General features: G+C 35.0%; 7 protein-coding genes and 1 non-coding gene across 13 annotated transcripts in view; 1 reads left to right on the top strand and 7 right to left on the bottom strand.

The window, feature by feature from the left end:
* Positions 1-15,138: 15,138 nt before the first annotated feature.
* Positions 15,139-17,211, bottom strand: LOC140182141 (uncharacterized). The gene is made up of 4 exons (XM_072228262.1): positions 16,595-17,211; positions 16,227-16,358; positions 15,378-15,544; positions 15,139-15,284 (listed from the first exon to the last, which is right to left on the bottom strand). The coding sequence occupies exons 1-4, from the start codon at positions 17,209-17,211 to the stop codon at positions 15,139-15,141; spliced, it is 1,062 nt and encodes a 353-aa protein (XP_072084363.1).
* Positions 17,212-19,930: 2,719 nt separating this feature from the next.
* LOC112777082 (uncharacterized) lies at positions 19,931-22,000 on the bottom strand. Its single transcript, XM_072226609.1, has 4 exons — positions 21,832-22,000; positions 20,909-21,035; positions 20,732-20,804; positions 19,931-20,323 (listed from the first exon to the last, which is right to left on the bottom strand). Exons 1-4 carry the CDS (start codon positions 21,857-21,859, stop codon positions 20,060-20,062), a joined length of 492 nt encoding a protein of 163 aa, XP_072082710.1. The 5' UTR covers positions 21,860-22,000; the 3' UTR covers positions 19,931-20,059.
* A 453-nt stretch (positions 22,001-22,453) lies between these two features.
* On the bottom strand, positions 22,454-26,415 carry LOC112777081 (uncharacterized). Its single transcript, XM_025821366.3, has 4 exons — positions 26,251-26,415; positions 25,016-25,142; positions 24,856-24,928; positions 22,454-22,961 (listed from the first exon to the last, which is right to left on the bottom strand). Exons 1-4 carry the CDS (start codon positions 26,276-26,278, stop codon positions 22,683-22,685), a joined length of 507 nt encoding a protein of 168 aa, XP_025677151.1. The 5' UTR covers positions 26,279-26,415; the 3' UTR covers positions 22,454-22,682.
* Positions 26,416-28,774: 2,359 nt separating this feature from the next.
* On the bottom strand, positions 28,775-33,527 carry LOC112775932 (septin and tuftelin-interacting protein 1 homolog 1). Of its 6 annotated transcripts, none has more exons than XM_072227381.1 (3): positions 30,916-33,527; positions 30,111-30,170; positions 28,775-29,126 (listed from the first exon to the last, which is right to left on the bottom strand). In XM_072227381.1, exons 1-3 carry the CDS (start codon positions 32,995-32,997, stop codon positions 29,121-29,123), a joined length of 2,148 nt encoding a protein of 715 aa, XP_072083482.1. In that variant the 5' UTR covers positions 32,998-33,527; the 3' UTR covers positions 28,775-29,120. The 6 variants fall into 6 exon arrangements, with proteins under 6 accessions (XP_072083482.1, XP_072083481.1, XP_072083479.1 ...); XM_072227380.1 differs by having other exon boundaries at positions 28,775-29,134; XM_072227378.1 differs by having other exon boundaries at positions 30,840-33,527.
* A 3,544-nt stretch (positions 33,528-37,071) lies between these two features.
* Positions 37,072-39,880, bottom strand: LOC112779354 (2-alkenal reductase (NADP(+)-dependent)). The gene is made up of 5 exons (XM_025823595.3): positions 39,465-39,880; positions 39,050-39,230; positions 38,796-38,962; positions 38,410-38,492; positions 37,072-37,815 (listed from the first exon to the last, which is right to left on the bottom strand). Exons 1-5 carry the CDS (start codon positions 39,699-39,701, stop codon positions 37,434-37,436), a joined length of 1,050 nt encoding a protein of 349 aa, XP_025679380.1. The 5' UTR covers positions 39,702-39,880; the 3' UTR covers positions 37,072-37,433.
* Positions 39,881-41,093: 1,213 nt separating this feature from the next.
* LOC112777292 (2-alkenal reductase (NADP(+)-dependent)) lies at positions 41,094-46,406 on the bottom strand. Its single transcript, XM_025821631.3, has 6 exons — positions 46,209-46,406; positions 45,148-45,996; positions 43,810-43,987; positions 42,950-43,116; positions 41,796-41,878; positions 41,094-41,702 (listed from the first exon to the last, which is right to left on the bottom strand). The coding sequence occupies exons 2-6, from the start codon at positions 45,373-45,375 to the stop codon at positions 41,324-41,326; spliced, it is 1,035 nt and encodes a 344-aa protein (XP_025677416.1). The 5' UTR covers positions 45,376-45,996; positions 46,209-46,406; the 3' UTR covers positions 41,094-41,323.
* TRNAA-UGC (transfer RNA alanine (anticodon UGC)) lies at positions 41,157-41,229 on the top strand. Its single transcript has one exon. It is a non-coding gene; the product is annotated as a tRNA-Ala (tRNA).
* Positions 46,407-69,966: 23,560 nt separating the features above from the next.
* The window catches only part of LOC112777293 (2-alkenal reductase (NADP(+)-dependent)), a 4,849-nt gene continuing 3,311 nt past the window's right edge, over positions 69,967-71,504 (bottom strand). Inside the window, exons 4-5 of the mRNA XM_025821632.3 lie at positions 70,475-70,557; positions 69,967-70,390 (exon numbers count right to left, since the gene is read on the bottom strand). Coding sequence (XP_025677417.1) covers positions 70,012-70,390; positions 70,475-70,557 — 462 coding nt within the window. The 3' untranslated portion in view covers positions 69,967-70,011. The remainder of the gene's footprint in view (positions 70,391-70,474; positions 70,558-71,504) is intronic.

Consider the following 71,504-nt stretch of genomic DNA (forward strand, 5'->3'; position numbering starts at 1 on the left):
TCGTGATAGGAGTTCCACGGTTTTTGTGAGAATGCAAAACATGCACCGAATTCTACTATATATACCAACCTAGAGTGTCATTTTTATATATCAAGTAAATATTTAAACTATTAGTCTCTAAAATTTGAGTTAGGTAATTTAGTATTTTTAATGATGATGTTTAGGATAAAATAAATTTTTATGATACTTATATAAAATTTTAAAGTTAAAAAATAAAAGAGTTTATTTATTATATTTATATTTATTATGAATTTTTATTTTAAAATATTATATAAAATTTTAAAAAATTTGAAAAAATAAATTATTCTTCGTTATAAACACGTTTATTATAATTTTTTTAAGTTTTAAGAGCTGTTTTACCAAACATAATTGTAGTACTTGTGTTTATTAAATTATATTTATTTAAATTTTAAATATTTTAGAGTAAAATATGTAATTATTAATAAAAAATTGAGAGTATTATTTAAATAAATATATATAAATATACGTATTAAAAATTTAAAATATTATTTGAATATATATACTGAATATTTGAATGAGTTACTTAAATTAAAAAATTAAAAATTAAATAGAATATAATTCTATTTAATTCAAATTATATTAGATTAAATTAAAATAGTTTGAAAAATAAATTTAAATTAACACTATACAAATCAATTATTTGTATAAAATTGAATTAGATTGAAAAGTATAAATTAAATCAATATTATCCAAATCGTTTAAAATTATATTATTTTTACAATTTGAATAAATTTAAAATGTACTACAAAATATAGTCTTATTTCATTGATAATACAAATGATAGATGTAAATATATTTCATTCACTCTAGGTTGTATATATAATGAAACTCGTGTATAAACCGTTGACTTCTTTCACGGTTTATGTATGTTTTGCATCCTCACAGAAACCGTGAAACTCCTACCATGTTTCTTTTCAAATGCTTCATCAACCTAAACCGTGGAACCCCTCCAGCGGGTTTACGTGTATTTCAAATTCGTGGAATCCCTTCCACGGTTTACATAAATTTGTAGAAAGCTGCATTTTCGTATCGAAATTGTAAAAGTTGCATTTTTGTAATTTTAAAAGCCAAATATTTTATTTTTGTAAATTACCCTAATTTTAAGTAAACACATTTGTGATTTACTTATGAGATTTTTAATATGGGCAATTTACGCAAATAAAATGAATGAGCAAAACCTTTACCCAAATACAACATTGGCAATTTCCATATGCAAATGCAACAAACGCAACTATATATAATCCGCTACACCCTACAGCGGAACTCAGTTGCACGTAATCCGCTACAGGGTATCGCGGATTACGTTGAGAGCGGGTTACTCATAAACCGCTACACCCTGTAGCGGTTTATGACCAATTGGCGTTTAGGCATAATCTGCTACACCCTGTAGCGGATTATGAGTATAGTGGTGTGTGTATGTTAGGGTTTAAAACCCATGATGCAAAATGCACGAATTGATACAAAATATAATCGTCATTCCCAGTAACTCATACAAAAATAATACAGGTATAACTACATAACTAATATAGATATAACTGTCACAAGTCGTTAACCCTAACAGAAAATAAATATGTCATAATTCATACATGGATAACTATCGGAAATAAGAGAATCGGACGCTAGTGCTAGTCACCGTCAACATCATGGTCGCCTCCGAATGGACCAAGTAGGTGCAAGTCTGTGCCACATCGAGTCGGGAGCCTAACCCTAGCCGCTCGCCGATCTCCCGGCGGAGCCTCCTGTGCCCGAGCTCTGAATGCAGATGGTGGCGTCCCCCCCCATCCCGAACCAAGTGTCGTACGGGCTGCCTGCGGGCTCATTCAGGCCGACCGGGAGCTGGGTCTCAGGAACCTGGGTGTCAGGCATATCAGCTGGCTGTGGCCTATACTCCGTAAGGTCTGAAGGGCCGCCTGGAATCGGGCTCTGGTACTGATGAACGTCATCACCCTGTATGATCTCAGCAAAATCTGCATAGAATTGGGGTCCATCCAACTGATCGTCCAAATCCATGGTGAAAGAAGTGGTAGCAAGATCGGCTAACAAATGTGTGCTACACCCATGTAGTACCTGAGAGCTAGATACGTGGGTAAAAGGTGTACCACCCATAGTAGCCTCTGCGGTGCCACCAACATGCGTGTCTGGAGGGTGCCGACGGGACGATCCTGCCTCGTCATCGTGGTGGACGGGAGGTGCTCCTCCACCACGAGCAGTCCGTCGTCTAGCAGAAGATCGATGAAGGCGATGATTTGCCTGGCCTCCGTCATCACCACCAACCTGCTCCTCCTGCATCATGTCGTCTAGCCAGCGCCAGTCGCGATCAGTGGCACGTGTACCGATGCGTCGTCTCCGTTCCAAGCGTCTATTATCCGGAATATCAGACGCTGGAACTCTAGTCGGCGCCTGCGACGACCCTCTGAGTATAGCATCGTCCGGGACCTGGGTCGGCCTGGGGTCGGCGAAAGCAATCCCTGGTGAAAGAATCCTATGTGCAACACGGTGCCACCAGTCCAGGTACTCAGGGGATGGACCAGGATCAGGAACTCTCTGGACACTCAACACAGAACGAACTCGGTGGGAAACCCGGTGGCCTCAGCGTGGGAAACCGCCAAAAGATCCATGACTGTAGCAACTGCAGGGGTCTAGCCAAGTTGGTGACGTTTCTGTTCGCCACCCTGCACATGCATCGGTACAGCCACGCCAATGCAGCGGCGCCCCAGCTATAGTTGCCCATATCGTCAAGTCTCGCCACAAAAGGCAACCAGCGAAGGTGGACTCGATTAGCACTCTTGTCCATGAACAGCTGTGTGGACAGAAGCATCATAATATACGCGCGTGCATATATGCGCACGGTCTCCTCCGAAGCATCCACTGGTAATACCCTGAACTACTCATGAAACCATGTGAAGTGGACTGTGTATAACTTTCTCTTATCCGGTGGTGGAAGCTCACCAAATAACTCCTCGAACCACTCCCATGCCGGTTTGGTCCCCTCGATGTGCATGTGAAAGTCTGTCATGCACCCAGAAACAGCATGGCCATCCACGGGCAGCCCGAGCTGGTATGCCACGTCCTGGAGCGTGATAGTACACTCTCCGAAAGGCATATGAAAAGTGTGGGTCTCCGGCCGCCACCTCTCGATAAATGCGCTGACCAAAGGTTCATCCAACCTGAACCAATGCGCGTTCAGCCTAGCCAGGTGGTACAACCCAGCTCTCTCTAAGTAAGGTATGACCCTATCATGTAACGGCATATTCTGTTGACTACGGACGCTATACACACATCGGGTTGGCTGCATTTTCAGAAATAAAGAACACCGGCTTAATTTCTAACAATAACATCACCAACCAAACTATAGCTTGTATTTCTAGTCTTAAGCTAATTGGGTTTTGAAATTACTAATTTACCTCTCTACCTTCACTATTAAATGTTAAATGTTAAATGTCAAAGTTTATATTTCAAATTTTCATTTTCAAACCAAAACCTAAACTAAGTCTCTATCTATCTAATTAATGAATTAATTCCTTAATATTGAATAAAATATACATTTATTAAAATAGTGTTTGAAAATACAGACACTTACCTCTGCATCGATGGTTCCGGCTACGTGAGCAACGCCGTCGAGCCGGTACAACCGCCGTTCATCCTCCATTCTTCGAAACTAATCAAGCACTTGAATATTCTCTCCCTTCTCTCTATTTTCTCTCTCTAACTTTCTCTCCAAAATAACTCAAATGATTTCTGCTACAGTCTCACGCGGTATATATATACACACCACTATACTCATAATCCACTACAGGGTGTAGCGGATTATGCCTAAACGCCAATTGGTCATAAACCGCTATAGAGTGTAGCGGTTTATGAGTAACCCGCTCTCAACGTAATCCGCGATACCCTGTAGCGGATTACGTGCAACTGAGTTCCACTGCAGAGTATAGCGAATTATATATAGTTACGTTTGTTGTATTTGCGTATGAAAATTGCCAATGTTGTATTTACGTAAAGATTTTGCTCATTCATTTTATTTACGTAAATTGCTCTTTTAATATTATCCATCACACTATTATAATTTAGAATAACATTGTCGGGTTGTTATATATTACGGTGTGTTTGAGAATATATAATAAAGTTGGAGGTTACATAGAAGAGAATAACTATTATAAATTATTTGAAACGGTTTCGTTAGAGAATTAATTAGGGGTGAAGTGAATTTTAATTATTTAGTTAAAAAATAAGTCTGTTATAAAAAAAAATAACTCCCCCACTATCTTAATTCTTTGAATTGTAAAATAAAAAAAATAATTTAGTTAACTTATATTGTAATTGATTTTCTTTTTTTAAACAAGTTAGCTCAACACAACACAGTGGAACGATAAAGAACCTACGTGAGACAACAACAACCAAATCCATATAAAAAGAAAATATTTTTAGTGTCATCTTTGATATTGACATCAACAATAGAAGGGATTCATACTACTCCATTCTCTATAACTAATTAAAGATTTCTGAAAAATCTCTTCAACATCGACTTCCTTGTTATTAAAAATGTGTCCGTTCCTCTCTAGCCAAATGGTCCAGATAATAGATAACAGCAAAGAAATATATGAGCCATTTGTTTCGCTCCTCTTTTTTGTTGACAACATTTGTCCAACTCTCAAAATATTATTTCAATAAATCTGGAAGTGACCACAACCTCCCAAAGTCAGATAACCATTAACACCACATCTGCCAAATAAATTCACTAAACTTTGTTTTCATGACTATATGCTATTTGTTCAACAAATTAATTAGTCTTATATTTTTTTAATTCTAAAATATATATTAATACTGATTAAAAAATAATGCTGTGTATGGAACGAGTTGTTAAATTTGTAAATATTAAAGGTGTTCATACCCTGGCCCAATAAATAGGGCCCAAGATCTAAGCAAAGAAGCCCAACCCAAAGGGTTGGCCCTCCTCCAGTACCAGCCTTCGTCCCAAAAGTCGGTACTAAACACGACCTGCTCCAAAGAAGTCGGATACGAGGGTTAGCTGGCAGATAACACTCATTCGAATGAGTAACTGCCCCTAGAAACTCTCTAACCACTTCAAGGAGCCATATCTTAACCTCCCTAAGATATGGGAACGGTTATCCGCCTAAAAAGGTGGCACTACTTCAGCGGTGGTTATTGGTTCACCACTATAAATACCCTGACTTCCCTCAGGTATCACTAAGTCCAATACATTCTAAACTTGCTTATACCCTTGCTAACTTAGGCATCGGAGTGTCTTTGCAGGTACCACCCCCCATTCTTTCACACGTGCAAGTCGGACGGAGGAACACCGAGTTTCGGGCAAACGCGATAGTCTCCTCCCTCACACGTTTGGGCCTACCAACGTCATCCGGCCCACCAATCTCTGGTTACCCACCGTAACATTGGCGCCGTTGCCGGGGACCCCAGAGATCAACCAGTGATGGCGGAAAGATCCCCTGAAGAAGGTCATGTGGAGACAGATTCTGATCAAGAGAATTTGAACACCGGAAACAATGAAGCAGATCAGAACCTCCACCAGGAAGCTAATGATCAACATAGGGAAGGCACCTCCGGAATCAAAAATCCGAAGGTGAACTCCTCGGAGGGGCGCGAATCAGAAAAAGAAGGACCCTCCCACACTAGTGAGCTTATGGGATTAATCCATAGCCGCCTCGAGCAGCTAGAACAGGAGCGGGAACGACAAAAGGAAGCTGAAAAGAACCTAAAAGAGGAGATGGAGCGACGAAAAGAGTTAGAAAGAAAACTCTTAAAATTAGAATCCTCCCTCAAAAGTCGGAATTCCCACGGCGATAGAGAAGATTCTCCCTTAGGAGAGAAAGATCCGTTTAGCGAGGACATAATGAGGGCAAAAGTTCCGAGAAACTTTAGAAGCCCCGATATGGACCTCTACGATGGAACCACCGATCCAAAGCATCATCTGAGCAACTTTAAAAGTCGGATGTATCTGACCGACGCTTCTGACGCTACGCGATGCAAAGCTTTTCCGACAACCTTGTCAAAAGCAGCGATGAAGTGGTTCGACAGCCTCCCTCCGAGGTCAATTACCAGTTTTGAAGACCTCTCAAGAAAGTTCTTGATGAGGTTCTCCATCCAGAAGGATAAAGCAAAGCATGCACCAAGTCTCCTGGGAATAAAACAGGAGGTCGGAGAGTCCTTACGGGCCTATATGGAAAGGTTCAACAAAGCATGTTTGGAGATTCAAGACCTGCCCACCGAAGCAGTCATCATGGGGCTAGTCAATGGTCTTAGAGAAGGTCCCTTCTCACAGTCCATATCAAAAAGACACCCCGCCTCTTTAAATGATGTACAGGAAAGAGCCGAAAAATACATCAATATGGAAGAAAACGCTAGGCTAAGAGACCCAAGTTTGCGACTCGGGCACCCTCCCTCAACGAAAGAGAGGGAGAGGGAAGCGAAGAAGAAGGAAGAGCTCGGCCTTGATAGGCCAAGAAAATATCACTCTTATACTCCATTGAAAGTCCCTGTAGTGGATGTATACAGAGAAATTTGTAACACCGAAAGGCTGCCTCCCCCCAGACCTATTAAGAATAAAAAAGGGGGAAGTCGCGGGGATTACTGTGAGTACCATAAGATATATGGGCACTCTACAAACGACTGTTACGACCTTAAAAATGTGATAGAAAAGCTGGCCAGAGAAGGTCGGCTTGACAGATATCTCATAGAAAGGTCGGACAGTCATGGAAAAAGAAAGCGAGATGATATGGACAAAAGAGACCCACCACCGCAAACTCCGGAAAGACATATCCATATGATCTCAGGAGGGTTTGCAGGAGGGGGACTCACGAAATCCTCTCGTAAGAGACACCTCAAGAGAGTGTACCAGGTTGAAGAGGGGTCCTCCGACCTCCCAACCATTTCATTCACAAAGGAAGATGGGCGAGGAATAATCCCTGGGCACGACGACCCAGTGGTAATCACCATGATCCTGGCAAATGCCCATCTACACAGAACACTAGTAGACCAAGGAAGCTCGGCGGACATCCTATTCAAGCCCGCCTTCGACAAGCTAGGTTTAGATGAGAAAGAGTTGAGAGCCTACCCCGACACCTTGTACGGACTAGGTGACACGCCAATAAAGCCACTAGGATTTTTGCCCCTCCACACCACCTTTGGAAAGGGGGAGAAATCAAAGACTCTGAGTATAGACTTCATAGTCATCGACGTGGGGTCGGCCTATAATGCTCTAATCGGCAGAGCTACCCTTAATCGACTCGGAGCGGTGGTATCGACACCCCACCTTTGCATGAAATTCCCGACCCCAGCAGGGATAGCAACGGTGAAGGGAGATCAGAAGCTAGCAAGAAAATGCTACAACGAAAGCCTAAACCTGAGAGGAAAAGGCAAAGAGGTTCACACAATAGAGCTCGGTGGAGCAAGGATTAAAGAAGAGCTGCGACCCCAGCCCGGGGGAAAAACCGAGGAGATTCAGGTCAGCGAAGAGGAAGGAAAAAATACTCACATAGGAGCCAACCTAAGGGAAACCTTAAGACAAGGGTTGACTAAGCTCCTAAAAGATAACTCCGATCTCTTTGCCTGGAAGGCCTCCGACATGCCTGGGATAGACCCCAAGCTCATGTCTCACAAGCTCTCGGTCTACTCAGGGTCCCGACCTGTGCAACAGAGAAGACGCAAGCTCGGCCCAGAACGAGCCCTAGTAGTAGAAGAACAAGTGCAGGCGCTCCTAGAAGCCGGCTTCATCAAAGAAGTCAAATACCCAACATGGCTAGCCAATGTAGTGCTAGTCAAAAAACAAAATGGCAAATGGAGAATGTGCGTCGACTACACCGACTTAAATAAGGCATGTCCCAAGGACCCTTATCCACTACCAAGCATTGATGCCCTAGTAGACTCTAGCTCGGGTTATTCGATACTTGTCGTTTATGGACGCCTACTCGGGATATAACCAAATCCCGATGTATGAACCAGACCAGGAAAAAACATCATTCATCACGCCCAGAGCTAACTTTTGCTACGTGGTCATGCCATTTGGATTGAAAAATGCAGGGGCCACATATCAGAGGCTGATGAACAAGGTGTTTTCCCCTCACTTAGGAAACTTAATGGAAGTATACTTCGACGATATGTTGGTAAAGACCAAGAAGGAAGTCGACCTCTTGTCTGACCTCTCACAAGTCTTCGACACCATAAGGTTGCACGGGATGAGACTAAATCCTGCAAAGTGCGCCTTCGCAGTGGAGGCAGGAAAATTTCTAGGATTCATGCTAACACAAAGAGGGATTGAAGCCAATCCCGACAAGTGTAGAGCTATCCTAGAGATGAAAAGCCCGACTTGTTTGAGAGAGGTCCAACAGCTGAATGGCCGACTAGCAGCTCTCTCCAGATTTTTGGCAGGATCAGCACTAAGATCCCTTCCGCTGTTCTCCCTACTGAGAAAGGGGCATCAGTTTGAGTGGACTCCCGAATGCGAGGAGGCGTTCCAGGAGTTCAAAAAGTTTTTGAGCCAGCCTCCTATCTTGACCCGACCTATAGCCGGAAAAGACCTCATCCTATACCTCTCCGTGGCAGACAGGGCTGTCTCAGCAGCCTTGATAAGAGAAGAGGAGGTCAGGCAACACCCAATCTACTTCATCAGTAAAGTTCTACAGGGCCCTGAGCTAAGGTACCACAAATTAGAAAAGTTCGCCTACTCCTTAGTAATAGCCTCTCGAAGGCTACGGCCTTACTTTCAGGCTCACACAATAAGAGTCCGCACGAATCAACCCATGAAGCAAATCCTCCAAAAAATGGATATTGCAGGAAGAATGGTACAATGGGCAATAGAGCTCTCCGAGTTTGACTTAAAGTATGAAACTCGGACGGCGATTAAAGCCCAGTGCCTCGCCGACTTCGTTGCCGAATATGCAGGGGATCAAGAGGACAAACCGACCACTTGGGAACTCTATGTGGATGGATCCTCCAATAAAACAGGAAGCGGCGCAGGCATAATATTGGTAGATGAAAGGGGAACCCAGATAGAAGTTTCCCTCAAGTTCGAATTCCCAGCTTCAAATAATCAGGCAGAATACGAAGCCTTGATCGCAGGATTGAAGCTGGCTGAAGAAGTCGGTGCTACGAAAGTGATGGTATACAGCGACTCCCAAGTGGTGACCTCTCAAATAAGTGGGGAGTACCAGGCAAAAGACCCAACTATGAAAAGGTACTTGGAGAAAGCCTCGGAACTCTTGGGGCGCTTTGCAGAAACCGAGGTGAAGCACATAACTCGGGATCTAAACAGCAGAGCAGACGCCCTATCCAAGCTAGCAAGCACCAAGCCAGGAGGAAATAACAAAAGCCTGATTCAAGAGACTCTCCAGGAACCTTCAGTGGTAAAAATGGAAGACACACTAGAAGTCCTTGAAGTGGTCGGATTGAACCTCGGATGGATGAACCCCTTAGTCGAATACCTAAAATTCGACATCCTCCCTAAGGAGGAAAAAGAAGCCCAAAAAATCCGAAGGGAAGCACAACACTATACCTTGGTGAAAAATGTTCTCTATAGAAGGGGGATATCAACACCATTGCTAAAGTGTGTGCCGACCTCAAAAACCACCGAGGTGTTGGAGGAGGTACACAGTGGAATCTGCGGGAATCATCTCGGAGCCAGGTCATTGGCCAGGAAAGTGATCCGAGCAGGATTCTACTGGTCAACCTTGCAGAAAGATGCCACAGAATTTGTGAAAAAGTGCCAGCCATGTCAAATGCATGCAAATTTCCACGTGGCTCCCCCAGAAGAGCTCATTAGTATCACTTCTCCATGGCCCTTTGCAAAATGGGGAATGGATCTGTTAGGTCCTTTTCCCCAGGCGCCAGGACAAGTTAAATACCTAATAGTGGGAATAGATTACTTCACAAAGTGGATAGAAGCAGAACCACTGGCCACCATCACTGCACAAAGAAGTCGAAGGTTCCTCTACAAAAATATCATCACAAGGTATGGGATACCTTACTCCATCACTACAGATAATGGGACCCAGTTCACTGACTCCACCTTTAGAAGCCTGGTAGCCAGTATGAAAATAAAACACCAGTTCACCTCGGTGGAACACCCACAAGCCAACGGGCAAGCCGAAGCAGCCAACAAAGTCATACTGGCAGGACTGAAGAAAAGATTACAAGATGCGAAAGGAGCTTGGGCTGAAGAGCTCCAACAAGTACTATGGGCTTACAGAACAACACCCCAATCCGCCACTGGAGAAACGCCCTTCCGACTAGTCTATGGCGTAGAAGCAATGATCCCAATAGAGATCAATGAGCGAAGCCCAAGAGTGATTTTCCACGACGAGATCAGGAATATACAGGGGCACAAAGAAGAGCTCGACCTGCTCCCTGAAGTCCGAGAAGAAGCTCAAATAAGAGAAGCAGCGCTAAAACAAAGGATGACTACAAGATACAACAAAAAAGTCATTCGAAGGAATTTCACCCCTGACGACTTAGTCTTAATCAGAAACGACATTGGAGTCAACAAATCTGGGGAGGGAAAGCTCGCTGCTAATTGGAAAGGACCATACAAGATCGAGGAGGTCTTAGGAAAGGGCTATTATAAGGTGACCGACTTAGGCGGCACCGAGTTACCAAGGTCATGGCATGCTTGTAATATGAAAAGGTACTACAGCTAAGAAGCGAACTCTACTCCCTGATGTACTCTTTTCCCAGCTTCATGATTTTTTCCCAGAATCAAAGGGTTTTTTCTGGAGAAGGGTTTTTAACGAGGCATCATAGTAGGGGCTAAGGGAAATAAATTATCAAAAGCCCTTAGTAGCAATAAGGTACCTCCTCAATTAATAAAGATCTTTTTCATTTTAAATATCTCTTTTAAATTCCCTTTTTTATTTTTCCTTCTACGAAACGCGCCGATTTAAGCTCGACAAAACGTGAAAATCCCATGAACCGACCTAGATGGTCGTCAGGATAAAACGACGAGGTACAAGTCGGCGTAAAGAGGCTATAGAAGTCGATCATGATAAACTCGGAAGCAATCCGACTCATAGGTCGGAAAACGAAGCCGAGTAAAGCTAAAATGAATCGCAAAAGTAGCCTAAGTCACGAAAAACTCAATAAAACAAAATTGAGTACTAGGAATAACAAAAAGAGATAAGGAAAAACTACGAAAGAATAGCAAGGCTGCCTTAAGGAAATTCAGAAAAGCAGGCAAGCCCCAAAGAAAAGGTTTTTTTTTTTCCTAGAAAAGATCAAGGAGTCAAAAGAACCACGAACAGAAAAAGCATGCGCACATAAGGTAACTCAAAACCCTTATCCAAAAAAGGGTACTTATTTTTTAACTTACAATAACCCTTATAAAAAGGGGGTATCATAAAGTGTTTTGTTTACGGCCCTAAAAGGCCAAAAAATTGTTCAAACACTACCAAAATAAATAAAGAGTTTAAAAAAGAGGGGCCCACAGGCCGGGCCCCAATAGCCAAAATCACTTCTCAAGAGGATCACCACCAGCAGAGTCAGGGGGAACACCAGAAGCAGGAGTCGAAGAGGAAGTCGGAGGAGCGGTAGAGGAACTCGGAGCATCCTTGGAACGAGGAGGGGACTCTATGATCCTCTGACCCCGAGTCTTTAAATCAGACTCAGACTCCACCACGGGGACAGGAGGATCCACGATGGCACCATCAACTACAATCTTATCAGGGTCCAAAGGAGAAAGGTCCAAGTCAGGAGCAATAACTCCGACCTGTTCCTTGAAAATCCTCCAAGCCTCATCAGCACCATCCGCAATAGAGTCCTCCAACTCGGTATAGGCCTTCCGAGCGTTCAGCAAGTCATTCTTTACAGACACAAGATCAGCAAACAAACTGTTGTAGCTGGCTTGCGCTGCTTTCCTCAAATCCATCTCCATGTTGCACTGGGCTTGCAACTTCTTCCCCTTCTCTCTGAGGCTGTCCCTCTCCTCCGTCAGTTTGGCGACTTTCCCCTCCAACTCCTTCTCATGCTCCTGATATATACGAAGCCTACCCTCCAGCTCCTCGACCCTCGAGGTCGTCCCTAAAGAGCTAATGGGAGTCTTCTCAAATATATTCAAGAGTTTGCCACAAACCCCCGCCGTCTTGAGACTCTCCTCAACCACAGTAGTGAGGTAGTGCCGAACAGAGACATCATCCATACTCATACGAGCATGAGGATAGATGTTCTTTCGGACGAACGCAAGAGCGTCCGCCTCACCAGTAGCGCCAGACTCTAAGGTCTTGCGCTTCTTTGGCTCTGGTTCAGGAGTAGGTCGGACGGGAGGGGGCGGCAGAGAAGAAGCAGAGGAAGAAATTACAATAGGTTGAGAGGAAGTCCCGACGTTCCGAGGAGGAGGAGGGGGAGAGACAACCATTCTAACACCTCCAGACCTGGCTCGAGACTTTGCCTTGGCTTCCTGAACCCTCTGGTAAGACTCTTGAGCATTTTTCTTTGCCATCTCTGCAAAAACAAAATGATAGCTAAAATCAGACAAAGTCGGTAAAAGAAATCGCAAGTCGGAAATAAGCAAGAAGTGCAAAAAGCTACCTAATTGTGGCTGGACAAAGGCCGGCGACCCCTGGAGAAATTTTTTAGTATCCAAGTATGGGGCCCTCCCCCACACTTCTCGGAGGAACCCCACAATGGCTACCTCGACCTCATTTAGGTCATCTAGACCATATTTCTCGCAGGGGGAGGCCTCCAGCCAATATAAAGGAAATCGGGGAGAGGAATGCTCATCCAGGAAAAAGGGGTGGTGACCCTCTACAGCTTGCACTTTGAAAAAGTAGTTCTTGAAGTCGTGAAAGGACTCGTCAAAAAGGGTAAAAAGCCTCCGACCTTGAATGGCTCGAAAGGACACCCACTGTTGCTTATTATTTAGCCCACTGAAGGGTTTGGTCATATGGAAAAGGTAAAAGAAAATTCTTAGAGAAATCGGAAACTCTAGAGCCTGGCTGATAAATTGATAAATTTTTAGAAAACCCCAAGAGTTGGGGTGAAGCTGGGTGGGAGCCACTCGGCAATGACGCAATACAGACATTTCAAACTCTGAAAAAGGGAGGAAAACGCCCAAACGAGTGACCATACTCTCATACATAAAAAAGAAATGAGCGGCCGTCTCGTCAGCCCTCCCGAAACAAACCCGGTCTTCTGGACCCGGGACTACCAACTCGTACTTGGGCTCATCTTCTTCAGAAGTACAAATTCTATAGTGAGTACGAAGGTGGGTGATAAATTCAGTGTCAACAGAGGGCTCCTCCCCTAGAACCGTAACGTCTACCCACTGGGAGAGAGCATCTACGGAAGCCATTTTCTTTTCTTAAAAAAGGGGGTGACAAGAAACCTACAAAAGAAAAGAAAAATCAACACACGGTCTCTAAGGGAAGGGGCACGGAACTAAAGCCTACAAACCAAATCTACCTACAAGATAAAGGCACGCAAATAGAAAACATGTCACAGAAGGGAAAAAACTAACCTTTGAGTCTGAAATCAAGACAGGAGGAAGTAAGAACCTTCGAAACGCAACAATACAGCACGAACAAATGCAAGGGAAATTTGAAAGATTGCAGAAACGAAACAACGAAAGAGAGGGAAAGTATTTATAAAGACGTTAGGGGCATAATGGTAAAATGGGGGCAGTCATTAATGAAGATGCACCGTTACCAAGGCCATTAAATCTCTACGCACACCCCTAACGGACACGACGCTTGATTAGACGTAACTGTCAGAACCGAAAGGTCAAGAAAGATCACGTCGGTTCCTAAACCATCACGTCGGTCCTCCTGCAAATCGGCCAAAACCCCGAGTTGAATACTCGAACCCAACTCTTAAAAAGAAATTGGGCTCGAGTAGGGGCACTGTTCATACCCTGGCCCAATAAATAGGGCCCAAGATCTAAGCAAAGAAGCCCAACCCAAAGGGTTGGCCCTCCTCCAGTACCAGCCTTCGTCCCAGAAGTCGGTACTAAACACGACCTGCTCCAAAGAAGTCGGATACGAGGGTTAGCTGGCAGATAACACTCATTCGAATGAGTAACTGCCCCTAGAAACTCTCTAACCACTTCAAGGAGCCATATCTTAACCTCCCTAAGATATGGGAACGGTTATCCGCCTAAAAAGGTGGCACTACTTCAGCGGTGGTTATTGGTTCACCACTATAAATACCCTGACTTCCCTCAGGTATCACTAAGTCCAATACATTCTAAACTTGCTTATACCCTTGCTAACTTAGGCATCGGAGTGTCTTTGCAGGTACCACCCCCCATTCTTTCACACGTGCAAGTCGGACGGAGGAACACCGAGTTTCGGGCAAACGCGATAGTCTCCTCCCTCACACGTTTGGGCCTACCAACGTCATCCGGCCCACCAATCTCTGGTTACCCACCGTAACAAAAGGTAAAAATTTATATGTAATTATTTTCATGTGAAGTTAATACTTAAAAATTGTTAAATAATAATATAGTTAAATCTGTCAAATCATTCAACAATTCTTAGTTATTAATTTCAGATAAAGACATTTGCATGTGAATTTCTACTAATATTAAATAATTATTTTATCTAATCAAATTTTAAATTTAATCGTACAAAAATAAAACATCCACATTTAAATATTTCAAAAAGAAATTATTCCATGATTAATAATTGAAATGAATCTTTTTTGTTATTAATCCGATTAATTTTAGAGTACCGGTATATGCAGTATTTTTGTTTGCACCATTTTTATACACCACTTTTTAGTATTAAAAGTAATTAATAAGAAGGATGACAATATAAAATTTTGATCGACCCTTCTTAACAAAAAGAAGTCGATTTGAGTATAGTTGTCAGAATCAAACCGGTGATCAAATTGATTAGACTATTGGGTCACTAGATTATTGGTTCAACTGGTAAGTCACTGATTCAACTGATTAATCCGATTCCACATAAGTAAAACATATAAAATAGCCAAAAACTTAAAAATTAAAATTTAAAACACATATCTCCAATAACATTTTAATGAACATTAAGTCTCAAATCTTAAAAAATAAATAATACAAAAATAAATATAAAATTTGTTAGTACTATTATATTAGTATCTCAATTTAACACAATTAAAATAATTCATAGATTATATCTAAGGAGTAATTTCAAAGTCTGGATATCTTTCTTCATCTGATAAATCTGGAGCTACATTCTGATTGATTTTATTCTGATTTACATTTTCTACAGAATTATTATTAGTTTCATCATCATCTCGATTATCTTCCAGATTCAATTGATCTAGCATTTCAATAATGTTTCACAAATCATAATCAATAATAAGGCAAAATATTTGGTTAAAGCATTACAAAATCATCCCTAACAAGAATATACCCAAATCATCTAAAGTTAATTGAAGAGACATATTTGCAAGATCATTCTGTAAAGCATTAACTTCTTCAGGAGTTAAAAATAGTGGTAAATCTTCCATTATCCATTTCGAATGACCCTCAAATGCATCAAAACAAATTGGATCATAACTTTGCTTTCTCATTCGGTTCCTATATTATCAATTAACTTGATTATTCTTATTATGACTAAGAATTTAAAATAATGCCTTCAAGAAAGAATAATAAAAAGTACCTTTGTTGTAGCCTTAAGTTGTAATGAGCATAAACAAGATCATTAAGTTTTTGATGTTCTAACCGACTCCTTTTCTTTGAGTGAATGTGTTCAAAAATGCTCCAGCTACGCTTGCAACTTGCTACAAGTTTGACTCAAAACACGAATCGCTAACTTTTGCAAGTTTGGTGCTCCACATCCATAAGATTCCCACCATTAATCTTAACATAAAAAGGAAATAATATATCACAATCATAAAAAATAAATCATAAATATATCACAATCATAAAAGACTAATTTTAATAAAAAATTTACCAGGCATTATTGTGCTTCGCTCACGTATTACAGACTGTCTTCCAAAGTCTTGTTCAACATTCTTAAAGATTCTCATCTCACTTGTCAATTTAAAATTCAAATCTGCATCACCGTAAGCATATCTCTCAATGACATCTAGTAGGCCAGAAGTTGTTTACTTGTACTTTTTAAATTCTCCAGCATTAAGTTGAAAAGCTGGATTTAACTAATAACCAGTAGCATGAAGGTTTTTATCGAAGTTGTGAATCTCAACGTGTATCTAAAATCTTCAAATAAGGATCAACAACCCTCTTTCTTTTTTGAAACCTCTTCACTATCTCTTCCCAAGCCTTATAAATAGCTTGATAAAGGAAACTCATTGCAGCTCTATTTTCATTATCCACAATACACAATACACGAACAAGTGGCTCAGTAAGCTTAACAATATCAGCATTGATTCTAAAATTTAGAATTTAAGACTTGATCCACAAACTTTTTAGCTTTGGCTTCTTTAGAGTAAGCTGAGCTTGTCTATTCTCTAGATGTCACCATAGCTCTCAATGCATTCTTTTGAGCTAAAATACTTTGCAAAACAATAAAATTAGTGGTAAATCGGGTTGGAGCTGAACGAAGTATTTCTCGTCTGCCTGTGAATTTTCTCATCAAGTACAAAAGATAGCAATGATTATAGATACACTTCGTAATCATTGAAACTTGTGACAGTTCCACTCACTTTCTCTAACTTTTCAATATCCTGAAACATCAAATTAACACAATGTACTGCACAAGGAGACCAATACAATCTAGGAAACTCCAATTCTAACAACCTTCCAGCAGCAATATAATTTGCAGCATTATCCGTCACTACATGTACAACATTCTCAGGACCAACAAATAATACAACATCCTTAAGAAACTTAAACAAAGCATCAATAGTTTTTGAGACATGAGAAGTATCAACTGACTTTAGAAAAATAGTTCCTTTAGGGCAATAAACCAAGAAATTAATTAAAGTATGCCTACAACGATCAATCCATCCATCGACCATGATAGTACATCTAGTTTGTTTCCAAATCTCACGATAATCTTCAATCAATTTACTCAACAAATATCCACGAATTCTTCCATAATTTGGTCCTTTATACCCTGCACCCATGTTTGCAATAGCATCGATCATTGGCTGATAATAAGCTGAATTAATCGCATTAAATGGCACAGAGGCATCAATCATTGATCTCGCAATAGCAATATCACACTTCTCCACAATTTCTTTGCTTTGGAGAACACTTTGATAGTTTGTTGAGCTCCACATATTGCTGCCGATGAAAAAAAAGATTGTAATCCCTTGAGTTGTTTTCCTTTTTTAGAGGTAGGTGTTGGAAGCCTTGATTTTTGTTGTTGTTGCATCTTATTATATTCAATATCATCAAATTCTCTTTCAACTTCATCACAAGCATTATAACTTTCTGCATATTCTTCTTGAGTTTTTCTTTTCTTGGTTCGAAGATCTTCAATGTTTTGATTGAATTGGTGTCTCACTTCAGCTGGCACCTTTCAACATGCCTCAATACCTCCACATTCTCTAGCCAAATGATGCTTAATCTAGTTAATTCCTCCACTCCTAATAAGCTTCTCGCAATAAATACATAACAGAATAGTTCTTCCTTTATCCACAACTTATTTACAATGGTCCCATGTAGGATCCGTTTTTCTTCTATTACTATTTTTTGGGTTCCAATTGTTACATCAGGAGTTGATCCTTATTCCTGGAAAGTTGGTGTTTCTGATGGTGTATTTGATGAAACCATCCTAAATTCCTAATCAACCAAGACTAAATGACTAATCTACAGAAATAATATACAACAACAATCTACTAAGAACAATATATAACAACAACCAAATATAACAAGAATATATTACACTATAATCAACAATATATTACACCAATAATATAAAACAAAAAACTGAACAATTTAACGGAAATTAACATAGATAATCAACACCATTAATCAATTAATTCTAACAAAAGTACTAAATTATTGAAAATTTAAAATACTGAATAACTAAAAAAAATTAAAAATACATACCTTATGCACCGCCAGCAGAGGAAAGAGAGACTGGAGAAGAAGCACGGCGCCGACGACAATGACTGGACGACCGGACCGGCAAAAAGAGGACGACGACAGACACACAACGGCGCATGACAGGAGGCGATGAGCAGTAGCAATAGCAGGAGACGACAGATACACATGAGCCGACGACGTTCGATGGAGGTGGCACTGGCTGTGGTGGGTGGTGTGAGAGCGAGACTGCGAGCACGGTAAGGTGGCGCTGGCTGAACGGGTCTCTCTCACTCTCTCAGACTCTCAGTCTCAGGTGGTCTCTCTCATGAGTTTTGGGGGGGGGGGGAGACTGAGAAAGGCCGAAAGGGAATGGGTTTGGGAAAGGTAATGGAGGCTTCGAGCTAGGGTTTCTTTTCTTTCAGCTCAGTTTTTTTTTTAAACCGAAACGACGTCGTTTCACTTTAAGGAAAAAAATTTTTCGAACCGGTTCGAATTATTTTAAATTTGTCGGTTCATCGATTTTCGTCAAACCCAACCGGTTCAAATCGGGTCTCGCTGGTTCTCTTTCTTGTCCGGTCAGCAAGCTCACCCAGACCGGCTTTGTCACTAATTCATCGGATTTTCGGTCTGACCGGACGGGTCGGTCCGGTTTTGATAACACTGGATTTGAGATATTGCCATGCCACTCCTATAAGGTATAAGATATTCGTCTCTCTTTTTAAAACATGTATTTACGATGAGAATGTCAAATGTTGAGGAAAAGTCCAAAATAGTTTTACCCTCGGTATTAACTAACCAAAAACTATGACTTCTGTGAATACTTCCATACCCAGTCACTCCTCTTTCAACATGGTCAATTAAATCTCCTCCAAAGAAAATCTTATCTCCCGAAGGTATATCTTGGATCAAACTCTCTAGATCCTCCTAAAACCTTATCTTGTATTGCTCGTCCGAGCTCACTTGTGGGGTATAGGCGCTAATCACATGAAAAGTACCTCCTTCCATCACAAATTTGATAAAGATGATCTGACCAACCACCCTCTTGACATCTACTATGTCCTTCTTCCACTGCTTATCCACGATAATACCTACCCCATTCCTATTATTCACCTTTCATGTATACCAAAGTTTGAACCCGAAGGTATCAAACTCCCTAGCTTTCGTGCCGACTCATTTTGTTTCTTATAGGTACATGATGTTAATCTTCCTTCTTGTCATGGTATCTACCACTTCCATGGATTTTCCTGTTAGAGTGCATATGTTCTATGTCCCAAATCTCAACCTTCTGTTACTCTGACATTTACCTTTACCTTTTTCTTTGTGAACTAGCTTATTTACCCTCGTCCGTTCACGAAAACACGAAAACCCTTGCTCATTTAATATTGCACCCGGACACCGATGCAGCGACTCTTGCTCACGAGCCATACATCGCATTGCTTCCGGGTCATAAAGATTCGACTAAGTTTTTATGTTGGCTGTCGAAGGCCTAACACAACCCTTCTCCTTTATCCGAGTTTGAGACAGACTATGTACCGCAGATGTCGTAGCATAAGCGGAGTTCATTTTTAGTTATTAATTTTACTAAAGACATTTGCATGTGAGTTTCTGCTAACATTAAATAATTGATTTTATCTGATCAAATTTTAAACTTAATCGTACAAAGATAAAACATCCTCGTTCAAATATTCCAGAAAGGAATTATTCCATGATTAATAATTGAACATGAATCTTTTTTGTTATTAATACAAATAATTTCAGAGTAACATTATATGCAGTATCTTTGTTTACACCACTTTTATACACCTCCACGTTTTAGTATTAAAAGTAATTAATAAGAAAGACGACAATATAAAATTTCCTTTTATACCATAAAAAAAATGTGTACAAAAGAGGTGTATAAAAAAAATAGTTCCAATATCATTTTATAATTTTATTGAAGACATTTCATGTTTCATTCAAAATCCAACCTTAACCAATTTTCTCATCAAGTGTTATTTCATGGAATGCAAACATCATGTAATCCAAACATATACAATCATGAAAATAATATCATTCTACATAAAATGAAATGAGGAACAATGATTTGTGCTGAGAGTTTCAACTGAGTTTTTGTTTTTGGTGCCACCAAACTGCAAGTGTCACAGTTGAAGCATAAACTGAATTGGGTAACCATCTAACGATATTCCCAACATGTGGGATCCCTTCTGTGATTTTCTTTGTTAGCATGGCGACCGTTGGTGCTATGGCGAAGGTGAGGATGAGTCGTTTACTAACAATCGTGACTGTATCTGATGTGATCTGCTTGATGAAGTCATAAAATTCGTTTCGATCGATTTCTCCATCAAAGTTGATGTCACATTCCTGCAATATTGTGATATGAATTAGAATGGATTCAAGAATGCAACAATTTCAATAAAATAGGAAAGAGTACTTGTTGATTGTAGTTGAAGGCATTGACAATTTTTTGGTTTGTTCAAACAAGGTTGGCATTTTGGATAAACTTTAAGGAGATTTGATGTTTTAAAACAGTCAAGCATCGACAGAAAGATGATAATGATTAATGATTTATGAGTAAATACTTTTCCATCCCAAAAACAAAAACAAAAAAAAAATGAGAGAAAATTAGTCCATTGTTTAAATACACTATCCTAAATACATCTTGAACTATCCCTCAAATGAACCGAAATTACACAGAATAATGAAATAGATAGAGCAGAGTACTATGGTAATTTTGATATGTAAGTAACCACAGCAAGTTGTTTATAGTACCTTCATGATTTCTCTGACTTTGGCTTTGGATGGAGGATCAATATGTGTAACAGGCAAAAACTTATTGATATCACTACAACATATCACAAGAATTATTCAAGTCTACACAATTTTTTTTCCTTCCAAAAAAACATAGTAAACTAAAATTTCGACAGCGATTCGAAGCAGAAATCTCACTTGTACACAAGTAAAACAGCAATATACAGATCTTCAAATTTCAAATTAACTCTTCCTCTATCATTCTTTACAGTGTCGAAAATTCGATCTGTAATAATCTTTATTTGCATTTTCCTTAGATAGATACCTGTGTAAAATGCAGGTTTATTAAAACATAAGTAAGATGATTGATCATGTTGATTAACTTTGCCTCTCAAGTTTTGTGATGTTGATTATGAACTGATATAATTCAGCTTAGTAAATAAATAAAAAAACACATATGAAGTGAAAGACTTTAACACAAGCAAGTGCACTGAGTGCAACAACTTTTACCAATAACATGTATGTTATTTATATTTATATGCAGTATCTTAAATAATAATGTAATGCAATGTCTACAATAACATTGACAATATCATCTTGAATAATGTAGAGACTGCAAAATCATTAAGCTGGTTATCTCAGCTACCTAGATTTCATAAATTTTCAACCATATCATATCAATTCAACCACAGAACAGCCAATAGAAAGGTAAATCTTTGCATTTATGAATTCAATATATTGGTATAGTATCAGTTTCTGTATGATAACAACTTAGAAATCAAGTATCCCAATAATTTTACTGACATAAAAAAATCAACACATTGCTCATCAAAACATTGGTTGCTAAACTTGCAATTGAAAGAAAAATAATTACAAGTTTCACATCTTTGGTCTCAAGCCATTTTTCTATAACCCCCATTCTCCAAATAGATTAAAAAGAATTGCAAGCAAAAGAACTAATAAAGAAATCCTGAAAATAAATAAATAAATAAATAAATACAAATCGGAGAAACTTGAAAAATTGAAATCATTTAATTGATTGGAGCAGAATTCAGAAACTAAGCTACAAGTACATTAAATTAAGAAAAATGGAGTTTCATTTGCATTGGCATTGGCATTACCTTGTAACTTGTTCAGGACTTGTTCCATGGCACCACTCACTGTGGATCCGAATGTTTTTAAGGTTCAAATTCAATCAACACTTTTGGGGAGTGAAGTGTAATAGAGAAAAGGTATAATGTTTGGTTCGGGTGTGCTTCTGAATCACAATTCACACCTTTTGCATTATTACATTACTCATCTTAGGACCATTGTATTCCACATAAAGAAGAAAAAAGAAAAAGAACAAAATAATAAAAATACTTTCGTATAGAAGACAGACACAATAACACAAAGTAAATAAATAAAAGAAAATTTTATTATTATTACATAAGTAAGAAAATGTATTGGTTTGGATTTCCGACAGGTTCCTCCAACAATTATGGCTTCACATGCTGGAATTTAATTATTATATAAGTAAATAAATACCATCATTCAAAAATTTTTATTAACTAAAAAATTTAAATAATCTAGTTAAATACTAATAAAAAAATATATAAATAGAGTAATTCTTTAGCAAACCCAAATACAAAGGGAAAAAAATATAATTCTTGGTAGGGTCAAGAAACACTTTAATTTATCATCCCTATACCAATTTTTAGAGAGAGCTAGGCTATTGCAATATTTAAAAAAATCAGATCAAACTTATGATGGAATCAGTTCAGAACAATCATTATCCATCATAATTATTGTACATAGTTTTATTGAAGACAGGTTATTATTTACAAGCATAACCTTTCACAGTAAAATCAAGAGTGTAACTATTTTGTAATTAACATGCAAACAGTAAGCAATCCTACGTAAACAAATAATGAAAAGTGTACCATTCTGCTAAAGTGCTAATTAAAACACAGTGATTAACAATGAACAATGACTAGTACTTTGGATCATCTCCGAAGGTCTGTTTTTGGAACCACACAACTGCAAGGGTCACAAGTGAAGCATAAACCGAATTTGGTATCTTTTGCACCACATTCCCAACACCAGGGACCTTTTCAGTGCTTCTCTTTGTTGCCAATGCAACAGCTGGTGCTACAGCCAAAGTGATAATAAGCTTTTGACTAACAATGATGAAAGTATCAGCAGTCAACTGCTTGATGAAATTGTAAAACTCTTCCCGATCGATTTCCCCGTCAAGGTTGATATCACAATTCTGCACAATGTCATATGAATCACAAAATTTTTAGTGTGCCAACAGTTGACAATAAGACTGCAAGGAAAACTTGTTTCTTGTAGTTGAAGCAAATGAAAAATCCTCAGTTTGTCCAAATAAAGGTTTCCTTTTTTATTTTAATAAAAGTTTGTCCGAACAAAGTTGTAAATTAAATTTAGGGTAAATTACACTTTATCTCTTTTAAAATGATATGATATTACACTCCGCATCTCTTGATTTGTCATAGTTACACAATACTCCCTTATTGCTATGTTTGCAGAGATCAATGTCAAATTTTACAATACAAGGTCATGTTTCCCAAAAGTATATGAGTGCAATGTGTAATATCATCTAAACCTTAGGGGAGCTAATATATATTTTAGAAATCGAGATGTATCGTGTGTAATATCACCTAACCTCAAAACTCAAGTGGGTATAATGTACCCTTGAATTTATTTTAGATGATTTGATATACATAGTCAAGCATGGAGAGAAAGATGGACCTTGAACAAACTGTTTCTCTACTAGTACTGGTACTTAATCAAAGATTTCTATGTTGATTTTAACTATAAACATGATAGTGCTTCTTAACATAAAGAGAAATACAAGACCCAGAACGATTTCCCAACTAGACTAATGTGTCCCAAATAAATATGATCTTTCATCAAAAAGATCCTGCAGCTCCCCACACCCAAAATCTTTAACATTAATCTTTTCCAGACACTGGCTTGACTCTACGAGTATGACAAATCACAGAAGCTAACTGGTTGAAAATAAGTGTCACTCTTAGCTTATGGTAAATAACAACCCTGACTATACAGAAAGCATTATCATCCACATGACGATGATAACTTAACAGGAACTTATAATAACATAATTCACTTACCATAGAGATATGAATGCAGAAGTGTCTCCACTGATACACAACAAAAGATATCTTGTTTTCTCCCTAAGGATTTATGATATACGTTTGTGCTAGCTGGTCATTGATTTTTTAATGTTGTATTGGAATTTGAACTTCTAACCCAACCTATGTTTAAATACCCGATCCCAAGTTCGGGATCCAGAAAAACGAGGAGGGTTGTGTTAGGCTTGCGGCAACGTAAATTTTGTCACATCCCTATTCATGGCCACGATGTATGACATTTTTGGATCCATGTATGGTTGTGTTAGGCCTGCGACAATCAAAGTAAAATCTTGATGCATCCCAATGCAAGATGCAATGACATCTTTGATCCATGTAACCGACGCCACTTAGTGGAAAAAGGCTATTAGAATTTGAACTTCTTAGTTGGATTGTATAACATATCACCTTTCCAAGAGCGATATGATTTAGTAGCACATAACTGAATTTGTTGAAAACCTTGGGATTTGAGTAAAAGAGTTCAGTTCTTCCCTGTGATTGCATGGTAGTCACACTCTCAAACATGGACACCAACCCACCCCCCCCCCCCCCAAAAAAAAAAAAAACAAAAAAAGAGCTATGGTGGTGGCAGTTTGAACTCATGATAATATACTCAGTTAACTGAACACTGCCTCAGAAACAAAATGGTTCTCCATAAACCATCACAATTCAGTGAAGTTTGTTCACATAAACTCAATGAAGAATAGCTTTGCAAACATAATTGACTCAGCAACTGCTCAAATGACCCAGAGTTTCTATATTATAAACAATTTAGCAGATGGAGAAAGGTACCTTCTCAGGTTAAATCCTCCATCATTAACATAGTTAAATAAATGAATACGTCAAAAACTATAAAATGATCAAGAAATGCATATACTTCATAAAATGTCTATAACAGAAAGCACAGATTCACTTCATATAATCATATGGTGAAGATTTCATATATAAGTAGAAAACATAGTTTGTTCTCATTGTGAAACAATAAAGTACCTGCATCATCTCTCTGACTTTGTCTTTTGGTGGAGGATCAAAATGTGGACCAGGCAAATGCTTGTTGATATCACTACAATATAGAAACCACCGCTTATAGAATAATTATCCATATCAACCAAGCTAAAATGTGGGCTAAATTTTGAGGCAGATATCTCACTTGTACACAATCAAAACAGCAATATACAGATCTTCAAATTTCAAATTAGCCCTTCCCGTCTCATTCTTCACGCCATCAAAAACTCGATCTGTAATCTTCCTTATTTGCTTTCGCCTCCACTCCTTACCTGTGTAAAGTGAAAGGCTATTATATTAAAAGGCAAACGGAGCATTGAGCACAATAATTTTACCATTAAAGTAAATGCAAATATATGTTGCATCTTACATGTGGATCTTTACCATTGATTAACAAGATGGGACTCAAGCAAGGGTCCCAAACAAAAATCAAATCAATGGTAAAGATCTTCACATGACAAGGGCAGCCCAGTACAAAACATCCCACATTATGTAGGGTTCAAGGAAGGGCCGCATCCAAAGAGTGTAATGTAGGCAGCCTAACTTGATGCAAGCATTAGTGGCTGATACTACGACTTGAACCCGCAACCATGAGTTCAGGTGGAGACAATTCAACTGTTGCTCCAAGGCTCCACTTCAGATCTAAAAATGGCAAGAATATGTGGAATTCTCAACTGAGAGGATCCATTCCTAATTCATCAAGGCCTAAAATCTGCAAATCTATAAGCAAGGGCATTGAGCAAAAGAACTTTACTAATAACTAGCTATAGCAATACCCTTTATCTGATCCACTGTCCTAATTGGAGCCTCTAGAGGACTTATCTGAACTTGTCCATAGCACTAAAATGAGGTATTATCATCTTCTTCACAATCAGTATTACGGTGTTACCACAATTGACTCTAATGCATCCATTCCTAATTCCATTCAGTCTAGTGACCCCACTTCCAACTAAGCACCATCACCTTTGTAACATCACACTAACTGCAGTTGCAACATTCAGATTAATTTCCAGCAAAAGAAACTAAGCATAAGGGTTTAGCAATTCTCTTATTGCTACTCCACTATCACAAGTTTAATCTGTAATCCACTTCAAATCTTAATTGAAACCCTTAGTTAAAACACATATTACAGCATAGATTTCATAATTCTCATCCGCATGATAAATTTAAATCAGAAGCAGCAGTATCCAATGAAATATCTAAACTACAGCAAATAGAAAGGTGCATGTAATTTAAATCAGAGAAAATCATGTATGCATGTTGGTGAGAACATGGAAAGTCAACGCATCAGAGAGATGAATTATGAATCTCCGCAATCAGATAGAGAGAGAAAAAACAATAATAAAAGCAGAAAAGTGGTTTTGGCATTTGGAGCGTTACCCTGAAGCTTGTCGAGGATTTGTCCCATGACAGCAAGCTTCGCAGCTTCTGATTTCCGTAGTTCTTAATATCAGCTTTTCCAGTTTTCCTTGTTACTCATTACTCCGCTTAATCTTAAAGTCTCAGATTCACCTCAAAAAATCCGGGCCAAACGACAAACTCATCATTATTATTATTATTATTATTATTATTATTATTATTATTATTATTATTATTATTATTAAGGAAGCCTGTCCAACACTTCGATCCTTAACTTTTTTATTTTGGGATAATATAGTACTTCTGTTAAAAAATTTATTAAATAATATTAAAAAATAATTTTATGGAGATTTTATTTGTATTTTGTGGAGAGTTTTAAACTTTTACAAAATTTTTTTAACAATATAACCAATTACTACCACTAGTACTATTATCTTTTTCATCCTCATTATTATCACTCATACCTCTATTATTTTTATTGTGTAACTATACTTTATCATCATCATTATCTCTTCTACCGTCATTATCACCAATACCAATATTATCAACATTAAAGTTCTTTTCTTTCATTTCTTATTCAATGTTTTTTTTTTCTTTAAAAGGTATTGTATTATAATTATTTTTTTTATGGCATCATTTTTATCAATGGTTTTTCTTCACTTAACCACCATTAATGAAGGAATTTTTTAAAAACAAAGTTATTAATAGTTTGTGGAGGTTTAAAACCCCCCACAAAATACAAATAAAACCCTCAAAAAATTAATTTTTATTATTATTTAATGAATTTTTTAACAGAGAGATCGTATTATTCCAAAATAAAAAGGTTGAGAGTCGAAATGTCCCTTTTTTTTACAGGGATCACTATGTCCTTCGTAAAAAATAGACAAGGACCGAATTGAGTGTTTACTCTTATTTTATTCACGGTAAATCAATTTATGAGTTATCACAAATTTAAATTTTATTTAAGAATTTATTAATTAGAACAACGAGCTAACTAATTTTTTTTATTATATTTTATATCGCTAGGAGAAATTAGCAAATCAATCTTCTTTTTTTTCAATTTCGTTATTGTTTGATATGTTGGATAAAAGTTAGGGGTGTCCATGGATCGGATCGTATCCGCAGATCCGCGGTAAATATCCGCATCCGATCCGCAAATTGATCGGATCGCGGATATCTGTTCTACATCAGCGTATCCGATCCGCGGATCCGCAGATCCGCACTATAATAATTAAAAAATAAATATATATATGTTTGGTATTATATTTACTTGTTTGTATGTTTTAGTTAGTAATTATTATTCATATATTGTATTATTTTATTTTTGTTATTTAGAGAGAGTTTGATTAAAAATATTTTAGGAATAAATAAGTTTAAAAGTATGAAAGAAATATTTTTATCAAATTCTTTTACATAGAAATATGATTAAAAAGAGAAGGTTTAATTATGCGGATATATCCGATATCCGATCCGATTCGATCCGCAAATGTGCGGATCGTGCGGATCGGATCGGATCGAATCCGGCACTAAAAAGTGCGGATATCATATCCGATCCGATCCGATGAAAATTGTGCGGATCGGATCGAATTTTCGGCTATATCCGATCCGATCCGATCCGCGGACACCCCTAATAAAAGTTACCTATAAATAAAGGAAACTTTTGACACGAGTATAAATAATACTAAAAGATTTAAATTAAAAATAAATAAATTGATAATAGTAACATATAAAATAATGAATGAAATAAAATAAATAGTCTAATTTAATTCATAGTATGTAAAAATTTTTAATAAATACTTTTCAATCATTTTAAATATATTATATTTTAAAATTAAAAATAATCAATATAACTCAAGTTGTGGGAGTAATCAAACTGTAGTATGTATAATCACGTAATTAATAATTTAAGGGGAAAAAGTTGTAATTACGAAGAGAGGCCCCAAAACTATAATGATCTCGATTTTATTTTAATCACCTTTATATATAAATAAGTAGAATTTAAATTAAAAAGATTGATAAATTGAAATAATGATAATTTAATTATTATTCATTTTATAAATATTATATATAAGTCTTATTATTTTAATTCAAATATGATGAGTTTTTTTTCTCATTTTACTAATACCTTCAGAGAGTTTGATCCAAATAAAAAATATAAGTATATATAAATATAGATACATTAGATATTATTAATATTTTTCTTTTGTATTCTTCGTATTTAGGATATAGATATTGGTGTTCCTATTTTGGTAATGTCAGTTTTTTTATATAAATTCATGTAAAAAATGCGTGGAGTGACTTTATAAAAAATAAGAGTGACAGTGATATGATTAGCTTGGTATTTAATATAACTTTGAAAAATTATAAGTTAAAACTATTTGGATGCAAATAAGATTATATCATTGGCCGCGGATATGTATTCTTACTTTTGAAATGTTTGTTACAGGAAGTTAGCAAGCTAGAGAGAATTGACTTAAGTGAATGTTTGTTACTTTTGAAATGTATTCTTACTTTTGAAATGTTTGTTACTCATTTGATGTAGATATCCATGATAAACGATGCATTTCATCTTCTTTACCGTTTGCATAAATTGATTCAAGATACAACAACAAAGTCTTGTCCCACTAAATGGGGTCGGCTACATAAATCAAATGACTCCATTGTGCTCTGTCATGTATCATGTCTACAGAGAGACTGTTTATATGTAGATCTCGTTTGATCACCTCATGGATGGTCTTCTTAGGTCTTCCTCTGCCTTTCGCCCCTTGTCCATCTTCCATCTCATCTACCCTCCTGACTGGATGTTCTATCGGTCTTCTTCTCACATGTCCAAACCACCTGAGACGCGATTCAACATCTTTTCCACAATGATACTACTCCAACTCTCTTCCTTATATCTTCGTTCCTTACATTAACTTATAAGGCTAAGAATAATATATAAAGGATATTTTAAAGGATATTATCTATATATAACATCTTAATATTTTATAAAATGTAATACTAACTTCTGTAAGCATAATAAATTAACAAGTACTATATATCATCCAACTTTTAAGATTGTATTTGCATATTGTCTATAAGACAAAAATACAGAAATAGTGGTTACATAAATCTTTCAGTCTTTAAGGAACAAAATATCAGTTTTCATTTCTTTGGCTTTTTGTTTCTGTATTTATATACATAATTCAAATACAACCTGGAAGAACACCGAGACACCTGACTGAAGAGATTCATATTGTAAACTGGGCAGCATAAATTATGCAAACTTAATATTGATCATCAGATGAACCAAAGGTTCCAAAGCACACAAAAATTGAAGAACTTACCACTTTACAAAGGTTCCTGAGCTCTCATATAGACAACCTACCATGTCTTTACATAAGGCTACAAAGTTGGCGATCTTATAAAAATAAAGGTACTACTAATTAAATGCTATCTCTTTAAGTGTCTTTCTATGAACCTGGAAGCAAGGAAAATGAGCAAGAGAAACCACGTCATTCAGCAAAGCATAAAGGTTACTATGCTTCTAGTTGGTCTACTCCTTGGGAGTGATATCTAAGATTTAACCATTCTTTAGGATTCTCAAACAATATATTTAATAATTCAGAAGTGAACATATGCATAATGCATGCTCAAACATGAAATTTAATGTTAAACTTGATTAGTCCAACCATTTCACTTAGCATATGTGGGTCTCTACTTTCTTCATTTTCATAAATAAAAGGTGATTATCAAACTCTCCAATTGGAATTGTCTACCCGTTATATGAAAAAAGCGTACACGGATAACAAGAAGATTCGATAGAAGTTTAGGTGTAAACTAATTTATACTATATAAATAAACATGATGCTACTTAGTTGATAGAGAAGCAAAGAATTTACCCATTCGAGATGTTGTGCAGTGATGCCAGACACAGTTCCAGTATATATACCAGCTAAGACCTGGTAGAACCATAATGCAGAAAAAGATAATTTACATCTAATGTGTAGTGGAGTAGTAATCAGATCAGCATGTTTAAATAAATTAAATAGAACTGCCTATGGCGAAAATATCACTGCAAAGGTGAAGAAACCCCCCAAAAGATTGTATAAAAGATATCATCTTGGTCCAGTTTGCTTCATACCAAAGAATGCAGATCAAGTGAAAACATATATATAATAATAATATATTTGGGTAGAGGAATTATATATAATAATTTGTACTACTGAATTGATAAGATTTTGTGCACAAAATCATATATGATTTACTACTGCTTGTTCATATTTAATCATAATCCAACCATTGTTTTTGCTCGTCTCAATTTTCCCTATTATTAACTTTGGAGATACAGCATATATAAATTATTTCTACTCTAGCAAATTTCATTGGGCTGGATCAGCAACTTAGAAGGATGGCTAATAATTCTGTATATATAAGTAATACTGCATTCTATGGATTCAGATATTCAAATGTTAAATAGAAAAATGGTATGTTTATAAAGCAGAAAAGAAATAAAGTAGCAGAGTAACTAGATGTAGATCAAGTGAAAACATCCTAAATAACTATTGCATTCAAATAAACCAAATATCCCAGGTCTAAACTATAAATCAACAGAAATCAGTGTCTTTTACCAAGGGATTTATTATGCAACTCTAGCAATCCTTGAAGAGATTCCAAGGACCATGTTTCCTCATGTTGAGCATATACCTTCTGATGTAGCGAGTCTATTATTATGCTGACATTACCAAACCCATATATTTGGTAACCGTTGTGCATTCTACCAGGCTTAATCTTGAACAACAAACCATGATGCTGGGCATGAGCCTCAATGACCTCTTTCAAGCTCAAATCATGCACACCATCTGCGTTGGCACCACCCAATGCTGCAGCAGCTTGCTGTTGAGCATAGGTTGCTGCTTTCTGCTGAGCCTCATATTGTCGTTGCTCCTTCAAACCAGGTTGGAAAACCTCCATTCCGTCAACAGCCTGACTCATCATATCTAAACCACGGTTAATCTGGAATCGGATACTTTCATTTGCCAATAGTTCTTCTGGAATAAGCTCCTTCCATCCATTATACCACTTCATAACTTCTTCAAAGTTAGGATTTGAGCACAACCAGTGATTCAAAACCTCAAGCCACTTTGGGAAGAAGAACTTCTCCATCATGTCCACCATGATATGGATTGGAATCACAGAAGCCCATTTAATTACCCAAAAAAATTGATCGAGCTTCTGACTTGCTGGATTGACTTCAAACTCTTGCAAGACAAGTTGCAACTTAGGCACAATAAATTGAAGCATAAGTTGTTCCCAGCTTACAGCATCAAAGACAGTCTTCCACGTAGATACCAACTCCAACCCATGAGATGGATTTCGAAGAGGATCCCAACCTTGGAACACTGTAATAAACAAAGGAAGAGCATATGAGCAAGCAATGCAGGACAAATTACACAACTTGTAGCTATCGGCATATCTCTTATGCAAGTCACTGAAGCATGTGGCAAGGAAATCTAATGTTAGCGTTCCTGAAGTGCTCTCTTCGTCTACTTGGTCCAAGACACTCATTATTTCCTCCATATTATCCAGTTGACGCTTTTGGAATGCTGCTTCAGATTCTAACTTGTCTTTTTCTTTTTTCAAGCTGAGAGCTGTCTCCCTTTCTCTCCTCAAATCTCTATCAATCTCTTGAATGTCAGCCTCAGCCAACCGAACAAGCAATCCAATGTTATGCTGAAGTTCCGGCATTGGGACATCCTCCTCCTTTGCTTTCTCCTCAGCATTTAAATCAGATAAATTTGTATAAACCCGAACTTGTGGCCCCCTCATATCATAAACCTTCTGAACAACCTCCAAATTCTGTTCTTGCTTGCTTGCCAACAACTCCTCAGCAGTAACATACACTTCCTCCTCTTTCTTCTTCTTCTTCAACCGTGACTGCTTTGACCACAGCCTCTCCTTTGTTCTGCTAGCCGCAGGCTGCACTGCTCCCACCGTGCTTTTGTTCTGTTGCTGCAAAACAGGCAATGGTGGTGGCGGCGCCTCCCTTGCATCACTAAAACCAATACCTGAATTCTTAGCCCTCATTTTGACCTCGATAGGAGCCACAATACCTTGCTCATTCTTTCCAAGACCGCCCCCTCTATAACCCATCTTTTCCAACAGCTTCATCCCTATTCCATTGTTATAGAATTTCCCCGCATTACCAAACCCATCTTGATCCGAACTCTGACGCTGACCCCTCTTCTTCTCCAATTTCTCCCTCTCCCTTTCCCTCTCCCTCCGCATCGCCCCTTCCTTAATCTTCTTCCCAAAAGCCGTAGGCAAAAAATTATGATCATCACCATCATCAATGTTCTCATCAGAACCATTATTCCTATCACCATTACTACTATTAAACCCTAAACCAGCACCTGAAGTGGAAGCAGATCCCATTCCAAGACCTAAACCTGGCCTATCCTCACTAACATAACCATCTTTCTTACAATGTTCTTTAGAATCTCTATTGTTATCAACAACATCTTGATTCGGCATAAAAGTTCCAGTAGAAATAAAATTTACCGGCTTGGTGAGGTCCTGCTTCTTGGAAAGGTCCTTCCTAAGTTTCTTGCTAGAATAATCGTCGTCGTCGTCATCGTCGGAGCCGGCAAAAACACCGTAGAGGACATCGTCTCTGGTCTGAGTACGCTTTTCTTTGCGCTTTTTGTAGTAGAATTCGCCGTTAATCCACTGGCCTTCTTCGAAATCGTTGTCCATTTCGAACCTCTCCATCTCTTGGTCCTCGTCCATGGTTTAGGGCACACGGCAGAGGGACTGAGAAGGTGGACCTGCGGTGGAACAGAGCTAGCGACGGAGGCTTCCACGTTCGCACGGTGGCTGCGCGATGGAAGGAAAGGAAGGCTGCGATGGCTGATGCGCGATGGAGGGGAAGTGAGGGAACAGGCGGTGGCTGTTCGAAGTTCCGACGGCGGCGGTAGCAGGCGGTGGTTGGACGGACTACCAGGAGCTGGATGAGAGGAACCTGGACTCAGAGCTTGTTTGGGTGAGCTTTTAAGAAAAGATCTTTTTTTTCGAGTTATTTTTTTTAAAAGATCTTATACAGAAGTAAAAGTAATTTTATGTCGAGAGAAGCTAATGTCGTAGCAGATCGGTTGGCAAAGATGGGATTTGGAGGTAGCGGAACTGATAAGGTTCATCTTTTTTCTTTTCTGCTCTTTTGTTTTTTCTCTTGGTTGTTCACAAAAAAAAAGTAATTTTATGTTTGGATATTTCATGTAAAAATGCCTTTTTATCAATCAATTATGTTTGGGTATAACAATATAAAAGTACTTTTTTGTTTATTTATTACATGAAAAACATCTTTTTTTTAAGGAAAAAAGATCTTTTAAAAAAAGATATAAATTACAGCTTCTCAAAAAATATCTTTTTTTTTATTTTACTAGTGCTTTTACTTTTACTACTAGAAATTTGCCAAACACGTTAAAAAATAAAAAAAAGATCTTTTTTATTGAAAAAATATATTTTTTTAACAAAATAATGGCACCCAAACATGCACTGAGTGTGAGAGAGGCAGTGAGGCAGATAAAAAAAATAAGAGAAAAGGACAAATAGGTCCCGACCTTTTGTCCTGCGGACATTTTTGTCTCTAATCATTGAAAAATACTTTTAAGTCCCTAACCTTCACAAAACTTGGACGGACCAGTCCCTGATTGAGGCATTTGGACGGATCAGTCCCTGACGGAAGTATTTGGACGGAGGGACTGATCCGTCCAAGTTTTGTGAAGGTCAGGGACTTAAAAGTATTTTTCAATGGTCAGGGACGAAAATGTCTGTAGGACAAAATAGTATTTTGTAAAGTATTTTGTCCTCTCTCACACTCAGTCCCTAACTAAAATTAATTACTCGATTGTTCCCTAACAATTAATTCCATCAGTCACTTAGGTCCTTTACTCCGTTAACTCTAACGGAGGACAAAATAGTCCCTGACAACTCTAACAGGGGACAAAATAGTCCCTGATCTCCTCTGTTTGGAAACGACACTGTTCTCTCCCAATTTCCATCATATCTCGCATAACACTAGCAGTCTAACACTGTAACTTCAAACTACACAATGCACACTCTATAAATTTAATGTTCACAAGAAAAAAAAATCATCAACTTGTTCTCAACCAATTCATACTCAGAAAACTAATGTCTATGTCTCTCAACTAGTTATCGTCTTCGATGGATCCCATGAATCTAGACAGCAAGTCTGATTTGTTAAGACCTGTCGTTGTCGTTGCCATCTCCCTCTTCCTCTGCCCTATCATCTCCATGACCACATTGTCCACCACTCCGATCGCTTCCTTCAGCTTCTTCTCCGAACCAATGTTCAGTAATCGCTTCAGTTTCCATATGAGCAGCAACAACGACATTGCTCGTTGTACTGATAGCTTGGATGCGAGGTCAAAGCTGTCTGCCAACTTGGACTCTGGAAAAGAAGGAATGAAGCACTCGGTGTCTATTTCAAATGAGAATTTGCATATGATATCGAAGGAGAATCTTCTCATGATGTCCTAATGTCCAACAATCTATATTGCTTGCCGGAGAGTGGAGAAAGGCGTGCCCTTGGAGTAGTTGTGGAACTTGGTCTTGAGGATGTCGTGGACGTGTCGGGGTTGGAGGTGATGTTATTGAAGACATGGAATTGGATGCTTTTGGTGGGTGAAGTGTAGAGATTTAGGAAATGTGTGGTCCATGACATGTTGAGGTAGGTGCGATACGTGTGACAATTATACTATAGCTTAATCTTGGAGCTAAAGAGGAGGAAGGAAAAGATGGAAAAGAAGACTGTGAAGGTGAAGAAGGAGAGTATGAATGTTAGGGTTATGCGAAATATGATAAAAATTGGGGAAGAACAGTGTTGTTTTCGAATAAAGGGGTCAGGGATCATTTTGTCCCTTGTTAGAGTTGTCAGAGACCATTTTGTCCCCTGTCAGAGTTGTCAGGGACTATTTTATCCTCCGTTAGAGTTAACGGAATAAAGGACCTAAGTGACTGACAGAATTAATTGTTAGGGACCAATCGAGTAATTAATTTTAGTTAGAGACTAAAGTGTCCCGTTTGAAATTCTTTGAGGACCAAAATGGGTATATACTCAAAAATAAATTTATTTAAAATGAAAGTAATGTGACTAAGTGTAATTTATTTAGATATAATAAAAAATAATTAAATATTATGTGCAGTAAAAAATTAATATTATTGAAAGATAAAATTAAAATAAAATTTATTTTTATGTATTTTTCGTCTTATTTAAGTCTCTAACGTTTCAAAATCATTTCAATTTTGTCCCATTGTCAATTCTGTTAACGGATTCCTAACGGCAGCACAACATTGAGTCAATTTTTAAATGTTAGTGACTTAACTAGGACAATTGAAACGCTAGGAACGACTTTGAGACTTATCCCAAATGTTATTTTAGGGTTTTTCACACTCTTTAGCACTTCTGCCATTTGTATGGCAGTAGCAGAAATAAAATATGGTCGAGTAATAAAATTCACATTAATACCAATCCTATTAAGAATATCCTCGATAATTCTAGTTACTTGATAACGTTCTCCTTGCTGATTAACACGAATCCTATCCAACATATCATCAACATTTTGATCACGTCAAACTACATGAGGAACATTCCCATTTAAATGTATATTGTCATTCATATGTCTAAGATTATTCCCTGCGTCTTCGGGATTCACTCCTAAATTTCGATGATCACCCTAATCATAATCGACAATCCAAGCAATTCGTTCAACTTGTTTAGTCAAACGCTCAAATTTTTTCTCATGATCAGCCATCATGGGACTCAAAATAGTAGTCATTTATTGAGTTAATAGATTGACCAAATCATGATAACTCCCATCAACATACTGTCAAAATGCAGCCCTCGATCCAAAATTATTCGATGTTATCCCACCTGATAATCTCGAACAAACTCAAGATTATGTGATTGATTGTTAATTGCTCCTAGTACACTACCAAATCTAATTGGAGACACGTAACTACTCATTGGTGGAGTATAACCTGGAGAAAGGTCAAAAGGAGGCCAACCTACAGTTATTGACGGTTGCGTCTACATTTGAAAAATTCGTGAAAGTGGATTACGCCTAGTATTTTTCGCAAAATGATTATTAACTATGACATTATCCCCATAACCATTGCCTAAATATGCGTTTGTTAATTCTACAGAGATTTGTGCAACTATTATGGGAACATTATTATTTGTAGATGACCCAACATTGCTATTTAAAACTTCATCAGTCATATTTATGACCTTGCCACTTCGAAATTGCATAACCTAAATTATTACTCAAAAACTAATGAATCTTTTGACACACTTTGTAAAAGATTCCATTGGGCATGCCAATTTGTTATGCATATTTTAATAAATCTTGATTAGTTCGATATCTAATGATTTGGGAGCAAAACCTACTCCTCTTTTGAACAAGTACCAAATTTCAACATGCACCAAAGATTCTATTTTGAGACAAATATAGAAGGAAAAAAACTTGGAATTTAAAGTAAGATTAAATTTCTTGATATTGAAAATACAAAAAGCAAAATAAATGACTTCAAATTTAAAGAAAGCAATAAAACGCTTCCAACGTAATCGAAGGACTTTGCATCCAAAGACTGCAAAATTTTAAAGAAAAGAAAAAGACTTTGCAATAGAAGAGTAAATTGCAAAAAGGAAAAAATACAAGGAATTTTAAATGAAAAGTAAAAATATGGAAAGAATCCTACAGAATAAAAAACTCTTGGCAGACTGAGAAAGTCGCTAAGAATATGAGTGTGCGAGAGTGTTTTCTGAAGAGCAATTCCAACCTGTTTCTTATGAATCTTGTATATTTATAAATTTTTCAACCAATCAAATTTCATCACGTGTTCCATATGCAAAATCTACAAAATAACTGTTCTCGCCAGATACATGTATTGTGTAAACGTCTTCAACTGTCTTGACCATCGATCCTAACACTGTTCCAACTGCTCTATTTCACTTCGACAAACCTCATCAAACTAAATACCTTTCTCTTATCAATAACCTCATTTCGACAAAAACTCATCATGCTTGATAAGACCTATCGTGTACAATCTTCGACACCAATTACACCATATCTTCAATTTATAATTTATTTTATTCAACTAACATGAATAAACAAAAAGAAAAAAGAAAAAGAAAAAAAAAAGCACTATTCATCATTCATAAGTGAAAGCACTTGCTTTCCAATGTTGTGGCCATTGAAAACTCTAACTAAGGCAGCAGCCCCATTCTCAAGGCCCCCAACTATGTCTTCCACACATGATATTTCACCATTTCTGATTTGAGGCAGCAAGAACTCCAAGAATTTGGGATAGAGTGGATAATAGTCAACCACATTGAACCCTTGCATGCGAATCCTTTTATAAATAAGACATGCTGTGTTTTTAATTCCTTCATGTTCCTCCTTTGTGTATTGAGATATCATTCCACACACTGCAATTCTACCATGCACTCTCATGTTCATAAGAACTGCATCTAGCATTTTGCCCCCAACAAGCTCAAAATATATGTCAATACCTTGAGGAAAGTACCTAGTAAACAAATACATTTAAAAAAAAAAATTATGCTACATATAAGTTATTTAATTTATTAATTAGGAACCAAAATGTTGTTATTGAAGTTACACTTTTTTTTATATTTCAATAATACTTTTTATTTTCATTTTTAAATTAAAAAATGTTATTAAATAATAAAAAATATTATTTTAATTTTAATAATAATTTTTAGTTATTTTTTTAAGTGTTGTTAAAATTATATAAGTATCATAACCATTAAAACCATAAATGCCACAATATCCACCTTAATAAAATGCAGCAAAACAATAAAATGTAAAAGTAAGGAATTAGGTATTATTGGATTAATGCTTTTAATTTCATTATGTCTAAAATCTACTATATGATGACTTAATCTAATAGTGTTCAATCAAAGATCTATTCATTGTAACAAGTAAATAGAAAGCAAAATAGTTATTATCAGCAATTGTATATTAAAATTAGCTATTATAAATATATATTATTTAATTTCTTTTAATATATATTTTATATTTAATATATTTTTTATATTAATAATTAATTAATTTTAATAGCTGATTTAACTCATTTTAATGTACATATATAAATACACACCTTTTCAATGCAGCGTCCAAGTCATGTTCTTCCTTATAATTGAAAGCTTCGTCAAATCCAAATTTGCTCTTTAGTAGATCAACCTAGTTCAATGAATTTCATACCACACATGTAATTAATAAGAGAATAATTAATGATGAGAAATATATATAATCATAATCATAATTCCCAAGCTGCTTAAGCTAAATTTGCGTTATCAAAGCCTTTCCACAAGACCACAACATAATATTTGTTTCTCAATAAAATCTGATAATATAATCAACATTAAGTTGGTCAAGTAAGACACAAATTTATCTAATTAGATTAGTCAAATTAGTTCTGATATTCACAAAGACCAACCAACAAATTGGTAATTATTTAACCAAATAATCCAAATATGAAATTACCTTGTCTTTGCTGCCAGCACTTCCAACAACATAACAACCAATCAATTTTGCAAACTGCCCCACGAGTTGACCAACTGCACCTGCTGCTGCTGAGACAAACACATATTCACCCTTCTTTGGACCACAAACCTCAAAGAATCCAGAATAAGCAGTTAATCCAGGCATACCTAGTCACATGTATTTAAAATAAAAAAATTGGATTAAGTAATAATTAAACTAAAAATCAAAGATTAGAAGATGTATGATTTTTTTACCAAGGATCCCTGTGTAATAGGATAAAGGCACATCAGTGTGGTGATGGATTTTAAACAAGTTTTCAGGTGATGATATGATTGAGTACTCTTCCCATCCAGTTACTCCCCAGACATAGTCACCTTCTTGAAAATCTTGGTGCTTTGAATCCAAAACTTTGGCCACTCCAAATCCATATAGTGGCTGTAAATTTTTTTAATTAAACTTAATTAAATAAATTTTCTTAAGAAAAATTTTTGAAAGTTAGTCATTTTTAATATTTTTTGTTAACACAAATTTGTTGCATTCAATCAATGACAAAACTGAAATTATGGAACCAGCAAAATTTTCTTTGAAACCATTTATTATATCTTTTCATTTCCTCAGAAGCTGAACAAATTATAAAATAAATAAATAAATAAATGAGCATAAACTTACTGAGCCAGGGGTGAAGGACTGCGAAACACTAAATTTATCATCTTTTTGCATCAAGGGTCTAAGGTGAGGATCAGCAGCCAAGAAAAGGTTTTTGACCAAAACAACCCCTTTAGATTCATCTCCAAGCTTCAGTTTAATAGTAGAATCTGAAGATACAAACATGTCAGATTCTTTAGGGAAGCCAGACACATAGTGCCTTAATAATAACTGCTTGTTTCTCACATCTTTCTCTGCCATTTTTTCAACATGAATAACACACCCTATTTCAATTCAATATATGCAGCTCTAATGGATTCAATTTCTATGTTATGGTCATGAGTTGATGACAATATATAAAAAATGAGTTTTATATATAATTTTTTCATTGGCGGCCGCCGGCCTCTGCACAAACTGGTTTAATTTGTTTATACGAAAATACGATGATTGACTTAATTAATTAATTAAATACTTCCATCTAACTAATGATGCGACAGCTCATAAGCTTTATATATGATTTTTTTTCTTCTTTATTTAATGCTATTCCTTATAGTTAGGGCTGGAAGTGAGTCAAGCTAACTCATGAATCAGCTCGAGCTCGATTTGTTAATAGTTTAATAAGTTGAACTTGTGAGTTAATAACCAAGCTTGAGTTTGAAATTGAGTTAATAAATTAAATGAGTCGAGTTTGAGCTTGGATAAGCTTAGCTCATTAGCTCATGAACGGACTCAATTATATGTATAATATTAAAAGTACAGATTAAATGCATATAAAATATGCGTATTAATAATTTAATATATATAAAGTAATATATAATTTTACATATATATTAATATTTTTAATTATTTAAAATTTTATAGTCATTTTTTATATATAATTTTAATATAAAATATAAATAAAAAATTTATAATTGATAAATAAATAATATATAAAATTTATTATTTTTTAATATTTTTTAATATATATAAATTATAATTTATTGATATAGAATTATAAATTATATTCCTATTATTTGAGACCGTTCTTAAATTTTTGTTGAGTCAAAATTGAACTTACAAACAAATTCGATTGTTAATAAATTGAAACCAAACTTAATTTTCGTGAATTAAATTTGGTATAACTCGATTCAGACTCAAGTTCCAATCCTACTTTTTTTTTTTTTTTTGACAGAGTTCCAATCCTACTTATGGTCATCAAACAAAGACGTAACTGCTTACCTTCGATGAGCTGTCGACGAACGGAATTAATGATTGGATCATAGCTATGAAATAATGCACCACATTTGTTCGAGATTCGTCCGATATGTGGAATTTTTAATATCTAATTATGTCTTTAAAAAATAAAAATATATCTAAATACATCTAAATATAATTATGTATTAATATGTCCAATTTTATTTTTTGTATGATATAATTAAAATGAGTTTATAATTAATGTGTATTTCAATTATTAATAAAATTATGTAAAATACTGTGCATAATATAAACATATTAAAAATTTTCAAAAAGTTAATTTATAATTTAATATGTGACATATATATATAAGTGTCTCCCTGTTAATGTTCGGGCATTAGAATCATCATCGTGACCTAATTTAATACTTAGGTAAAAATTGTATTGACTTCGATATAGTATATATAAAATAAAATCAAGTGAAAAAGAAAGCTAATAATTATTTTTAAATAAAATATAACGTATGTTACAAATCATCAACACGGGGATGTAGCTCAAATGGTAGAGCGCTCGCTTTGCATGCGAGAGGCACGGGGTTCGATCCCCCGCATCTCCACTAACTAATCTTTTTCTAGTTTTTGGTAACAACAATTTTTCTTTTCTAAAGATATCTGAAATTGTTGATTCACTCACATAACATAGTACGAAAATTATTCAGGGGCAATAGCCACAATTTTTTTACCGAGATTTTGACCACTGAAAAGGCTAACTAAGGCTGCAGGGCCACCCTCAAGACCTTCAACTATGTCTTCCACATATGCAATCTTCCCTTCTCTAATGTGAGGCAGAATAAACTCCAAGAATTTAGGATAAAGGGGATAGAATTGAGATACAATAAAACCTTGCATCTTAATCTCCTTATATATGAGATTTGCCAAATTCGTTACACCTTCTGGTTGAGTGAGATTATACTGTGAAATCATTCCACATACCGGTATGCGACCATGAGATCTCATGTTCAAGAGCACAGCATCAAGTGTCTTACCGCCCACGTTTTCAAAGTAAATGTCAATGCCTTCGGGGAAGTATCTGAAATATAATCAAACATTCCAAACTAGATTCATATTTATAATCTAATTTTTTACTGTTCACGTACCATCCTTATCGTATTTAAGTACTAACCTTTTTAAAGCAGCATCGAGATTTGATTCTTCTTTGTAGTTAAAGGCTTCGTCAAATCCTAATTTATTCTTCAATATATCCACCTAGGTGTGTAGGAGAAATTAAATGCATTCAACTAAAAAGTAAGACTAATTATCTTTGTCAAAATGAAGCACTCTTATTTTGAAATAATTTAAGAAAAACAGAAGTATTACTAATGATTTAGATTACAATTTTCTATGGGTTTTTTTTTGGTTGTATACTCAGTATTTTTGTAAAACAAATACATCTTTACATAAATATATTTAATTCAAGATCCAAATCAAATAGAAAAAGATATACATCTAGTGAAACACCTTTAATAATTAACGAAAATCTAACACAAAGTAAATCATGTAATATAATTTTGGTTTAATTATTCTATTGGTCCTATAGTTTCACCAAATTTGTAAATAGATTCCTATACTTTTTTTCTTTTAATTGAATCCTTACAATGCTTTTAACTTTGAAATTAAGTCTTTTTCGTGTCAAAAAATATTAAAATTAATAAAATATTTATCACAAAAAATATATGATCAAAGATCTAATTAGGTTCTTAATTATGAATATTTTCAATTTGTGAAAAAATATTCTGTTAATTCTAACATGTTTTATACTGGCAAAGATTTAATTACAAAATTAAAAGTTATGTAAAGATCTAATTAAAAGAAAAATATAGATATCTAATTATAAATTTTGTAAAATTATAGAGACTAATAATACTAATAGAGTAATTAAACCTTTAATTTTTTTGGCACACATGATGCTTTATTCTAACGTGTTGAAAAATAAGGTTTAATTACTCTATCAATCCTTATAGTTTTACTGAATTTTCAATTAGGTCTCTATACTTTTTTTTTCCGATTGAGTTTCTATACCATATCAGATTTTGTAATTAAGTTCCTACTGTGATAAAAACACTGGAATTAAGGAAATATTCCGTTAAGCAAAACGAATATGTCTAATACTTGACTGAATATTCTATATAGTTTAACATAATATTTTATTAATTACAAAATCTGATATGATATAAGACCTAATTGAAAAGAAAAAAAAATATAAGGACCTAATTAAAAATTTGATAAAACTATAGAAACCAAAGTAATTAAATCGAAAAATAATAATTAGGGTAATACCTTTTCTTGACTTCCAGCGCTTCCAACAACATAGCATCCAGTCAACTTAGCAAATTGGCCAACAAGTTGACCAACTGCACCAGAGGCAGCTGAAACAAACACTTTCTCTCCTTTCTTAGGACACCCTAATTCAAAGAAACCACCATAAGCTGTCATTCCCGGCATACCTGTGTGTTCAAACAACAAATTCAATGATATTAAGTGAATTTAGTATGGATACATATCATCTTTTATTAATGATAGATTAAGAAGTTTTAATCATGTTATACAGACACAAAAAATCAGCACCAATCAGGTAATCAACTATTTAGTTAATTGGTTAAAGATAATTATAAATCGAAATATAGAATAATATATTTTCATTTATAATCAAACTTTATAAACAATATAATCAAATTTAATTTATATTTATAATTAAATTTCATAAATTATATAATTAAACTATATTTATATTTATAATAAAAAATAAAATCATAGAAAATAAAAATATAATTTTTTGTATTAATAAAAAATTTGACTATTCTGTTATAAAACACAGTTTTATTATTAGGCTGTGATTTGCTTGAGGAAGGTTTCAAAGCTTGAAATGAGCAAGTATATTAATTCTTTTAATGTATTTAATATTTTAAATCATATAATTTTTGTTTTACCTGTTAGATTTAAGAGTGTTTTTAATTAAAACATGAAAAATATCTATTATAATTGAGAGTCACTATATGAAAATTTATAATTAAGAGTCACTAGATGAGAATTTAGTCAAATCAGTCAAACTATTTAACGACTTTTAACTATCGACTTAACGTAAAGTTAATTGCATTTGAGTTTTTACAAAAATTATTAAATGATTGATGAGCACATACCCAAAATTCCAGTATAGTAAGAAAGTGGAACATCAGTGTGGTCAATCTTGAATAGTATTTTAGCGGAAGGGACCAAACTGTATTCCTCCCATTTAGTAACCCCCCACACTAAATCATCTTTCTTATACTTTGGATCTCCAGATTCAACCACTTTACTCACACCGAATGCCGTCAATGGCTGCAACAATATTAAAATTCACATGCTATCAATGCAAAATTTGGTAAGTGATGTAACCATTTATTATTTGCTTTAGAAATATAATGAACAATTACAAACACAATTTATGTTACAATTTTAAATTGTAGGCATAATTAGAGTTGAATAGGAAACCATCAATTACTAAGGTGTTTAAGAGGATGCATCACGGAAGGATGATAAGAATGTGTAGGCTGATAAATTGAATGCATTTAATCTGTCAATAATTAAGCAGTCAATAATTGCATTCAAGAATTGTCATTCAAATTATGTTCGTATATTGTCATTTAAATTTGTGTGTTTATATATGGTTGTGTTTGTTTATCGAGATAGCACATTGAGACAGAGACATAAGGACACAAAATTATATTTGACAGAAGAAATATATGAACAAAGACAATGTATCTAAAAATACTGAATTAGTATATTTTATGTCTATCTTGACAAGAAGAACATGGAGACACTAACAAAAAATAACTTATTTTTTATTTTTTTATTTTTTTATTAATTTTTTATTATTATATTTTTTGTCTCAAATTTTTTGAATGAAAAAAATGAGAATAAATTAAATTTTCATAATTTATTCTAATTTATCACCAAACAGAATATAAGAATACAAAATTTTATATTTTTATCCTTTATATATTGTTTTCACTATCTTGTCTTATCTTATTCTCAAAATCAAACAGAGCCATATTATCTTTGAGACCAAAATATAGAGATACTAGAGACACAAATTTATTTAGTTGTAGATACAAATATGCTCAAAAAAAAGAAGATATGTATAATTTGTTTACTCTAAAAAATGATTTTAATTGAGAAATTGTATAAAAATATTTTTTATATCAATATATTAAAATGATCTTTTTTAACATGAATTGTTGTTAAAAATTCTTTATGAACATAAACGCGTAGCTATAATTATAATTTGTATTTTATTTATAAATATACACATGTGACTATATTTCATATTTTTATATGAGTAACTAATTTCTGATATGCAAGTAGTAAATTATAGTAAAATTTTGTTATATACTTATATTTAAACAGAGACGGTATATCAATACTGCATAAAACTTTAATTTAGGGGAAAAAAATAAACTCAAATAAATAAAAAGTAAAATGTTATTATGACAACTTACTGAGCCAGGAGAATAGTGAAATCCCAAAGACACAGGAGTATCCTTGTACATGAGGAGCCGCATGTACGGATCACATGATAAGTAGAGATTCTTGAGCAACACAACATCACTAGAACCTTCTGGAACCTTCAATGTTATGCTACCTTCCACAATCTCCATGTCACTTTCCTTTGGGAAACCAGTGACATAGTTCTTCAGAAGCACTTGCTTGTTCCTCACTTGTGCCATAATCTCGTAAACTTGCTACAATCACAATTTACGTACGTAGAGATCAAAAGGCATAGAAGAAGTTATAGAGACAACAAGTTTTGGCCGTTGCTAATTTTGATCCACGTTCTCTTTATCCTCTCGTCCTTCTTGATTTGGTTGAAGAATTTTTATGGTCACAATTTTTTGGTGAGGAATTATTGCCCAATGTTATTTGGGTTTATCTTAATGTGGGGGACCGAAAATAATATATAATCACGTGTTCCTTTTAATAAAGGTTTAATCAAAGATAATTTTAAAACATGAACCAAAAATCAATGACAAAAATTATTATAAATTTTTGCATTAGAGATAATTTTAAACTGTCAATAGACATATTAAAACTTATTTTAAACGTTGAAAGTAAAAGTATAAAATTAATGAAAAAGTATATCGAACCAACTTAATCAGCCAAAAATAAAATAACTTAATTAATTATAAATATAGTAATTAGTTTTATTTATTTATGATTTAAAATATTAGTTATTAAATGTTTCACCACGTTCAAATTAGAAGGAGATACTTCAGTATCATTGCAATGTGAATCACGAAAATTGATTCAATTAGCTTCCGTCTCTTCATTCTCCTTCTCTCTCCAAATGCCTAAAACATGATAAATTAAAAAACAAATTCAGAACCATCCAATTTATAAATAAAAGAAACATTTTAATACCTAGCATAAATACCATTTACGTAGAGATTTTAGATTCATCCAAAGACATTTGGCTAGTTTTTTACTGGAACCATCTTGATTCCCTAGCATTATTAGAAATTAATATAAATTAAATGTTAAGGGATAGGAATAACATACGTACCCGTTAACTACACAGGCCATGTAGAACGAAAATTAAACCACACATTCCACAGAAAAGTAATAAGTGAACAAAACGATGATGAAAAAAACATGCTATGCCAAAAGCACAAGCTTTCATTCACGAGAAACAAGAAGCACTTGTTTTCCAAAATTGCGACCACTATAAAGGCCAACCAGTGCAGCAGGTCCATTCTCAAGACCCTCAGCTATGTCTTCCACATACACAACTTTTCCTTCTCTGATAAAGAAATGTTGAGTTTACAGTGAAATTTAGACTTCTAATAGATACAAAATAATATGAAATTGAACACTACCTACAATAATGCATTAACTATAACAAAACCAATACGAGAAAATAGGATGTGAATTAATTTTCTTTCTTATTTTTTATGATATTTCAACTACATTGTTACAGAAATATATATAGTATCATTTATGCTATAATTTTAATGAATGAGAATAAAATCCTCTTATTTTAATGAATGAGAATAAAATTCTCCTATGAAAACTCCCTACAAGTTCTTTTCTATTAAAACTCCTTGCAAACCTTATTTTACTCCCTAAGTTTGCTCTTAGCCTTTCTTTTATTCTCATAATTCTCCACCTCGTTAACAATTTGAAATCTACTCAAATTTTGGACGATCAAAGTGTGGTATTCATATCTAGTTGCATCATTTTTACAATGACTGCCTACGTACCCTTATTCAGGATCAAACCAATCGTAGTTCCTCTATTTCTCCATTTAATGCCTAACATGAAGCAATATTGAGCAATTCCAAACAGTGTTGAAATTTGTTTCCTGACACTACTTTAGTCAACATATAAGCAGGGTTTTTATCTGTGTGTACTTTTATAAAAGAAATGTTACCTTTCTCTATAACATCGCGCACGAAGTGATATCTTACATCAATATGCTTGGTACGAGCATGATGAACCTGATTTTTAGCCAAATGAATTGCACTTTGACTATCACAACTCAGATTCACGCAATCTTGCTTCAACCCCAAATCATCTAGAAAACCCCTTAGCCACAATACTTCTTTCACCCCTTCTGCTACTGCCATGTACTCAACTTCTGTAGTAGATAGTGCCACTGTAGCTTGTAACATCGATCGCCAACTAACTGGAGCACCTTATATTTTATATACATAACCAGTCGTAGAACGCCTTTTATCTAGATCACCAGCATAATCAGAATCAACAAAGCCACTGATTTGACATGATTTTCCACTAAAGCATAAACCTGTGTCAATGGTACCCTTCAAGTATCTTAATATCCACTTGACTGCTTCCCAGTGTGCCTTACCCGGGTTTGTCATGAACCTGCTAACAACACTGGCTGCCTGTGAAATATTTGGGCGTGTACACACCATAGCATACATTAGGCTACCGACTGCACTAGCATAAGGTACATTTTTCATGTAAGCCTTATCCTCTGCTGTTGTGGGAGATTATTTACCAGAGAGTCTAAAATGTAGTGCCAACGACGTTACCACCGATTTAGCATTTTTCATTTCAAACCTTTTAATGACGCGCTCAATGTATTCTCTTTGGCTCAAGAACAATTTTTGGCTTGATCTCTCTTTTAATTTCCATGCCTAATATTTTTCGTGCAGCACCCAAGTCTTTTATTTCAAATTCTTTACCAAGTTGAACCTTTAACATATCTATCACTACCTTGCTCTTAGAGGCAATAAACATGTCATCCACATACAATAGAAGATAGATATAATCACATCCAGGAAGCTTACGAATGTATATACAACAATCATAATTACTTCTGGAAAAATCTTGTTTTAACATAAAAGAGTCAAATCGCTTATACCATTGCCGAGGAGATTGTTTCAATCCATATAGCGATTTCCTCAAGCGACATACCTGACTTTCTTTACCCTCAACCTTGAAACCCTCAAGTTGATACACGTAGATTTCTTCCTCTAAGTCACCGTGCAAGAATGCAGTCTTCACGTCTAGTTGTTCCAACTCAAGATCACCATGAGCGACAAGACTTAAAAGCACCCATATGGAAGTGTGTTTCACCACAGGAGAAAATATCTCATTGTAATCAACACATTCTTTCTGTGCAAATCCCTTTGCTACTAACCTAGCTTTGAATCTTGTACCATCTGACTTAGTAGGATCTTCTTTTCTTTTATACATCCACTTACACCAAATTGCAGTCTTTTCCACGGGCAATGGGACTACATCCCATGTCTTGTTCTTATGAAGAGATTGCATCTCTTCCTCCATAGCGACAAACTAACTCTCTCTATCTTTGTCTTTGATAGCATGTTTGAAGGTGACCGGCTCATCATCCTCTACTGAGAGTGCATAATCTACCAAGTTTACCTACCCATAATGTCTCAAAAGCTTGTCTGACCCAAACTTCTGAACAAATTTATAATTCTCTTTGGCCTAGTAGATGCCAAAGAATCCTGCTGCTGCTGTTGTAATGCATGTGCATTTTCTCACTGAATTTTCTCATGATCAAGTTCATCCTCTGCGTCATCTCGAGTAGCATTAGGATGCTCCACCTGAACATTACTAGAGTCTATTTGTTGGTATTTAGACTCTATCTCCACCACTTGAGTATTTGAAGTTTTTCCAACATCACCATCATCTGGCACCATATCTTTAGACAAAGCTACCATATATCGTTCATCCAAGGTAACATCTCTGTTAATTACAAACTTAGAATCATTTACACTCCAAAGGCGATAGCGTTGAACCCCTCTTGGATACCCAAAAAATTACTTTCTTAGCTCTATCATCAAGCTTATTATCTTTGACATGATAATAGGCTGTGCATCCAAAGACTCTGAGTTTCTCGTAATCTGCATGTTCTCCTGACCACACCTTATAAGGTGTGTCTCCATCTAGAGAAGAATGTGGGGATCGATTCACTATGTAGCAAGCTGTAACAACCGATTCTGTCCACCATTCTCTGCCTAACCCGGAATTAGAGCGCATACACTTTGCCTTCTCAAGTAGCGTACGACTTAGTCGTTCGGCGACTCCATTCTATTGTGGTGTTTCTCTAACTGTCCAGTGTCTTATAATGCCTTCTCGGTCACAGAACTCCTTGAAAGCCCCATCCGTGTACTCTGTACCATTATTAGATTGTAGAGTTTTCAGCTTCCTACGTGTTCGGTTTTCAACCATTGCTCTCCACTGCTTAAAAGTATCGAATACCTCATTCTTATGTTTGAGGAAGTAAATCCAAATATACCTGGAATAATCATCAACAAAAGTAATAAAATACCTGGAACCACCCTTGGAAGTAACTTTAGCCGGGCCCCAAATATCAGTATGCACGTAGTCTAACAACCCTCTGCTTTTATGCTTGCTTGTAGAAAATTTCACCCTATGTGCCTTTCCATACACACAATGCTCACAAAATTCCATTTGTGGTTTTTTCATATTCTTCAGCAAACCTCTTCCACAAAGCAATGATAGACCTTTCTCTGACATATGTCCATGCCGCATGTGCCATATTCTTGTGCAATTTGTTTGATCTCTACTTCCACTGATTCCAACTGCTAACTCACTTGTGACTGTTGTCCCCAAAAGAGAATAAAGATTACCGTAACGAACTCCCTTCATCACTACCAAAGAACCACGAACAACTTTTAGTACCCCATTTTTCGCTACTATTTTGCAACCATTTTTTCTCCAACAAACCTATGAAGATAAGATTTTTCCGCAAGTCTGGAATATGCCTCACATCCTTTAAGGTTCTTACTCCTTCATCATGCATCTTGATTCTTATAGTACCCAACCCCACAGTTTTACAAGCATGATCATTGCCCATTAAAATTGTACCACCATTTATGCTTTTAGAGGTAGTAAACCACTTCCTATTTGGACACATATGGTGAAAGGCTCCTGAATCAAGAATCCACTTACCGGAGATTTCATAAGATTGTTCTGTTACAGAGTAACAATCCTTGTCATCATTTGAGACGTAGCTTGCTTCTTGCTTTTCTTTTGGGTTGTCGTTGTTCTGTTTTTTGAAAGTTATCTTCTTATTTAGACAATTTGCTTTGAAATGTCCATCCTCACCACATTTAAAGCATGTTATCTCTGTGTGAGGTCTATATTTTGGCCTAGACTTTCCACGCTTTTTACCTTTTCCTCTTTCATTAGTCCTTCCTCTAGCCGCAAACAATCCTTGTGTTTGATCATTATACTCTCTTCCATTTGAAGATGACATTACACTTGTAGCAACCTTACGTAGATCATCCGCTAAAAGTGATGCCCTCGTCTCATCCATGGTCAGAGTGTCACCCACCAGCATCAATGTCTGCACCATATTTTCATAGGACTTCAGTAATGAAAGTAACAATATAAGTGCCTGGTCTTCATAATCAACCTTCACATCTATATCCTTTAAGTTTGATATGATCCTATCAAACTTATTGATATATTCTTGGATTGAGGTGCCTTCCTCCATCTTGCATGTATACAATTTGGATTTTAAGTAGATCCTATTAGTTAGAGTCTTTGTCATGAAGTTACTCTCTAACTTTAACCAGATGCCTGCTGCAGTTGCTTCTTTGTTCACCAAGAAAGTAACATCCCTCTCAAAGCATAAGATTATTACAGCCCGTGCCTCAAGATCTAATTCTTCCCAATCCTCATCTTTCATTCCTTCCGACTTTTTCTCTTTTCCCGCTAGTGCCTTGTGTAACTTTTGTGATATAAGCAGATTTTTCATCTGCATCCTCCAATAGGAAAAATCATTTTTCCCATTGAACTTCTCAATTTCATATTTGCCTACTTTGACATTACTACTAGTAGAAGCCATTATATTCAAAATTAAATTTTACCACTCAAATAATGAATAATATAACGTTGGCTTTTGATACCAATTTTTGAGTCTATAGCGGAATTTGGACTTCTAATAGATACAAAGTAATATGAAATTAAATACTACCTACAATAATGAACTAACTATAACAAAGCCAATACGAGAAAATAGGATGTGAATTAATTTTCTTTCTTATTTTTGATGATATTTCAACTACATTGTTACAGAAATATATATAGTATCATCTATGCTATAATTTTAATGAATGAGAATAAAATCCTCTTATGAAAACTTCCTACAAGTTCTTTTCTATTAAAACTCCTTGCAAACCTTATTTTACTCCCTAAGTTTGCTCTTAGCCTTTCTTTTATTCTCATAAGAAACTCCAAGAATTTGGGATAAAGGTTATAGGAATCACTAACTATGAAACCTTGCATTTGAATGCGCTTAAATATCATTAATTTTTCAAATTTATCACATTAGGTTTCATTAGCCGATCCAAACACAAGTCATTCACATAAACTTGAACAAGTATAAAATGATCATTAGATTCTTTAATGAAAAGAATTATGTCTATAGTACCCTTTTAAAAATTATTTTTCAACAAAAAAGAGCTAAGTCTTTCATATTAAACTCTTGGAGCTTGTCTCAAACCATAAAGAGCTTTAAAGAGTTTAAAAATATGGTTTGAAAAATCTTTATTTTTAAAATCGAGAGTTGAGCTACGCATACTTCTCTATCAATAAAGCTATTTAAAAAGGCACTTTTAATATCCATTTGAAAAATTTTAAACCCTTTATGGACTGCATATGCAAGCCATGATCTTATTGCTTCCATTCTAGCAACCAGAGCAAATGATTCATCAAAGTCAATGCCCTCTTCTTGATCATACCCTTGAGTTACTAATCTAGCTTTATTTCTAACAACACTACCATCATCACCTAATTTGTTTCTAAAGATCCATTTAGTACATGTTTTCTTCTTACCATTCAGATAAGGCACTAGAGTCCAAACCTCATTTTTCTCAAATTGGACTAACTCTTCCTCCATTGCCTTTATCCAAGAGGGATCATCAAGGACTTCCTTCACATTTTGGGGTTCCACTTGTGATATAAGAGCAAAATTATTGAGTTCGACTCTTTTTCTATTTGAGGATCTTGTGGTAACTCTATGAGATAGATTTCCAATAATAAACTCATTTGGATAGTTCTTCAAGAACTTCTATTCTCTGGACTTTGGTGTAGTGATCTCAAACTGGGTGTGAACCGGTTCAGTTCCATTAAGATTTCCAGTGATCTCTGTATCAAGAGGAGACAAAACAGAATTGTCCCCTAACTTCTAGTCTACAAAATCGTGAACAGCATCTTCCATTGTATGTTTAGATTTGTCTTTTTCTTGAATTTCTTTTGAATTTTATGCAATCTCAGTTTCTGCATTAATTTCCTCAACAACACTTGAAATTGAGTTAGAATCACATGTATAGACTCCTCAATTATTCTATGTTCCTTGAGGCAAACTCTATAAGTTTTACTTGTGGTTGAATAACCAACAAAGACACCTTCATAAGATTTTTATCAAAACTTTCAAGATTATCGTTAGTATTTAACACAAAATATTTGCATCCAAAAATATGAAAGTACTTAAGATTGGGAGGTATTCCTTTCTAAAACTCATATGGTGTTTTCTTTAAAACTTTTGTACTGATGGTTCAGTTCAAAATGTAACAAGATGTATTCACAACTTCAACCTAAAAGAATTTTAGAATTTTATTTTCAAAAAGCATAGCCCTAGCCATTTTTTGAAGGCTTCTATTTCTCCTTTCAACAATCCCATTTTATTGAAGTATTCTAGGACATAAAAAATTATGTGAAATAGCAAATTTATCACAAAATGTTTCAAAATCTTGGATTTTAAATTCCTTTCCATATCACTTCTAATGGAAACTATTTTCAAATCCTTTTCATTTTGAATCTTTTTGCATAAAGTTGAAAAAGTAAAAAATGCATCATTCTTATGAGTTAATAAAAGAACCCATCCAAACTTAGTATAGTCATCAACTACCACTAAGCCATAGTACTTACCACTAAGATTTTGAGTCCTTGTAAGACCAAAAAGATCAATATGTAGCATTTTCAATGGGCTTTTGGTTGGGTTTGAAAGAATTTTTAGTTTGTTTACCCAATTGACAAGTATCACAAGTGATGTCTTTGTCAAATTTTATTTTTGGAAGACCTCTAACCAAATTCTTTTTCACAAGATTAGAAATTTGAAACATGCTTGCATGTCCTAATTTCTTATGCCATAACCATTTTTCAGATTCTATGAAAGTGAAACAAGCTACATTTTGTCTTTTAGTTCCTCTAAGATAAGTCCATACACATTGTTGCATCTTTTTGCTTCAAACAAGATTTTGCCAGATTTTTCACACACAACTAAGTATTCTAATTTCTTAAAAATAACTAAATAACCTAAATCACACAATTGGCTAATGCTTAGAAGATTATGTTTCAATCCATCAACTAAAAATACATCATTAATGAAAGTTGAGAAACTCTTACCAACGGTCACAATTTTTTCTTTACCATTGTCATTAAAATTTGAAAGTTATAAGGCCTCCATCGTCCCAACTTGAGAGTCCCACTTTCCTGACATATATGCTGTGGCTCCTTCATCTGTATACCCTAAGGCAGCGCTAATAGTCTCTCTGTTCAAAGTCAGATGTACCTTCTTGACATAAGAATGAATCGCTCCATCATGGTACATCATATTTGCGTAAAACTCGCGAACTAGATTTGGATAATCCGGCTTTTGAATCTTGAACAGTGGAGTCCATTTGAGATTGTCAAACAGATTAGAGAAGTCAATTCCTTTTGCACTCAGAGTCTCCAGATTCACTATGTGAGAGGCACACAAATGACGGTTGACCAGAATTTGACCATGGAACTCGTAGGCAGCGCAAGAGTTGAACCGAGCCGGATTAAAGTGAGAATGATTCTTGTTGAACTTATTTTTAAAGTCTATGGAATCCAAGTTTGATGGTTCTCTAGTGTTGCGAAGAATGTATCCCTTCGAACGCTGAGTTGTTCGGCCAGAAGGATGAGGAGTTAATTTTCGTGGAGGTGAAGGAGGTGGAGAGGATTGTGACGCTTCTTCTTCTTCAACCATAGGCTCTTTCTCTTTTCCAACCTTCTTGCAAGAAGAAGTTCTTGAGAAATTACTTTCCTCTTCATGGCCTCGGTTGATTGTGAAGAAGGGGAAGAAGATGAAGTAGAATGTATATGGATATGGGTATGGGTTTGAGGAGCAGTTGAAGGATTTTTGGAAGGAGGGGTTCGGTTGCTTCTTTTAGGTGCCAACTTCTTTTTCATGATAGAAAAATGAAGAAGAGAGTGAGAAGAAGAAGAGATGGCCGAATGGATTGGAGAACGGAAAGAGGTTACAACCGCATTGAATGCTGAGTGGAGAGAGGATTAATAGAGTAATGGGCATTTAATGGAACGGTTATCATCAAGGAAATTTTTTTAAAATTAAAAAAGTAACTGAAAGATATTTTCCTTGAATCAAGGGAGAGAGTATGAGAAAAGATTTTGATTTGACTTGAACTCCCCCTATCAAGATATGATGTGATAACCTCCAAAAAAAATTATTTAAGTGAAAATATGATGAAAAACTGAAAACGGGCCAGAGTTAAGGAGGGTGTCCAAAAGGAATTTGGTGGGCCTTATGTTTAGTAATGCTTGTGATCAGACTCCCCCTATTTCCTAGCTTGTTCTCTACCTTCCCAGATTTGTCTCCTTGCTTTCTACGAGACAAAAACCAAACAGAATTATTAAAATCACAATTTTTTAACAAAACTTAAATCCAGCATACCCAAACTGTTTCTCAATGAACAGAACCTATCTTCACTCAAAGGTTTAGTGAATATATCATCAAGTTGTTCTTCGGATTTCACAAATTGAATATCAATAGTACCTTTTTGCACATGTTCTCTGTTGAGTTAAGAAATTAACCAAATTAATTAGTGATGACAAACATTATTTTAGGGTAAAATAAATAATTAGTATTGATTAATTATAATTACTTATTACTAATTGTTTATTGTTGCAGGCCAAAACTCAATAGCCCAAATGGAATGAAAAGCAATCAGCAAGGATGGTGGGCTAAAAGCAAAAATCAGAAGCCCAAGAGAAAGCAAAGAAAGAAGCCAAAGGAATCAGATGGGGCAAATGGGTTACATGAACCATATCTGATCCAAGCCCGAGCTGAGTTCAATTCCCTCCATCTTGCTCTTACCAAAGCAACGTTCCTCTCTCTTTTGTCTTAGTCAAATCAGAGTTTCTGAAAAGTAAGAAAGAGAAAGAGAGAGAGCTTCTTCACTAAGCAAGTCACCAAAGAAGCAAGAGAGAGAAGGATTAAGCTTGAAACTCAGAAGTCTAATCAGAAAATCCAAACCAAATCAAGCTTAGGTTAAAGGTAACCCATTTTCTCTTGCATGCATCAGATCTTCTTCTCTTCTTCCAAACTCTCTGCAAGTCCGAAAATGGCATACAAGGGAAAGTTGTTTTCTGCCCTATTCTGCTGTACATCTACGGTCACAAGTGATACTTGGGAACCAAGTAGTTTCTCAATGGCTCATATTAAGTTGACCATTGGAAGATTTTTGTGGTTACTACTTTATGGCTTTCGGTCAAGATGAAGAAATCAGAAGCAAAGTTACTACTCTAAGGTTTGATGAGAAAAAGGTGAGTCTGTGGGTTGGTGAAGCTCAAGGCTCAAGGTGTTGACCTTGGAAGAAGAACCCAGCAACATGCAATGAGATAAAAGAGGTTTGCTATTCATTCAGAAACCAAGGAGAGAAAACCAGTGAATAGAGGTTTTGTTCTGAGAGAGCTCTTTGAAGAAGTTCAACTAACTGGACAGTGTAACCTAATCAAAGGTACATTCCGCCAGTATGAAGAACTGAATCAGAGGCTTGCCAATCTGGTTTTTTGCATAGCACAGAGGCTGTTGATGAAATCAATCTCCTTCATGTTTTACAGATTGTAATGTACTTTTCTATGTTTATCTTTCTGTAATTTCTTGTGAGAAAAGGCATTGTGTGATAGCTCAAGTAAAAGCCATGAGTAGAAAAAGGCTGAGTGATACACTTGAGAGAAAAGCCTAGAGTTATTTTCAGATTTCTTTAGGTAAGTTTATGTCTTGTATCTTGTACCTGTGAGGTATCCCTTTCTTAGTTGGATTAGCACTAAGAGTGAATAGTTAGGTATTAGCATAGCCAATGTCAAGTTAGGTTAGAACTTGAGTGTGAAAGGATTGGGTCAATCCTATGAAATTGGTGTATGTAATACTGTTAATTATAGTGGAAATTCTTCCATTGTTGTAGAGGAGACTGGACGTAGGTTGCATAGCACAAGGCAACCGAACCAGGATATATGCAGGTGTTAGCTTTTCTCTTCTCTGCACTGTTCTATTTTTTGATATTCATGAGACAAAAATAAATTGTCTCATAAATTTTTGCTGCTGAGTTCAAACAGAATCAGAATTGAAAGTTTGTTAAAAGGGGTCATAACAGCAACTAAAAGAAAGGCATAGATTCAACCCCCTTCTCTAAACCTACCACAACCTTCATTCTCTAATAAAATGATATCTAACTTTAATGTGCTTGGTTCTAGAGTGCAGAACATGATTTTTAGAAATGTTTATTGCACTCATATTATCACAAAATAAGGGTGTGCTATTGATTTTCAATTTATAATCCTCTAATTGAGTTTTTAACCAAATTAATTGAGAACAACAAGCAGAGGCAGATATGTATTCAGATTCAGCCGTGGATAGAGCAATTGTGGCTTGTTTCTTGCTTGACCACATATTTAGTGAGCTACCAAGAAAGAAACACATTCCGGATGTGCTCCTTCTATCCACCCGATCTCCCGCATAATCTGCATCACAAAATCCTACTGCACAGAAATAATTAGATCTAGGATACCATAAGCCAAAATTACAAGTTCTCTTAATGTATCTAATAATCCTCTATACCGTGTTTTATCCACATCTTTGCCATTTTCATCTTTTTAAAGTTTAGTATTTGGATGCATAGGTATTCCCATTGGTTTGGAATTTTCAAGGCCAAATTTCTTGATTAATTCTTTTGTATATTTACCTTGGTGAATAAAAATACCACTAGGAGTTTGTTTGATTTGAAGACCAAGAAAAAAGGTTAATTCACCCATCAAACTCATTTCAAACTCACTAGTCATAAGTTTTCCAAACTCTTCACACAAGATTTCATTGGCCGAACTGAACATTATATCATCCACATAAACTTGAACAATAAGAATATCATCATTAGATACTTTTATAAATAAAGTTGTATCGGTGGTTCCTCTTTGAAATTGATTTTCCAACAAGAAGGCACTAAGCCTTTCATACCAAGCTCTTGGAGCTTGCCTTAGGCCATAAAGAACCTTTGAAAGTTTAAAAATATGATTTGGAAATTCTTTACTTTCAAAGCTAGGGGGTTGAGCCACAAATACTTCCCTATCTGTAAAGCCATTAAGGAAAGCACATTTAACATCCATTTGGAACATTCTAAAACCCTTATAGGCAGCATAGGCAAGAAGCAATCTAATTGCTTCCATTCTTGCTACCGGAGCAAATGACTCATCAAAGTCAATCTCTTCTTCTTGATCGTAACCTTGGGCCACTAATCTAGCCTTGTTACGAACAACACTACCATCCTCACCCAATTTATTTCTAAAAATCCACTTTGTACCCATTAGGTACAAGTGTCCAAACCTCATTCTTTTCAAATTGAGCAAGCTCCTCTTCCATGGCTTTAACCCAAGAGGGGTCTTCTAGGGCTTGCTTCACATTGAGAGGTTCCAATTGGGACAAGAAAGCAACATTGCTTTGTACGACTTGCTTCTTGCTTGAGGATCTAGTAGTCACGCCTTGGGAAGGATCACCAATGATAAAATCATGGGGTTAACCCTTCAAAAACTTCCATTCTCGAGGCCTTTGAGGGATGGTTCTACCTTGATAAGTTTCCATTTACTGCTCTGTTATGGGTTCTTTGGCTTGGTCAGGAGACAAAACAGAAATGGCTCCTTCATTCTGATGAGACGTTTCTGGACAGCCTGGTTCATCACTTGGGACAGTTTTGGGATTTTCTTCACTGGCTTCCTGGTTGACAATATCTTCACAACCTGCATCATCCTCTACCACAACATTGGAAATTGAATTAGTATCACAAAAGGATACGTGTATGAATTCCTCTATGGTTCTATGTTCCTTAAGGTAAATTCTATATGCTTTGCTAGTGGTGGAGTATCCAACAAACATTCCTTCATAGGATTTTGGATCAAATTTTCCAAGATTTTCTTTATTGTTAAGTACAAAGCATTTGCATCCAAAAACATGCAAATACTTAAGATTAGGAGGGGTTCCTTTCCAAAGCTCATATGGAGTTTTCTTCAAATCTTTCCGAATGATGGTTCTATTCAAAATATAACATGCTGTATTTACAGCTTCAGCCCACAAAAATTTTGGTACATCATTTTCCCAAAGCATTGCCCTAGTCATTTCTTGAAGGCTTCTATTTCTTCTTTCAACTACCCCATTTTATTGAGGAGTTCTAGGGCATGAAAAGTTATGTGCAATACCAAAATTATCACAGAATTTTTCAAAATCTTGATTTTTAAATTCTTTTCCATGATCACTTCTTAAGTGGGCTATTTTCAAATCCATTTCATTTTGAATCTTTTTGCAAAGAGTGGAAAAAGCATGAAAAGCATCATTCTTATGAGCTAGGAAGAGAATCCAACCGAATCTAGAGTAGTCATCCATCACTACCAAACTATAATATTTACCTCCTAAACTTTGAATTCTTGTAGGACCAAAAAGATCAATATGCAACATTTTTAATAGCCTCTTGGTGAAAATTCCATCTTTAGGTTTAAAAGAGGATTTTACTTGTTTGCCTAGTTGACAAGCATCACAAGTAATATCTTTATCAAATTTAATATTAGGAATTCCTCTCACCAAGTTCTTCTTGACAAGCTTAGAAATTTGGCACATGCTTGCATGACCTAATTTCTTATGCCAAAGCCATTTTTCAGATTCAAGTGAAGTAAAGCATGTCACTTTTTGATCTTTTAAATCCTCAAGAGTCAATCCATATACATTATTACACATTTTAGCTTCAAACAAGATTTCTCCAGATTTTTAACAAATAACTAAACAATCCAATTTTCTAAAAATAACTTCATAACCAAGATCACATAATTGACTAATGCTTAGTAAATTGTGTTTCAACCCATCAACAAGTAAAACATCATTTATGAAAGAACAGAAACTTTTACCAACTTTTCGAATGGCCACTATTTTTCCTTTTCCATTATCACCAAAAGTGATAAACCCTCCATCATACTCATCAAGCTTGATGAAGAACGTTGCCTTTCTGGTCATATGCCTAGAGCACCCACAATCTATGTACCACATGTTGTCTTTGCGCTTGGATGCTAGGCAAACCTACAAAATAAGCTCAAGTGACCTTAGGTATCCAAATCTTTTTGGATCCTTTGACGTCAAACCATATTCTTTGTCCCAAGCCATTATAGTCAAACAATTTTACAAACTTTGTTTCCAATCATTCTTTCATCAAAGAAACATTGAATAGGAAAGTGTCCATTTCGGTTGTATAGTCTACAAAATCTATGATTTGCTGTTTTCACAAAGCTTGTTGGGTTTTGAAACCTTACGTCATTTGAGGATGATGCAATGTTTGTAAAGAAGGTTTTTCAACAAATTTTGCAGTTTTATGAAAACCCAACCCATCTTTATCATAAAGAGGTTTTTGACTAGCCAAGAGTTGATTTAAATTTTCTGAACTTTGAGCAAAGGTGGCTAAGTCCTCTTTGAGTCTTTTTACCTCTTTGAGCAGCTTCTCATTTTCTTCAAAACAATTAAGATATGCAACCACATAATGTTGTTTTTCACAACCTTTTATTTCATCTTTCAACCGCTTGTTTTCTTCAACAAGATCAACAGTGGTTTCAGCTTCTCTCAGTTTTTCTTTTAGAAAACCATTTTCAGCTTTAAGAATTTCGATTTGAGACTCAAGATTTTAGTTTTCATTTAAGAAACATCTAATCTTTTCAGAAAGGTGATCTATCATGAGATGAAGGTCTTCAGTGTCAGGGTTATGGAATATTACCTGCTCTACGTGATCTGCCATGAGGCAAGTTTGAGACTTGGTTTCTAATTCTTCATCTTCATCAGAATCGTTTTCTAAGTCTTCCCAAGAGGCCATCAGTCCTATCTTCTTTCCCTTCTTTGGATTGTCCTCCTTCTTCAGTTTGGGGCAATCAGATTTGAAGTGTCCAGCCTCATTACAGTTGTAGCATATTACTTTACTGAAATCCTTCTTTGGTTTCCTTGAGCCGCTCCCTTTGCTTCTTTCCTTCAGTTTCACCATTTTCCTGAATTTCTTAGCAAACAAAACAAAATCATTTTCAGATGAGTTATCACTGGATTCATCATCCAGAGGGTTAGTAACAGATTTGAGAGCTATTCCTTTTCTTTTTGTATCTTTTTTCAAATATGTATTTTCAAAGGCAAGTAAATTTCCTCTCAAATCATCATAAGTCATAGAATCAATACCACTACTCTCAGCTATAACTATTGCTTTTTTTTTCCACTCTTTTGAGAGACACCTCAAAATTTGCCTCACAAGCACAGATTCAGGATATGTGATTCCCATAGCACCCAAGCTAGTGTTGATGACATTGAATCTTTCAGACAAATAATCTATTGTTTCTCTTTCCTTCATTGAGAATATTTCATACTCTTTATTTATCATGTCAATTCTGGTCTTCTTCACTAGGGTTGTGCCTTCATGAGTTATTTGTAGTTTGTCCCAGATTTTCTTTGTTGTTGTGCATCTTGATACCTGTCGGTATTTCTCGAAGCTGATCGCACAGTTGAGCAAGTTGATAGCTTTGGCGTTGAGCTCCACCTTTTTTCTGTCTTCTTCAGTCCAACTGGCTTCACCCTTAAGAGAGACCACAACCTCAGCTCCTGTAGTGGTTGGAAATTGAGGACCTTCTAGTATTATCTTTCAGAGTCTGTAATCTACTGATTGGATAAAAATCTTCATTCTTTCCTTCCAGTAAGTGTAGTTCTTTCCATTAAAGAGTTGAGGTCTGTTGCTTGACTGTCCTTCTGTCAAAGTATAGGCCACCAGGTTTGAGCCACTGTTATCTGCCATCAGGATCTTTTCTCCAAGCTGCAAAGCTTGATCTCTTTGAGACCAAGCTTTGATACCAATTGATAGTAATCAGTGGCTAAGAGAAGGGGAGGTTTGAATCTTAGCCCCCTTTTTTGTTGAGTAATACTTGCTGCCTTATAGAATGCTCCAAGAGAATTTTCTGCGTTTTGTCTCATAATCAGACACGAGACCTTTTCCTTTTGTCTCGTACCCAGTCAGGAGATATTTTTCAATTGCGTCTCCTTAGCAATAGAAACCGAAAAAGAGTAGAAGAGAAGAGAGAATCACACCAAGAAGTATCCTGGTTCAGCTGCTAAGTGCAATGCAGCCTATGTCCAGTCTCCATCTCAACAATGATAGAATTTTACTATAATCAAACAGATTACAGACTCCAATTCTTCCCTAGGAACTACCCTTCTTATCCGGGACAAGTCCAGAATCTATCCCCAATTATGAACTTGACTTGGTCACCTACTAAGCTTTCAACTGCTAAGTGCTAACCCAATTTGTAAGGGGATTCCCACAGAATCATGATACATAACTTATAGATGTACAAACGACCTCTAAGACACCTATGACTTTTTTTTTTAATTTTGTAAATTCTGCCTTTTTCCACTCACTGGCTTTTCCTTACAAACCTCACACTGTTTGCTTTTTTCACCATGAGACTCAGACATACAAAACTAAAGAAAATACAAAATGAAACACATTGAAGGAGAAAAACTTCTGTTAGCTTGGGTAGCTATGAGAACTCTGTGCTTACTCTCATTGCTTCAAGCCTTGGCCGTTCACCGTTATTATAAAAGGAGAAGCTTCCAAGGTTGAAACGATTCAACCGAGCTAACTTCTTCTTCTTCAACACCAAAACCGGTTCGGACAGAGAGAGAAGAGAGGGAACCGAAAGTAAAAACCAACATGCAATTACCTCTCTCTCTCTCTCATCCCTTCTCATCAAGCTTCATCAATCTGAGCCTTCCATCTTGACTTGGTCCCCAAGAAGGATTTCTGACCCTTGATGAACACTTGATCCTTGACAGCTCCATCTGCTCCACTTTTGCTTCCTCCTCCACGTAGCTATAGTAGCTACCTTCTGTGATGGATGAACAAAAAGTAGAAACGAGCCATACCACAGGGATATTCTTCTCTGACCGAAATGGATTGCTACCATTTTTAGGTATGGAGATCTTGAGGCTTCTTCTTCACTTCTTACATTTAGTGGAAAAGATCTCAGCCACGCCATACTGTAGATCTTCTTTTTGCAAGGGCCATAATCACCTTGGTCGCTTGCTTCTTCATAGTTTCTCTGCTTCTACCTCTGATAGCTTGCATCTTCTTCTTTCCTGACAGATAAAATGACCAAAAACTAGAGAGAGAAGAGAGAGAAGAGAGAAAAGCTTTCAATGAAAGTAAAGAAAGAAATTAAAATGAGTTAAATTTCCACTTTCCAAACCCCATGCCTAGTAACGTGTAATGCATTAATGGCAATCAAATCAATATAAACTTTCTCTTTCATGTTACCAATGTATTTAAACCAACTTAATTGAATTTGAATTTCATTCCTTAGTGGGAGTAGTAACCGAACTCAATTATGCTCCATTTCATTCTTTCTTCTTTCATTTCGGACCAACCAAAAGTTGGGACAATTGGAAGCCTTGTTTTGGGCTTTGCTGAATAATTTTCAGGCCCAATTATCTTGCTAACCAAATAATTATTTCAGCCATTTATCAATTGGAATTCTGTACAAGGCTGAATATCACATTGGGCTTGTTGTAAGTTTCGGCCCAACAACAGAATCTGCAAATTATAAAAAAATTGTTAATTTGCTAATTTATAATAACCATAAAATTAATTTAACACTTTTGTAATTAATTATTTTTAATAATGCTTGATTATCACATTAATTTTAAGTTTTCCAAACTCAACAATCTCTCCCTTGATGACAAATATTATTAAAAATTGAATTGAAAAAGGGCAAGGATTAAGAGTACTCCCTTGAAGATTTTGGATCCTTCCCTTTTCCATTTTTCACATAGCTCCCCCTTGATATGTGCCATTTTTATCAGTGGAAGCATTACCTGTAACAAGCTTAATACATTCCAAAATGTATTGAACACATGGAACATAAAAAATGTTGAACAACTTGATTTTTTAGCAGATGTAAAATGATAATCAAAACTTGATTTGTTATCTTTTGATAACTTTCTGCTCACTACAAATAAACATAAAGTATGCTAGAGTACTTTCAGAATACATTGCAACAAATAACCAAGACTTAACATACTTTGAATCAACATGTTCAAAACAAATAATTCCTGTTTAAAAATATTTGCTGCCAAAACATTCAATCAAACAAAATTATCCAGCAACATAAAGTTCATCCAATAAATCATTTCAAACAAAATGGGCAGGCAATAATCAACAGAAAACTGTGATCAGAGAATCAGAGCAATAATCATCAAATTAGCAGTTTATCAGAGCAACGATCATCAGATTAGCAGATTATCCCTTTTTCTACTTTCCTCCCCCTTTTGTCATTAAAAGGGGAACCTGCAAAAAATAGTTAGGACACTAGCATGATGATTATACAAAATATCTGATTAATAAAAACAGAGGAGTTCAAAGTGGCTGAGTACAGACATCCATAAACAAATAGTTCAAAAAAAAAAATACTAAAGCCAAAGGAGCAATAAACTAGAAATTGTTCAAAAAATGGGCAACAGTGAACCTAACAGTTAGGCATCAGACAGATTCACATCAGAGTTAGAGAGATTATTGTCTTTGTCGGAGGGAGCCATATCCTTTTCAAAGCTTTGGAGAAGTAGGTTGATCCTTTCATTACACTTGGTCCAGGCTTTTTCATTTTCGTAAGCCTGCTTGCGAGCTTCTTTGTATGAACGCACCATCAGGTTGGACATGTTTGATAGCTCGTTTAGAACGTCCTTGATTGATTCAGCAAGCTTGGATGGCTCAGGATGACGACTTTCAAGATCACTATCAGATGACATGGTTGGCATCGAGCTTTTTCCCTTATTTCCTTTCATGTTTCCAGAAATTCTGCCTCCTTTGATGGTAGACACCCTGTTTTCTACAGGCTCATTGATTAAATCAACATGAAAATGTTCAAAGATACATGTGAGAAAAATACCATAAGGCAGATTCGCCGTCTTATCACTACGTACACAGTCCCAGATGTGTCGCACCATTAAATAAGCAAATGGAATAGATGAAGAAGTAAGAATAGCAAAGAGAACTAGGGTATCACAAACTGTTACTCTCTGATAGGAGCCTCTCTGGGGCATCAAAATGTGGTTGATAATACGGTGAAGCAGAGCTCTCACTGGACCAAGAGCCTTATGAGTCAGAACAGTCCCATCCAGTGCAGAAAAATTTTTACAAACTTGAGTTAGGGCAATCTGATAAGAAATCCCAACTTGAGAGTCCCACTTTCCTGACATATATGCTGTGGCTCCTTCATCTGTATACCCTAAGGCAGCGCTAATAGTCTCTCTGTTCAAAGTCAGATGTACCTTCTTGACATAAGAATGAATCGCTCCATCATGGTACATCATGTTCGCGTAAAATTCGCGAACTAGATTTGGATAAACCGGCTTTTGAATCTTGAACTGTGGAGTCCACTTGAGATTGTCCAACAGAGTAGAGAAGTCAATTTCTTTTGCACTCAGAGTCTCCAGATTCACTATGTGAGAGGCACACAAATGACGGTTGACCAGAACTTGACCATGGAACTCGTAGGCAGCGCAAGAGTTGAACCGAGCCAGATCAAAGTGAGAATGATTCTTGTTGAACTTATTTTTGAAGTCTAGGGAATCCAAGTTTGATGGTTCTCTAGTGTTGCGAAGAATGTATCCCTTCGAACGCTAGTTGTTCGGCCAGAAGGATGATGAGTTGATTTCCATGGAGGTGAAGGCGGTGGAGAGGATTAATCTTGGGGGGTTTAATCTTGGCATCCTTTAAATTTTCTTGTAACCTTGCATTTTGTTGAGAAACTGTGAGTAGAATACAGGAGAGACTTTGGTTTTGTCTCCTAACGCAATAGGAGTCAGAACAGAGTTGCTTGCAAGAAGTGTTATACCTAAATGATACAGAGTAAAGAAATCAGGAGATACTTTATTTTTGTCTCCTATACTGCAGAACCAGAAACTGAGAAGAGAATAGTGAATGACACACAGATGTATCCTGATTCGGCTACCCAGTGCAATGTAACCTACATCCAGTCTTCATCACAACAGTGACGGAATTTCACTATTTTTCAACAGAATTACATTCACTAATTCTCCCTAAGATCTACCCAATACTATTTGGGACAAGACCAATTTCTAACCCAAACTGAACTTGACTAGGACTCACCCTAACTTTCAACTGCCAAGTGCTAACTCAACTTGTAAGGAAATTCCCTCAAGATCATGAAAATAAAACAGAAATACATACAAAGAATTTCTGAGATAACTATGGCTTTTTCTCCAAATATAGCTCTCTTCCTTTTTCCACTCAATGGATTTTAAATCGAAACCTCACCAATTTGCCTTTTACCAATGAAACTCAAATAGACTAAACTGAGAGAAAGAACTACTCAATGAAAACCATGAAGGAGAAGAGTAAGTGAGCTATGAAAACCCAAACTTTGTGCTTTTCACTCCTTGCTCAATCCTTGTTCGTTCACCCCTATTATAGATAAGTGAAGCTTCCAGGGCTTGAAACATGTTTCAACACCTTGTTTGACTTCTTCTTCCAAATCAGAATCAGCAGCGGCGTACAGATAAGATAGAGAGGACAGAAGTAGTGACATGCAACCATACTTTCAATCTTTTCTTTTAACCTTTTTTCATTTTGCTTATTGAATCTGGACCGTGCTTTCTTTCTTTGGCCTAAAATTTGTTTCTTGATCGTTGATAAGTGGTAGAGCGCTATTGACTTCACTTTCTTCATTTTTTTAGAACGGTGCTTGTGACACAGAGAATTTCTTCAACATTCCTTTATGAAGCACAAATGAAAAAAAATCTCCTTTTTGTGATTTTCTTTTTTGATGAGATCTTCCCTTTTGTTAACTTGAGAATGAAAACTCACTTTTTGTTCTTTGAGTTACCCCAACTTCAAAACTTTCCTTTTTTTCATCTTATTTCAGACAGTGATGTGATGTGAAAGAAAAGAGAAGAAAGAGGAGAGAGAATTTTGATTTCGGTGGATGTGAATTGAATGAATTCAAATGAAATGAAATTCAAGTTCAGGAGAGTGAATTTTGATTATGAACCACGTATGGACTTAGGTTTGATTATGGGCCATTTTCTTTCTTTCTTTTATTTTGCTAAAGATTTGTCTTTATTTCAGATAGAAGAATTTTAGCTGGTAAGAATAATATGTATCCTTAGACTATAATTTTGTGTGCATATGGGTTTGAATACTTGCTTCTTGGGTCAGTTTTAATTTAATTTAATTTCTACAAACTAAACAAAATAAATTACACAAACAATTGGATAATAGTCCAATAATATTTAGTCATTATCTTAATTATAGTTTAGTTCTCTAAACTCAACAGTAGTAAAGAAGTAGTTAAATGTTTACGGAGAATACAAAGACTTGTACATCCTTTTATAGTCGTTGAAAATTTATCTTAACGTATCTCGTTTATAATGTTAATGTCACAAATATCCTTTTATTTCGTTTATAGTGTAAATGAAATAAGTTAACACGTATTTCGTTTACACTGTAAAGTGTAAACGAAATATATGCTGCATTTCTTCTTGGCCTTATCTCGTTTGTGTAAATGAGATACACGTTAACTTATTTCATTTACACTGTAAACAAAATAAAAAAATGTGATTTTTTTTGTAAAAATGTTTCAAAATATATATTTCGATAATTAAAATATTTATTTTATTTATTTAAAAAAAATCCTCCTTATGGTCATTAAACAAAGACGACAGATATATGAAATAATGATTGGATCATAGCTATGAAATAATGCACCACATTTGTTCGAGATTCATCCGATATATGAAATTTTAAATATCTAATTAATGTCTTAAATATTTTTTAAAATATATCTAAATATATTTAAATATAATTATATATTAATATGTCCAATCTTATGTTTTGTATGATATATTTAAAAATTATTAATAAAAATTATGGAAAATACTCTGTATAATATAAACATATTAAAAAATTTTAAAAAATTAATTTATAATTTAATATGTGACATATATATATATATATAAAAGTGTCTCCCTGTCAATGTTCGGGCATTAAAATCATCATCGTGACCTAATTTAATATTTAGGTAAAAATTGTATTGACTTCCATATAGTATATAGAATAAAATCAAGTGAAAAATAAAGCTAATAATTATATTTGATTAAAATAAAATGGATACTACAAATAGGGCTGGCAATATATATTTTACTCGCGGATACTTAATCCAAATCAATTCATTCGGGTAGGATTGTCTATTCTATTCACTGTGGATAGGATAAGATAGGGTACAAATTTACATGCGAGTAGGGTAGGGTACGGGTTTAAGGTATACCTTACTCTACCCTATCTGCACTCTTAATATATTATATTATATATATGTAAAAGTTATGTTATGTAGTGAAGAAAGTGAGTCTTATACTCACAATCTTCTTCTTATGTTGAATTTTTTTAAGATTTATTGTTTTTAATTTTAATTTGAACTTAATTTTTTATTTTATATTTTATTAATACGTATAAAATTTGAAATAGTTAAATTTTATATTTATTTGATTTTTTTTTTGTTTCTGTAAATAGGGTCGGGTAGGGTCGGATTTAGAACTTTATGATGCGAGTAGGGTTAGGGTTGAAAAATTTTTAACCCGCGCATAAAGTAGAGTAAAATTTTAAAAAAAAATTCAACTCACAAATAGAGTTAGGGTAGAATCTAAACCCTACCTTACCCTACTCATTATCAATCCTAACTACAAAACATGTTCAAATTCTAAAGCGCTCGCTTTGCATGTGATCGGCACGGGTTTGATTCCCCGCATCTCCACTAACTATCCTTTTCTAGTTTTTGGGACGGAAAAGTATATGTATACAATAAAAATATTAAATAATATAAACAATCGATATATCAGATGTTTAATTTATTAGGTGTGCATATGATTATTCTAATGTTAAGATTTAGGTGAATAATTTAAAAGTGTAGTGTATTTTTATTTTATTGAGCCAATTTAAAGTATTATTGACATTGTTCACAAAAACAATTGTCTATCTAGTTAGTAAAGTCCTTTTGGTAATAATAATTGAAAAAATATAGGTAATTAACAATATTTTTGAACAATGTGTGAATAATGTAAATTAATAAAATTAAAAAAATAAATTAATCTTAAATTTAATTAGTAATATTAAATTAAGATGTAGTGTATTTTTTTAATTCAAATTCATAATTTAGAATGTTACGTAACTTTGATAGAATTGGATTTTTATTAATTTTGATTTTTATTAATTTATCCTTATAACTAAAAAAGATTGAATACCTTTGCAAAGATATTTTGAAATTTTCAATTTGTAAAACTATAATCATGAGAATGGAATTAAAAATCACACCAAAAATAATCAATTAGAAGTTTAAATTATTAACTCCTGTTTATTCTAAAACATGAAAAAGAGTTCAATTCATACCTAAATTCTAATTCTTAACTTTCTAAACGAGTTCTAAGTAATGTAAGATATTTAAAATTATGAGAAAATTTTATTCTCCTTCTCTGCGAGATGTTAAAATAATACTTTCTTTTCTTCTATTTTATAAATGTACATTTCCCTCTTTTTTAACTTTTAAAAAACCTCTTCTTTAATTCATTTTAAATTTTTTGTGTTAAATAATATTAATTTTATCCATTTTTTAAGAAAAAATAAATTATTTTTTGAAAAAATACCCATTAACAAAAATTTTATTTTTTATTATTAAATTTTGCTTACCAAAATATACTTTAATAAATTATTTTTTTATTGATTTAATTGTATTTTTATCAAAATATTTTTATAAAAATTAATAATTAAATTATTTTTCTCTAAAATACCTATTTTTCAATAATTTTTTAATTATTAAATTGTGATTTTACTAAAATTTTTGTTAATAATTATTTTTATATTTTACTATTAATTTTTTATATCAATATATATTATTTTAATATTAAATAAAAAATCTTACCACTGTTAATATGTATAACAATTAATATATATTGATATTGAAAAATAATCTTACTAAAATTTTTTATTTAATATTAATATAATATATATAGATATCAAAAAATTAATAATAAAATATAAAAAAAATTGTTAATAAAAATTTTGATAAAATTATAATTTAATAATTAAAAAAATTATTGAAGGGTATTTTAAAAAAATTATAATTATTAAATATTTTTAAAAATACAATTTAATTAATAAAAGAATAATTTATTAAAGAGTATTTTGATAAACAAAATTTAATAATAAAAAATAAAATTTTTGTTAATGGGTATTTTTTTTAAAAATAATTTATTTTTTCTTAAAAAATAGATAAAGTTAATATTAGTTAACACAAAAAGTTTAAAATAGATTAAAGAGAAGATTTTTTAAAAGTTAAAAAAGAAGGAAATGTACATTTATAAAATAGAATGGAGGGAAGTGTCATTTTAATATCTAGCAGGAAGGGGAGTGAAATTTTCTAAAAAATGATTGATTCACTCGCACAACATAGAACGAAAATTATTCAGGGGCAATAGCCACAATTTTTTTACCGAGATTTTGACCACTGAAAAGACTAACTAAGGCTGCAGGGCCACCCTCAAGACCTTCGACTATGTCTTCCACATATGCAATCTTCCCTTCTCTAATATGAGGCAGAATAAACTCCAAGAATTTAGGATAAAGGGGATAGAATTGAGATACAATAAAACCTTGCATCTTAATCTCCTTGTATATGAGATTTGCCAAATTCGTTACACCTTCTGGTTGACTGAGATTATATTGTGAAATCATTCCACATACCGGTATGCGACCATGGGATCTCATGTTCAACAGCACAGCATCAAGTGTCTTGCCGCCCACGTTTTCAAAGTAAATGTCAATGCCTTCCGGAAAGTATCTGAAATATAATCAAACTTGATTCATATTTATAATCTAATTTTTTAGTGTTCATGTACCATACTTATCGTATTTAAGTACTAACCTTTTTAAAGCAGCATCGAGATTTGATTCTTCTTTGTAGTTAAAGGCTTCATCAAATCCTAATTTATTCTTCAATATATCCACCTAGGTGTGTAGGAGAAATTAAATGGATTCAAATAAAAAGCAAGACTAATTATCTTTGTCATAACGAAGCACTCTTATTTTGAAATAATTTAAGAAAAACAGAAGTACTGTTAATGATTTAGATTACAATTTTTTATGGGCTTTTTTTTTATGGTTGTACACATAGTATTGTTATAAAACAAATACATCTTTACATAGATATATTTAAATCAAGATCCAAATCAAATAGAAAAAGATATACATCTAGTGAAACACCTTTAATAATTAATGAAAATCTAACACAAAGTAAATCATGTAATTTAATTTTGGTTTAATTATTCTGTTGGTCCTTATAGTTTCATCAAATGTATAAATAGGTTTCTATATTTTTTTTTCTTTTAATTGAATCCTTACAATGCTTTTAACTTTGTAAGTAAGTTTTTTTCGTGTCAAAAAATATTAAAATTAATAAAATATTCTTCGCAAAAAATATATGGTCAAATATCTAATTAGATTCTTAATTATGATTATCTTTAATTTGTGAAAAAATATCCTGTTAATTCTAACATATTTTATACTAACAAAGATTTAATTACAAAATTAAAAGTTATGTAAAGATCTAATTAAAAGAAAAAATATAGATATCTAATTATAAATTTTGTAAAATTATAGAGACTAATACTAATAGAGTAATCAAACCTTTAATTTTTTTGGTACACATGATGTTTTATTCTGAACAGTTGAAAAATAAGGTTTAATTACTCTGTCAATTCCTATAGTTTTACTGAATTTTTAATTAGGTCCTTATAATTTTTTTTCGATTGAGTCTCTATACCATATCAGATTTTGTAATTAAGTCCTACGATGATAAAAACGTTAGAATTAAGGAATATTCCGTTAAACAAAACGAATATGCCTAACACTTTACTGAATATTCTATATAGTTTAACAAAATATTCTATTAATTT

Source organism: Arachis hypogaea, chromosome 19 (genome assembly GCF_003086295.3).
Source record: "Arachis hypogaea cultivar Tifrunner chromosome 19, arahy.Tifrunner.gnm2.J5K5, whole genome shotgun sequence".
Classification (NCBI taxonomy): Eukaryota; Viridiplantae; Streptophyta; class Magnoliopsida; order Fabales; family Fabaceae; genus Arachis; species Arachis hypogaea.

Bases quoted from the DNA above. Each gene is read 5' to 3' on its own strand.
- LOC140182141 (XM_072228262.1), bottom strand. From the start codon at position 17,211: ATGTGGAGCTCAACAAACTATCAAAGTGTTCTCCAAAGCAAAGAAATT. The intron at 16,359-16,594 runs GTATCTATAATC...TCTAAATTTTAG, and splicing joins AGTTTCAATGATTACGAAGT to AATCAATGCTGATATTGTTA. The intron at 15,285-15,377 runs GTATATTCTTGT...TTGAAATGCTAG, and splicing joins ATTAACTTTAGATGATTTGG to ATCAATTGAATCTGGAAGAT.
- LOC112777082 (XM_072226609.1), bottom strand. From the start codon at position 21,859: ATGGAACAAGTCCTGAACAAGTTACAAG. The intron at 21,036-21,831 runs GTAATGCCAATG...CATTTTACACAG, and splicing joins AGTCCTGAACAAGTTACAAG to GTATCTATCTAAGGAAAATG. The intron at 20,324-20,731 runs GTACTATAAACA...ACAATATTGCAG, and splicing joins AAGTCAGAGAAATCATGAAG to GAATGTGACATCAACTTTGA.
- LOC112777081 (XM_025821366.3), bottom strand. From the start codon at position 26,278: ATGGGACAAATCCTCGACAAGCTTCAGG. The intron at 24,929-25,015 runs GTGAGATATCTG...TCTATATTGTAG, and splicing joins GCTGTTTTGATTGTGTACAA to TGATATCAACAAGCATTTGC. The intron at 22,962-24,855 runs GTACTTTATTGT...GACATTGTGCAG, and splicing joins AAGTCAGAGAGATGATGCAG to AATTGTGATATCAACCTTGA.
- LOC112775932 (XM_072227378.1), bottom strand. From the start codon at position 32,997: ATGGACGAGGACCAAGAGATGGAGAGGTTCGAAATGGACAACGATTTC. The intron at 30,171-30,839 runs GTAAAAGACACT...TGGTTCTACCAG, and splicing joins GTTGCATAATAAATCCCTTG to GTCTTAGCTGGTATATATAC. The intron at 29,127-30,110 runs GTAAATTCTTTG...TAAGGAACGAAG, and splicing joins CTGCACAACATCTCGAATGG to ATATAAGGAAGAGAGTTGGA.
- LOC112779354 (XM_025823595.3), bottom strand. From the start codon at position 39,701: ATGGCAGAGAAAGATGTGAGAAACAAGCAGTTATTATTAAGGCACTAT. The intron at 39,231-39,464 runs GTAAGTTTATGC...AAAAATTTACAG, and splicing joins AGTCCTTCACCCCTGGCTCA to CCACTATATGGATTTGGAGT. The intron at 38,493-38,795 runs GTAATTTCATAT...TCATTGAACTAG, and splicing joins GTGCTGGCAGCAAAGACAAG to GTTGATCTACTAAAGAGCAA.
- LOC112777292 (XM_025821631.3), bottom strand. From the start codon at position 45,375: ATGGCACAAGTGAGGAACAAGCAAGTGCTTCTGAAGAACTATGTCACT. The intron at 43,988-45,147 runs GTAAGTTGTCAT...ATATTGTTGCAG, and splicing joins TTCACTATTCTCCTGGCTCA to CCATTGACGGCATTCGGTGT. The intron at 43,117-43,809 runs GTATGTGCTCAT...TTGAACACACAG, and splicing joins TTACTATACTGGAATTTTGG to GTATGCCGGGAATGACAGCT.